This window comes from Prionailurus viverrinus, chromosome E2, assembly GCF_022837055.1.
Source record: "Prionailurus viverrinus isolate Anna chromosome E2, UM_Priviv_1.0, whole genome shotgun sequence".
Classification (NCBI taxonomy): Eukaryota; Metazoa; Chordata; class Mammalia; order Carnivora; family Felidae; genus Prionailurus; species Prionailurus viverrinus.
This window is the reverse complement of record NC_062575.1, coordinates 39,995,910-40,067,998: the sequence shown is the minus strand read 5'-3', so window position 1 is coordinate 40,067,998 and position 72,089 is coordinate 39,995,910. Positions and strand designations below refer to the sequence as shown.

The 72,089-nt window shown below is 45.3% G+C and overlaps 1 pseudogene; it reads right to left on the bottom strand.

Annotated features, from left to right (window-relative positions):
* Window positions 1–20,645: 20,645 nt before the first annotated feature.
* LOC125152552 (40S ribosomal protein S3-like) lies at window positions 20,646–52,426 on the bottom strand (annotated as a pseudogene).
* Window positions 52,427–72,089: the final 19,663 nt, after the last annotated feature.

The following is a 72,089-nucleotide window of genomic DNA, read 5'->3' as shown; positions in this document are numbered from 1 at the left end:
CTGTGGAGCACATAAAATCATCTCTTTTTCACTGCGCGTGGAAAGGCCTGGTCTGAAGGGTAAGACCCACCTGTACGACACTCATCCACCTGCAAAGTGTCTCTTGGGACACCGCTGAGTTTTCTGCACTGAGGCTTCCCGTGCTGGGCAGGGTGAACAGCAGGGACGAGGTACATGCCCCGAGGCAGCAGGGAACCCACACAGCATCAAGGTACTGGGGGAAAAGTTGTGAGCAGCCCTGGGAACCACAGGGGTTTCCAGAGGAGGCCGGTTGTTTCCCAGCTCTGTTGTCCTCTCTAGAGGGAGCTGAGGTCCCCGGGCCTCAAGCAAGTGCTGAAATTCCACGTGAACACGCCTGTGGTCGCTAGCGCCCTGATTCCTAGGGTGGAGCGTATTTCTTTGCAGGGTCTTGCCCCGTCCCCCCCCCCCCCCGTTAATAGAGCTGCCGTAGGGGGCTTGTCGTGAGAACCGCAGGTCTTTTATTGGTGGATTGGTGGGGCTACGACATCTCCGGCCAGCTCTTTTTAGCCCCCTTAGAAACCCATTCCTCAGCAAATGGTGAGTCCAAGAACGAATCAGGACCACAGATGTTAGTGTTTTGATGGCCTTTAGTTCTGATGGGGCCCAGACATCACAATGGGGGCCCTTGTAACTGACAGGGTTGCGGAGAAGGGAGCTCGCCCCAAAGGTTCCTTTCTTTTCCAGAGAAATGAGGCTATCCATGTATGCCAGGGTTTGGTATGTGTATGTGTGTGCTTGTGTATATGTTTCATCTGAACTGTTTTATCCGAAGCAGGTTAGGCTCTTTTAAGGCACAGAAGGCATACATTGATGTTGATATTTACCAAAGAATAAATGAATGAGTGGGAAGCACATATTACCTTTAACTCCACAGGTGCCCATCTCCTATTCTAAGACCAGAGCATTAGCGATACCCTGGAATCAGACAGACCTGGGATCTACCCCCTCGGTAGCTCTGGGACCTTGTGGAAGTTACTAAACCTTTCTGAGCCTCACTTTCCTGATATGGAAAATGGGGTGATAGCAATTACACCCATCTCAGGGAGTGGATGTGAGGATTAAATGAGGTGATGCATGTAAAGAGCTTAAGATATGACCTGGCACAGCAGAATCATTTGATTATTCAGTAGATGATGATGCTGAAGAAGATGTTGACAATAGTGTAAGTTGTTCCTGGTCCTTTGTCTCATCCATCTCTGTTTTTCCATGGAGCAGCATTCTCAAATATATTGGTCTCAGACACTTCACATGCTTAAAAATACCGAGGATACCAAAGACCTTTTGTTTTTGTTGATTTATTTTGGTTGGTTGGTTGTATTATATTGGTTGGTTGATATTTACTATAAATTGAAACAGAGAATTTATATAAGCTTATTAATTCACTTAGAAGTAACAATTATAAACCCATATTACGTTAGCATAAATAAAATATTCTTATTAAAAAGTAGCTTTTTAAATTTACGGTTTTCCAGCTTTGCGAGTCTCTGTCATGTCTGGCTTAAAAGCAGACGATTGGATTCTCAGATCTATTTCTGCCTTCAATCTTCTTCCATCTGCTGTTTCTGTTGAAGAATATGAAGAAAATCTAGACTCACAAGGATATGTAATTGCAAAAGGGAGACGTATTTTAATAGCTTTTTCAGATAATTGTGGATAATCTTTGATAATATACCAAAACTCAGTAAGTGGTAATTTCTTTTTTTTTTTTTAATGTTTATTTATTTTGAGAGAGACAGAGAGAGCACAAGCAGGGGAGGGGCAGAGAGAGAGAGGGAAAACATCCCAAGTAGGCTCCACACTACCAGCTCAGAACCCGGTGTGGGACTCATGAACCATGACATCATGACCTAAGCTGCAATCAAGAGTTGGATACTTGGGGCACCTGGGTGGCTCAGGCAGTTAAGTGTCTGACTTTGGCTCGGGTGATGATCTCACGGTCTGTGAGTCCGAGCCCCACGTTGGACTCTGTCAACAGCTCAGAGCTTGGAGCCTGCTTCGGATTCTGTGTCTCCCTCTCTATCTGCCTCTCCCCAGCTTGTGCTTTCTCTCTCTGTCTCTCTCTCTCTGTCTCTCAATAATAAATAAATAAACTTAAAAAAAAGTTTTTAAAAATTATTTAAAAAAATAAAAGAGTCGGACGCCAGGGGCGCCTGGGTGGCGCAGCGGTTACGCGTCCGACTTCAGCCAGGTCACGATCTCGCGGTCTGGGAGTTTGAGCCCCGCGTCAGGCTCTGGGCTGATGGCTCAGAGCCTGGAGCCTGTTTCCAATTCTGTGTCTCCCTCTCTCTCCGCCCTTCCCCCGTTCATGCTCTGTCTCTCTCTGTCCCAAAAATAAATAAACGTTGAAAAAAAATTAAAAAAAAAAAAAAAAGAGTCGGATGCTTAACTGACTAAGCCACCCATGTGCCCCAGTGGTAATTTCTTAAAGGAACTTACAATGTGGAATCTGGAAACATACTGGTATACTTTTTACACTCTTTTTCATTAAACTTCTTTAGTTTACCTTGTGCTGTGCATTTAAAATGGATTTATTTGCAGACAGCATATAGTTAGGTCTTGCTTTTTTATCCAATCTGACAATCTCTATCTTTTAGTAAACATATTTAGATCATTTGTATCTAATGTAATTATTTATATAATTGGGTTTAAATCCACCATCCACTTATTTTCTATTTATTCCGTTTGGTCTTTGTTCTTTTTTCTCCTCTCTCTTTTTTTTTTTCTGCCAACCCTTGGCTTGAGTATTTTTTATTATACCTTTCTTTATTATTGATCATTTATGCTTCTGTTTAAAATTTCATTTAATGATTTCCCTAATGCTTACATATCCATCTTCAAGTAATAACAGTCCTCTCCTCAAATATATATGCTATATTCCTTTTGCCTAAAAAACTTTCTTTCACTTGTCTTCCGATGAAGGCTTGCTGGTAACACATTCTCTCAGCTTCCGTTTGTCTGAAAAAGTCTTTTTATTAAAATAAACTAAAAATATTGAAAGATTTTCACTGGATATCAAAAAGCTGATTCTGTTATCGCTTCTTGGCCTTTTGGCTAAGATCAAGTGTAAAAAGCCGATTCTGTTGATAGTTTTAAATCTTGAGGGTGGGTCATTTTTCTGGCATTTTTATATGCCTCATAATTTTTAAAATGATGCTGAACATCTTGCACAAGATAGCGGAGGCTGAAGAAACAGCAAGTAGGCCTGGAACTGAGTCCCCCTCCTCTGCTTGGCCATTAACGTGGGCAGCTGAGGCAACTGAGTCAGAAGTCCATCTGGGTTCGGGGCGCCTGGGTGGCTCAGTCAGTTAAGAGTCCGACTCTCGATTTCAGTTCAGGTCATGATCTGACACTTGATGACATTGAGCCCTGTGTCGGGCTCTGCACTGACAGAGCAGAGTCTGCTCGACACTCTCTCTCCCTCTCTCTCTGCCCCTTTCCCACTGGTGCTTTCTCTGTCTCTCTCAAATCAATGAACTTAAAAAAAAAAAAAAAAAAAAGAAGTCAATCTGGGTTCGGTTTTTGTCATTGTTATGGTTTGTGTCGGTGTAACATCAGGTTCAGATTCCTAAGCACTAACTTGTGCTTGGGGTTGGGAAGGTCTGTGGCCTCACCCTCAGTTTGTGGCCTTCCCTGTGTACCCACACATCAGAAGCGCTCCCCACACTCTGATCCTTGACTGCCATTGTGATTTGATACATGCCGTGTCCTGGAATCTCCGAGAGAGAGCTTTTTCAGTGAACCATTCCCTCCTCCCTATGACAGCTTAGGGTTTTGTTCCATTCAGAGACTGGAAGAAGGGTCTGGAAAGTGTTTCATGCCTTTTCTGCAAGAGTGGCCAATCCTATCCTCCAGGCCTGCACCACCAAAGGCAGCTTTCTCTACCAGAGACAGTGCTCTGTCCCTAGACCTCATAAGCACGTACTAGAGGTCTCTAGAAAGTCCCCTTGAGTCTACAGGGCCCAGGGCTCTATATTCTTACATAAGTCCACACTGAGGCTCTAAAATTTGCTAACAACAACATGTGAGTTCTTTTTCCCCCTTGCATGGTACATGGAGCTACAGGTGTTCACGTCCCATCTCTGTAGGTTCTTGTCTTTACCTAGATTTCAAGCTACTTTGCTGTCCTGCAACCTCAGCTCTCTGATAAATCAAGAACATTCTTTAAAAAAGAAAAAAAGCATATATATTTTTTAGTTTTTTTAAAAAAATTTTTTTTGAAAGAGAGAGAATGCTTGCATACACATGTGCTTGAGCAAGGGAGGGGCAGAGAGACAGGGAGGCAGAGGATCCAAAGTGGGCTCTGTGCTGACAGCAGAGAACCCGATGCGGGGCTCAAACTCACAAACTGTGAGATCATGACCTGAACCAAAGTCAGGAACTTACTGACTGAGCCACCCAGGCACCCTGAAGCATATATATTTTTAAATATTTATTTTGAGAGAGAGAAAGAGCATAAGCAGGGGAGGGGCAGAGAGATTGAGAGAGAGAGAGAGAGAGAGAGAGAGAGAATCCCAAGCAGGCTTTGTGTTGTCAGTGCACAGCACGATGGACGCAGGGCCCAATCTCCAAACTGTGAGACCATGACCTGAGCCAAAATCAAGAGCTGGAGACTTAACTGAGCCACCCAGGCTTAACTGAGCCACCCAGGTGCTCAACTGAGCCACCCAAGGTGCCCCAGATCAAAGCACATTCTTGATTTGGTAGTGTACCTGGCTTTTTCTTGCTGTTAGAGTGGGAACAACGCTATTCCTCACTCTACATGCCGAGTGGAAAAGAACTGCTGTGTAATATCCATCGTGCACTTTGAACGGATTTCATAACACCGCGCACTGGTCATTTGGAAAGCGTTGGCTCATTAAGTTATTTAGAGCTTCTGAATGTCGAAGTGACTCTACGCTATCAACAATCAAATTTTTAAATCTCACCGCTGATCTCATCAGAAAAGTCTCTACCTATTGAGAAGCTGTCAAGCTCATGGTGGTAGAGTTTTTCCATAAGTCTAATATTTAACTTGAAATCCTGAATTTTATCATCGGCCACACAAACACCAGTTGTTTTCTTTGATGTGACAGGCTCATTTTATTCATTTTGCAGAAAATGTCTGTCAAACAACCAGGTCTGTGTAACCATAGTTTTATGTGTCGGGCTTTCTTTGAAGTGAAAATGATGTTCCATGAAAAAAACAAAAACAGAAACCAAAAACAAAAAGCAGCTGGTTCAGCTCACCACGTAAACACCTGCACAGCACTCACCTGGAGACCGTCACCCGGGTGGCAGGACGGCTCTGTGTGTGCTCTGCATTTGTCACACAAAATCTTAAAAAGATGAGTCCCCAGTGACCACCGTTTACTAACAAAGATTGTTACTGCTTCATCAAGGACTTTCTTGAGTAGAAGTGGATTTTTAGTTGGTGTGGTGGTGGTTACGAGCTAGCGGTGTGAAGGACACGATGACCGCTGGCAGTGTGGTGAGCGGCCGGGTGTCCCCAGCTTTACTCATACTGTTCTTGCACCCATTGGCGCAAGTGCCAAAAGAGTGTAAAAGGCAAACCACATCTTAGTATTACCATAAATCATCGTAAGTTGTAAAACAGTTTTGACCCTGTAGACTGCTTGGAAGTATCTCAGGGATCCCCGGGGGACCACACTTTGAGAATCGTATGGGTAGAACTTGGCACGGTGCCTGGCACAGAGTAGGAACTCAGTAGATAATTGTTGAATAAACAAATGCATAATGCTATTCCCGGTTGAATGCAGGTCAGGTGACTGCACAAATAGCGTCTGCAAGGCTTTCCCCAGACCCTTTTCGTGTTCGTGTACCTCACGACTCCTCCTCCCAGCTGCCTCCAGCTGGGGTGGGAACATGGCCCAGGCCTGGCTACTTATCCTCACTCCTGCCCTGTGCAGCATCAGAGAACAGTAACTGGGAGGCAGACTGCAGATCAGCCAAGCTGGGGGTTCCCACCTCCGGTGGATCATCAGAATCACCTGAGGAGATTTTTTTTTTTTTTAAGTAGGCTCCATGCCCATGTGGGGCTTGAACTCATGACCCTGAGATAAAGCATTGCATGCTCCACTGACTGAGCCAGGCAGGCGCCCTGATTTTTTTTTTCTTGTGGAACATTTCAAACCAATAAAGCAGAACAGCATAAGGAACTCCACATCATCACCCAGCTTCAACGATCAACTCAGGCTAGTTTTGTTTCATCTGTACCCCCACCTACTGCCTACCCACCTAGTTATTTAGAAACAAATCCCTACATTATGTCATTCCACCTGTACCTATTTCCTCATGTATCTCAAAGGGATAAAGACTTTTTCTAAAAATATAACCAGAACATCATCACATGTAAGGAAAAATGGTTATACTCATTCCTTTTTTTTTTTTAACTTTTTTTTTTAACATTTATTTTTGAGAGACAGAGAGAGAGCGCATGAGCAGGAGGGAGGGGCAGAGAGAGACGGAGGCACAGAATCCGAAGCAGGCTCCAGGCTCTGAGCTGTCAGCACAGAGCCCGACGCGGAGCTCAAACCCACGAACCGTGAGACCACTGAAGTCGGACGCTTAACTGACTGAGCCATCCAGGCGCCCCATAATCATTCCTTTTTTAAAATCATGGTAAGAACCTTTAACATGGTAAGAATGTTTAATAAGAACGTTTAACACTAACAGATTTTTTAAGTGCACAATACAGTATTGTTAACTGTGGACACAGTGTTACACAGCAGCTCTCTAGAACTGTAATCAGCCGACGTAATTGAAGCTTTATACCTGTTGAATGGCAACTTCCCATGTCTTCCTCCCTCCAGCCCCTACTCCCACTCATATGAATGGGATCATGCAGTATTTGTCCTTCTGTGCCTGGCTTGTTTCACTTCACATAATGTCCTCAAGGTCCATCCAGTTGTGAATGGCAGGATTTCCTTCTTTTTTAAAAGCTGAATATTTCAAATAAATAAACTTAAGAAGAAAGGGTGTGGAGTGGCTCAGTCAGTTAAGCATCTGACTCGATTTCAGCTCAGGTCATGATCTCACGGTTCCTGGGATGGAGACCGGTATGGGGCTCCTCACTGACAGTGCCTAAACTGCTTGGGATTCTCTTTCTCTCCCTCTCTCTCTGCCTCTGCCCCACTCGTGCACGTGGGCTCTATCTCTCAAAATAAACTTAAAAAAATAAATCTGAAAGGTGCCTGAGTGGCTCAGTCAGTTAAGCGTCCGACTTCAGCTCAGGTCATGATCTCATGATACATGAGTTCTCGCCCTGCGTGGGGCTCTGTGCTGACAGCTCAGACCCTAGAGCCTGCTTCAGATTCTGTGTCTCCCTCACTCTCTGCCCCTACCCCGTTCACTTTTTTTTTTCAAAAAAATAAAAAATAAAAAATAAATAAAAGCTGAATATTTCATTGCATGTGTATTTCTTTATTCCTTTATCCATAGATAGACACTTAGGTTGTTTACACATCTTGGCTATCGTGAATAACGCTGCAATGAACATGAGACCACAGATACCTATGAGATCTCCATTTCACTTTCATAATTTTGAGAAAACTTCACAGTTTCTATAGCAGCTGTACCATTTACATTTCTACCAACACTGCGCAAGGGTTCCAATCATTCCACATCTTCACCAACACTTACTTTTTTTTTTTTTTTAAGTTTATTTACCTTGAGAGAGCATTGCGCACACATGTGTGTGCAGGGTAAGGGCAGAGAGAGAGGGAGAGAGAATCCTAGGCAGGCTCCATGCCACCAGGGCAGAGCCCAAAGCGGGGCTCAATCTCACAAACCATAAGCTCATGACCTGAGCCGAAATCAAGAGTCAGACGCTCAAACGACTGAGCCACCCAGCTGCATCATCTTCTCTGACATTCGTTATCTTTTGTTTCTTGAGACTAGCCATCCTAACAGTTGTGCCATGATACTTCATTGTAGTTTTGATTTGCATTTCCCTGATGATTAATGATGTTGAGCATCGTCTCAACATCTGCTGGAAATTAATAATGTCTTAATATCATCCAATATCCAGTCAAGATTTAAATGTTATGAAATTAAAAAAAAAAAAAAACTATTGGGCCCTCCTCCAGACCTGCATGGATGCATGACATCTGTATTTCAATAAGCTCCTGAGTGGTTCTTCCAATTGTCCAGATTGGGCAATTGTGCTCCAGCCAAACACATCGCCAGTGAGGGGGCGCTTGCTCTGGACACGGTCACCATTGGTATCAGCGTTTGGTGAATACCGTTCCATACTATTTTCTGTGTTTTGAACATTTTTCCTTAAGTTATACCCCAAATTTGTCTCCCTGGAGTTCGAGCTTTCAAAATCAGTTTCCCCTGCTCCTTGATTGTCTTGCCAAAATTTGAAGATGGCTCTTGTGGCTTCTCGGGTTTTTTCTTCTCTGGCCTGGGTTTCCCTATTTCCCTGGCATTGACAAGGTCATGGGCTCATCATGATTCAGGCCTGGCTTTCTGTGCCCTGGAATCTTGCACAAGGCTGGATTTCTCGCCAAGACACCCAGTTCCCCAGCCTGTGGGCATGTAAAGAGGAAAGAGGAGGAGGTACAGGTAGAGATGAAGCAAAATGGCCATGAATTGATAATAGTAAAAGTTGGAGGATGGATATGGAGAAGGGAGTATTATACTTTCCCATCTACTCCTGCATGTGTTTATATTTTCCATAATAAAAAAGTAGAGTGTGAACAAAAAAATACCACTACATACCTATTAGGATGACCAAAATCTGAAACACTGACAGCATCAAATGCTGGCAAGGGTATGGAGCAACAAGAATTCACATTCATTGTTGGTGGGAGTACAAAACAGTGTAGTCATTCTGGAAGACAGCTTGGCAATTTCTTGCAAAACTAAACATACCCTTACCATACAATCCAGCAATCATACTCCTTGATATTTGCCCAAAGGAGTTGAAAACATGTTCACACAAAACCCACACACAAATGTTTATAACAGCTGTATTCATAATCGAAAATATTTGAAAGTAACCAAGATGCCCGTCACTAGGTAAATGGACAAGTAAGCTGTGGTACATCCAGACAATGGAATGTTATTCAGACACTAAGAAGAAATGAGCTATCAAGGCATGCAAAAACATGGAAGGAACTTAAGGGCATGTTACCAGGTAAAAGAAGCTAATTTGAAAAAGCCACATACTGTATGATTCCAACTACATGACATTCTGATAAGGGCAAAACTATGGAGACAAAAAAATAGACCAGTGGTTACCAGGAGTTTTGGGGTTGGGGGAGGGGATGAATCAGGGGGGGAGCACAGAGGACTTTGAGGGCAGTGGAACTGTTCTGTAGGATACCATGATGATGGATACATGTCATTATACATTTGTCCCAAACCCACAGGATGTACAACACCAAGAGTGAACTCTAAAATAAACAAAAGACTTTGGTGATTATATGTCAATGTACGTTCATCAGTTGTAACAAATGTACCACGCTGGTGGGGGACGTTAATAATGGAGGAGTGCTGTGCATGTGTGGGGGCTGGAGGGGCATGTTGGTAATCTCTGTATCTTCTCAATTTAGCAATGAGCCTAAAACTGCTCTAAAAATTGTCAATTAAAAGCAATTTTTAAGTGTCAGGGGAAGCATCAGTGGCACACGGCACTCTGTGCTAGCACGGGAAATGCAGGGCACATGAAGGGCTGGCTGTCCTTAAGAAAATGTTTTAAAAAGCAAACCAGGAGCTTCCAGATGGAGCAGACCCTAGGCTGCTGCCTGTAACCAGGCTTAGAGAGAGAACCCAACGTCCCCAAATCACACACCCTCAGCCACTTCCCAGGGTATTACCAATGGAGTCATCATGGGGCGACCGCTTTGTGCCAGGTGGGGTTATAAAGGGCTCCATTGCCAAATGTTGTAACTGATGCATCGGTCTGCCTCCTGAGAAGCTTATGATTAATTTTTTGTTACTTGATAATCATCATACCAAGAAAAAAAATTTTTTTGACCTCAGGTATAGAAATGTACCAACACTGTGCTGTGTTTCTAGAGAGAGCAAAATTAAGCTGATGAATTATACTTCCTTGCACAGATCTATAAGTGGTGCCCTCATATTTTTCTAATTTGTCTCTCTCATTCTTGTTTCACTCTGTCCTCAATGATACAAGCAGCCAAGTGGTACCATTGCTCATTATTTACATGCAAACCAGGACTCCAGGGTTAGAGTCATCTATTCTCTGGAGGAAGTGAGGTCGGTGTTCTCTTCTGCCAGCTGCATATATTATTGACCTGGTGGCCCTCCCAGCCCTTAGGGCTTCCTGGTCCGTCCTCCCCGTAAGTGCGCCCTGGGCATTGTAGCAACATATACCATATATCATCATAATGTAAAAGCAACCTCAGGGACTGAAGAATTACTTTCCCTAGCTTCCCTCTAATGCCTCCTGACTGTGCTGGCCTGTGCTGAGGGCCTGGAGCTCCACACAAGCACAAGCAAACCCGTCTTCACACAACCTGGGAGGATCAGAGACAGGCAAAGGCAAGGCAAAACTAATCCCATTTTTCAGGCGGCAAAACCAAGCTTCTACAATTGGAATAAGGGGTCATCTAGATGGGTGAACCACCTGCCTCCCTAGCCATTTTTAGGGTCTACACAGTTGTTTCTCGTTTTTAAATTTATAAGTAGTGTTAACTCCCTATAAGATATGTCACTTGTAAATACCTTCTCCCATTCAGTAGGTTGTCTTCTTGTTTTGTTGATTATTTTCTTCTCCGTGCCAACAGCTTTTTGTTTTGATGCAGTCCCAACACTTTTCTTTTAATCCCCCTTGCCTCAGAAGACATATCTAGAAAAATGTCGCTATGGTTGATGTCAGAGAAATTACTGCCTGTACTTTCTTCTAGGATTTTTATGGCTTCAGGTGTCACATTTAGGTCTTTAATCCATTTGAGTTTATTTTTTGTGTATGGTGTAAGAAAGTGGCCCGGTCTCATTCTCTTGCATGTAGCCGTCCAGTTTTCCCAACGCCATTTGTGTAAAGACTTTTTCCCATTGCATGTTCTTGCTCTCTGTGTCCAAGATTAATTTGACTATATAATCGTGTGTTTATTTCTGGGCTCTCTGTTCTGTTCCATTGATCTATGTGTCTGTTTGTGTGCCAGTACCATGTTGTTTTGATTACTACTGCTTTGTTGTATATCTTGAAATCCGGGATTGCGGTATTTCCAGGTTTGTTCTTCCTTCTCAAGATTACTTTGACTATTCAGGGTCTTTTGCAGTTCCATGAACATTTTAGGATTATTTGTCCTAGCTCTGTGAAAAATGCTCTTGGTCTTTTGATAGGGATTGCATTAGACGTGTGGATTACTTTGGGTAATATGAACATTTTAGCTCAACATCACTGATCATCAGGGAAATGGAAACCAAAGCCACAATGAGATATCACTTCATACCTGTCAGAATGACTAAAATCAACAACACGAGAGACAGCAAGTGTTGGTGAGGATGTGCGAAAAAGGAATTTTGTACATTGTTAGTAGAAATGCAAACTTGTGTAGCCACTGTGGAAAACAATATGGGGCTTGCTCAAAAAATTAAAGATAGAATTATCATATGACCCAGTAATTCCACTACTGGCTATTTACACAAAGGAAATGAAAACATTCATTCAAAAAGATATATGCATCCTATGTTTACCGCAGCATTATTCACAATAGCCAAGATATGGAAACAACCCAAGTGTCCGTCGATAGATGAATGGATAAAGAAGATGCGGTACACACACACACACACACACACACACAGAAATATTACTCAGCCAAAAAAGTGAAATCTTGCCATTTGCAAAAACATGAAATGAGCTAGAGAGTATACTGCTAAGTGAAGAAGTCAGTCAGGGAAAGACAAATACCATATGATTTCACTCATATGTGGAATTTAAGAAGCAAAACACACAAATGGAGGGGAAAAAAAGACAGTTAAAAAAAAAACCCAGACTGTTAATGGGTCACCTGGTTGGCTCAGTTGGTTAAGCATCCGACTTCAGCTCAAGTCATAATCTTGTGGTTCATGATTTCCAGCCCTGCGTTGGGCTCTGTGCTGACAGCTTGGAGTCTGGAGCCTGCTTCAGATTCTGTGTCTCCCCCCGTCCCTCTGCCCCTCCCCTGCTCACACACTCTCTCTCTCTCCCTCTCTCTGAAAAATAAATAAACATTAAAAAAATTTAATTGAAAAAATTTTAAAAAACCAGACTGTTAAATGTAGAGAACAAATGGTGGTTACCAGAGTGGAGGTCAGTGAGGACGGGTTAAATAGATGAAGGGAGTACACTTATTGTAATCAGCACTGAGTAATATACAAAAATGTTGATTCACTATATTTTATATCTGAAACGAATATAATGTTGTATGTTAATTTTACTTGTAATTTTAAAATATTACAAGTATTAAGGGAGATACATAGTATGGTGCTCTTTCGTTATGGTTTTCTTCTTTTTCCAAGTGAAAATCATCTTCTTTGTTTTTCTAAAGTACAAGATAATACATGATCACAAGAGAAAAATCAGAAAATACAGCAAAGCAGAAAGAAGCTAAGGAAATCCATAATTCCATATAGTCAGGGAAAAGATAATTATCCTTTCTATGTAGGTCACTCAATATCCCTTTATTTCATTCATTCATTCATTTTACAAGCGTGTTTTGAGCTCCTGATATGTGCCAGCTTCTCTGTGTTACATATAAAGTCATCAAACAATGGCTCCTACCCCAAAAGAGATCAACCTAGTAGAGACAGTGAAATGAGCAATTATACTCAAAGATTTTCTGTACATACAAATATGTACAGATATTCTTTACAAAAATGGGATCACATCATAAATGCTATTAACCTTATTTTTGGCCTCATATATCAGATAAAAGATTTTCATGTCAATAGAGTCCCTTCAGAACAACAAAAACAAACTCTAAGACTAAAGCTAACAAGAATTGAGCAAAACCTACCTGAAGAAAACCGAATAATTTTTAAGTATTTCTAAAAATCAAGATGTAAATCAGGTGCAATGACTCAACGTTGTCAGACTATGATTCTCTACATATCAACCTATATATGGGGCACCTGGGTGGTTCAGTCTGTTAAGCATCCGACTTCAGCTCAAGTCATGATCTCATGGCTAATGGGTTCAAGCCCTGCATCGGTCTCCATGCTGACAGCTCAGAGCCTGGAGCTTGCTTCAGATTCTGTGTCTCCCTCTCTCTCTCTGCCCATCCCCTGATCATGCTCTGTCTCTCTCTGTCTCAAAAATAAATAAAAACATAAAAAAATTAACCTATATATTTGATGCAATCCCAAACAAAATCCACGTAGATTTTCTTATGAATTTGTTAATATTCTCAAGTTCATCTGGAAGTGCAAATACCAAGAATAAAAAATATGTCTGAAGAGCACTAGGAAGTATTTTGCGCAAAAAACAAAATATGGCTTAAGACATTAGCAATCGAACAGCACAGTATTGTCAGAAGACTATGAGACCTCAGTGGAATAGGATGGAAATTCTAGAAACAACTCATAAATTTAGTTTTAATTTGACATTTCAAATTAAAGAAGTAATAATGGAGTATTTGATAAACACTATTGGAATAATCACCTATTGTTTGGAAAAGGAACCTTATACTTCACTCAAAATAATAACCCAAAACTAATGTCAGATGATTTAAAGATGTAAAATAATAAAAAGTATTATAAAAATAATAGTAGTAAATATGATAGAATTTTTTTGTTTTTTTAATGTTTGTTTATTTTTGAGAGAGAGTGTGTATGCATGTGCAGGGAAGGAGGAGAGAGATGGACAGAAAGGATTCCAAGCAGGTTCTGCACTAACAGTGCAGACTCCCAATGCAGGGCTTGATCTCAGGAACTACGAGATCATGACCTGAGCTGGAATCAAGAATCAGGCGCTTAACCAACTAAGCCATCAATGCACCCCAAATATGATAGAATTTTTAGGAACTTTTTGGATGGGAAAAGCATTTTTAGGGAACTCTAGTAGATATAAAGAAAAACAAATGAACAGATTTAACTGTGCTTTAAACTTCTCTCCAACAAAGGATACCATAAGGTATCTTTTTAAACTACAAAGTTTAAAAAGAAGTCACAAATTAAAATATTTGTAATATTTTTAGCAGATAAAAGGGTAACATGAAGAATATATAAAAATCTCTTACAGACAATCAGGAAAGGAAAAAATATTTTTATAGAAGAAAAAAAGAACATAAGGGGCAATTCAGAGAAGAAATGTAAGTGGCCAATGCATACATGGAAACTATTAAGCCACCCAGTGCTCAGGGAAATTTAAATAGATATTATATTTCACTTATTAGAGTGATGAAAATTAAATGTTTTAACCTTTAGTGTTGGAACTGTGAGGAAACATAGATGTTTACAAACTGCTGGTGGGAATGTGAATCAGCATAGCTTTGATGAGCATAATTCAAGAATATTATTTAAAATATTCAAATGTGCAAACCCTTAGACTCTACAATTCTTCTAGAGATAAGTCTTCTAGAAGTGCTTTCTAAAGATGAGCCAAGCTTTGTTTAGAATCATTCACTTTGCTAAATGTCCATCCATAGAAAACTGATTAAATGAAGTACCTATAAACTGTGTCAGTCAGCCATAGCTGCTTAACAAAGCACCTCCAGGTCGGTTGAGCGTCCGACTTTGACTCAGGTCATGATCTCATACTCATGGGTTCGAGCCCCATATTGGGCTCTGTGCTGACAGCTCAGAGCCTGGAGCCTGCTTTGGATTCTGTGTCTCTGTCTCTCTCTGCCCCTCCCCCACTCACACTCTGTCCCTCTCTCTCAAAATAAATAAACACAATAATTTAAAAAAATTAAAAACAAAAAAACAAAACATCTCCAAAATTCAGTTAGTGGAAACTGCAATCACCTATTCTCTCTCCTGTATCTGCAGGCTGGCTGGCTGGAAATTGGCTGATCTGGGCTGGGCTCTGTTGAGGGCTTTGCATTAAGCTCTGGGGCCAGAGAGACTGGGCTCTTCTCTGTGGGTTGGGCTCGTGTCTACTCCACAAGGAGTTCTTTTGGTTCTTTGGAAAGATCAGCAAAATTGATAAACATCTAGCTAGACTGATCAAGATAAAAAGAGAAATGGGAAAATTGTTTTGAAAATGACAACTTGCCAAAATTACAAGATATGGCAAAACCTGAATAGTCCTACATATCTATTAATGAAGTGGAATTGGTAGTTTAAAACCTTCCAACAGAGAAAACTCAGGCCTGGACAGTTCACCAGTGATTGCTACCATTGCAAGGAAGAAATAGTACCAATCTTACATAAACCCTTTTGCAAAATAGAAGAGGTCAACATTTCCCAACTAATCTTATGAAACCAGCAAAATCTAATAAAGATATTTAACATTTAAATATCAATCAGCGTAATTTTTCATATTAACAGAATAAAACAAATGATCATTTCGATAAACATAGACTGAGCATTTGCCGTTAGCATTCTTGCCCTTCCAGAGCCTAGATACCTGGACGCTTGCAGGAGCCAGTTCTAACATTCTCCATCCACCTTGCTAGCAAGCAGTTGCCTCCCACTTGCTCCCCTGTAGAGCCACTCCACCCAACCCATCTGCCACTGGGACGGGACCCTCAAAAGTGCTTACTACCATGCCACACCTTGCAGCAGCCCCCATCCATTACCTCTCCAAACGAGCTCCTGCCCTGGGGAGAGGGGAAGATAACCCCCACAACAGTGCACCCATAGTTCCTACAACAATACCTCTTAGCTAGCTGTCCATAGAGCAAGCCCTGCCCTTTGGTGCCCTTGCAGCTGTGGCAGTGGCTAATTGGCAGGAAGAATGCCAGCTCCACCCACTAGTAAGCCCATGGTGGCTACAGCTAGTTTTCTCAAAACTCTGAAAACTATAAGACTCTGATGAAAGAAATTGAAGGTGACATAAACAAATGGAAAGATATACTGTGCTCATGAATTGAAAGAATTAATATTGTTCAAATGTTCTTACTAATCAAAACAATCTACAGATTTAATGCAATCCACACCAAAATACCAACAGCATTTTTCACAGAACTAGAACAAATAATCTTAAAATGTGTACAAAACCACAAAAGACCCTGAATAGCCAAAACAATCTTGAGAAAGAACAAAGCTGGAAATCTCAGATTTCAAACTAGATTACAACACTGCAGTTATCAAAGCAGTATGATACTGGCACAAAAGTAGACATATATATATCAATGGAACAAAATACAAGGCCCAGAAATAAACCCATGCTTAGATGGTCAATTAATCTGTGACAGAGCAGGCAAGAGTATGCAATGGGGAAAAGACAGTCTCTTCAACAAATGGTGTTGGGAAAACTGGACAGCTACATACAAGAGACTGAAACTGGACCACTTTCTTAGACCATCCACAAAAAATAAACTCGAGTGGACTAAAGACCTAAATTTGAGACCAGAAACCATAAAAACTCCAGATGTGAGTACAGGTAGTACTTTCTCTAACAATGGCCCTACCAGTTTCTTTCTAGATGTTTCCTGAGGCAAAGGAAACAAAAGGAAAAGTAAACTATTGGAACTACACCAAAGTAAAAATTTTTACACAGCAAAGGAAGCCATCAACAAAATGAAAAAACAACCTACCAAATGGGAGAAGATATTTACAAATGATATATCCAAAATATAGGGGAAAAAACCCTCGCACAACTCAATATATTTTTTTAAAACCCCAAACAAACAATTCAATTAAAAAATGGGCAGAGGACCTGAATAGACATTTCTCCAAAGAAGACATAAAGCTGGCCATGGATATATGAAAAATGCTAACATCACTAATCATCAGAGAAATGCAGATCAGATCAAAGCTACAATGAGATACCACCTCACACCAGTGATATTGGCTAGATAAGAAATAAGACAAGAAATAATAAGTGTTGATGAGAATGTGGAGAAAAGGTAACCTTTGTGCTTTGTTGGTGGGAATGTAATTTTATGTGACCCCTGTAGAAAACAGTATGGAGAGGTTCCTCAAAAAATTAAAAATAGAAATACAATATGATCCAGTAATTCCACTTGGGTATTTACCCAAAGAAAAGGAAAACACTAATTCAGGGGCCCCCGGTGGCTCAGTCGGTTGAGCGTCCGACTTCAGCTCAGGTCATGATCTCACAGTTTGTGAGTTTGGGCCCCGCATCAAGCTCTGTGCTGACAGCTCAGAGCCTGGAGCCTGCTTCAGATTCTGTGTCTCCCTCTCTCTCTGCCCCATTCCCACTCATGCTCTGTCTCTCTCGTCTTAAAAATAAATAAAACATTAGAAAAAACACTAATTTAAAAAGATATGTGCACCCCTAGGTTTATTGCATCATTTTTTACAATAGCCAAGATGTGGAAGCAACCTAAGTGTCCATCAATAGATGAATGGATAAAAAGACATGGTGTATATATACCATGGAATATTACTCAGCCATAAAAAATGAGATATTGCCATTTGTGACAACATGGATGGAACTAGAGGGTATTGTGCTAAGTGAAATAAAATGGCATCAATAAACATACTTAGCAGTAAATACAACAAAAGACATAAAAGTCTTCTACAATTAAGAGTAAAGAACATTGATTACATGGAAAAACACACCATTTCTGAATTGGAAGTTTGAATACAGCTGACATGTCAATTCCCCCCAAACTTATCTATAGATTAAAGGCAATCCCTGTAAGAATTCCAGCAAGATTTTTTATAGAAATTGACAAACTAATTGTAAAACACATATGGAAATATAAATGACCTGTAAGAGCTAAAGCAATTTTTTAAGGTAAACAAAATTGGAGGATTTGCACAACCTGATTTCAAGTCATACTACAATCTGCATTAATCACACAAGGAGGTATTGGCAAAAGGACAAACAATGAAACAGAATACAGAGTCCAGAAATAGATCCACACATATTTTTTTAAGTCTACTTATTTATTTTGAGAGAGAGTGAGAGTGCACACATCTGTGAGGTGGGGGAGGGGAAATGAGCGAGAGGGAGAGAGAATCCCAAGCAGACTCCATGCTGTCAGCACAGGGACCAACTCGGTCAGACGAACCAACCATGAGATCATGACCTGAGCCAAAATCAAAAGTCGCACACTTAACTGATTGAGCCACCCAGGTGTCCCACACATATATATTTTCAATTGCTTTTGACAAAGATGGCAAGGCAATTTAGTAAGGAAAAAGGAAGTTTTCAACAAATGTAACTATTGAGCATGCATTAGAAAATAAGAACATTGGCCCTTAACTCACATCATACATAAAATTAATTTGATATGGGTCACAGACATAAATGTAAAATTATAAGTGATAAAAATTCTAGATGAAAACACAGGAGAAAATCTTTGTAATTTTAGGGTGGGCAAAGATTTCTTAAAATACAAAAAGCATGAATGATAAAGAAAAAATGATAATCTGCACTTTATCATAATTAAAAATTTTAGCTCTTAGGAAGTCACTCTAACATAATAAAAAGGTTGAGTCACAGACTAGAATGTGACTCGATACATATATCTCACAAAGCATTTAATCACAGACCACAGAACAAATCTTTACAATCAGATATAAAAAGATAAATAACCCAATCAAAAAGATGGACAAAATATTTGAATAGACAACTGATAAAAGAAAATATACAAATGACCAAGGGTCAAATGTAATGGTGCTTAACATCATTGGTCATCAGGGAAATGCAAAAGAAACTATGTATTTAGAATGGCTAAAATAAGAAAAGACTGACAATACCAAGTGTTGACAAGGATATGGAACAAATAGAACTTTCACATGCTGCTGGTGGGAATATAAACTGGCATATTCTTTTTTTGTAAAGTTAAATACACACCTACCTTGCAACCTAGGCATTTCACTATGGTATTTAACTCAATATAAACTGAAACATATAAACTGTGGTAGACAAAATGACCTACTAAGATGTTCAGACCCTAATCCCTGGAATCTATGAATATGGCAAGAGGGGTTTTGCAAATGTAATTAAGGGAGATCATCCTGTATCATACGGGAAAATATGATCACATGAACTCTTAAAAGCAGAGAATTTTCTCCAGCTGGAGTCAGTAGAGATGCAGCAGGAGAGAAGTCAGAGAGATTCTGAGCATATGAAAAATTTGATGTGCCTTTGATGCTTTGAGACACAGGTGGCCATGAGGAAGAGCCAGGGGGCATTCTCTAAGCCCAAAGGCTGGCCTGTGCTGGGAGCTGGCAAAGAAATGAGACCTCAGCCCTACAGCTGCAAGGAAACAGATGAACTTGGACTCTTCCCCACAGAGCTTCCAGATGAGACCCAACGATGTCCAACACCTTGACTTCAGCCTTGGAAACCCTAAGCAGAGGGTCCCAATGAGCAATTCTGTACCCAGACCTCTGACATACAGAATTGTGAGATAGCAAATGGCTACTAATGTTTTGAGCCCTAAATTTCTGGTAATTTGTTTCAGTAGCAATAGAAAACTGATCCATGCCCACAAAGACTTGTACACAGATATTCACTGTTTCTTTGCAACAGTCAAAACCTGGAAGCAACATACATGATATAACAGGGGAACAAAATGTGGTATATCTGTGCAATGGAAAACTACCTGGTCATGAACATGAACAAACCACATGGACAAATGTCAAAATAATTGTGCCACATAAAAGATGCCAGACACATACTGCATAATTCCACTTATGTAAAATCTAGAAAAAGCAAGTTGATCCCTGATAACAGAAAATGGATCAGTGGTTGCTGGGATTGTGGCCGAGAGAGGGAAGGGTGGAGAGAAAGGGGCACGAGGAAACCTTTGGAGGTGATGGAAATATTCTGTCTCAACTGTGGGGCCACTTTCAGAGGTGCATACATCTGCCAACCTCATCAAATTGTATGCTTTAAGTGGATGCTTAAAGTATTTTTTGTGGGTATGGAAATTATACCTGAATTAAGTGGATTAAAAATAGAATTCAGGGGCTCCTGGGTGGCTCAGTCAGTGAAGCATCCAACTTTGGTTCAGATCATGATTTCTCAGTTCATGAGTTCAAGCCCCGTGTCGGGCTCTGTGCTGACAGCTCAGAGCCTGGAGCCTGCTTCAGATTCTATATCTTCCTCTCTCTCTGCCCTTCCCCTGTTCATGCTCTGTCTCTCTCAAAAGTAATTAAACTTTTAAAAAATTTAAAAAAATAGAAATCAAAGGCATTAAGGGGTGCCTTTCAAGAGGGTTTAAAAGAAAGGCATAACAATTTTGACAAAACAACTTTCTCTTCATTTGATTAGAATGACATTAAATCTGACGAGTAATACAAAGGGAATGACCATAATTTCAATAGCGAGCTTTTCTGTCTAGGAACATAGTAGGTCTTTTTTCGTGCTCCGGGACAGTTTAAGCAGCATGGTTATTGTCTGTTCCTTAACGATTTAACTGAGTTCACCCATAAAATAATCTGGGCTAGGTGCCAAGGGAACGGGGTGGATTGTGGCCAGGAAGGACAGGTGTGCTTTCACTTTTTTTTTTCTTTTTTAAAGATTTTATTAAAAGTATTTACAAAGCCATATCCAGACTCCAGATCCGGCTGCCAACAAGACCCTGTTACACTATGGGCACTGGCCGTGGCATAGCAGGTGACTCTGGTTTCCCACCCTTCTGTTCCAAGAGGGGAGCGGTAGGTAGTGTCTCATCTTTGGGTTCCACAATGCTCACGTGATCAGGCAGGGGCTTCTTAGGGCCAGTCTTACCACTTGGGTCCCAGGGAAAAACAGTCTTCACTTTGACGCCCAGCATACCCTGACTCAGCAGCACATGCAGTGTGAAAGTACTAGTTAACAGGGTTCCCCCTGTGAATCATCGGGCTATCCACAAAATTCATGGATTTAGTCCTCTGTCCTCGGAGTTTCCCACAACCCTCAACCTCACAGCCTTTGGCCCCACTCTCCGTGATGAGTGGACGCCACAGCACCGCAAGGCCTCCGCACCGCAAGGCCTCCTAGGAGTTTGTAGGTGGAGACTCTGCCTGGGTGATAGCACACAGACCTCTTGTGGCCACCTTTTCAGCATAAAGCTCTGCACTGACCTCAGAGAAACCAAACCTCTTCTGAACCACAACACTCAATTCCTGGATCCACTGGCCCAAGAACATTCTGCATCCTGGTGACCAAGATAATGATTTCTGTCCTGGTTGGTGTAACTCAGACCTCACCTATAGAATGGCTATCTTCAGTCAGCTCCCGAGTGAGAAACCCATTCAGTTTAACTTTGAAGATGCCATCTTCCGCAAACTTCCTCTTCTTGGAAATTTGTCCTGCCATCTTGCTGCCGTGTGCCACCTAAAGCAAAGGCATGCGCTCACTGTTAATAACAAGGGTGGAGTTTGGATTCAAAGACCAGTGGTTCCCAGTCACTGGTTGATCATGGCCTTCTGAACAGTCTCCGGGTTAGTGATCTCCAGTCAGTTTTAGATGCATGTTTTCAGTCAGATATTTACAAGTGCAGACAGAGCTTTTAGCGAACACTGTAGATGGCCACCCTGTATCTCCTCAGCCCATGGCTGAGTTTGGCAACAGTTAGGGTAGTTCCTTCCCACACAGATGACAGCTTCCACCACCAAGGGTTGTCAGACTAAAGGCTTTTCCAGCACCACCCAAGCTTTTGGGGAGCCTGAAAGTGGCAAAAAGTTAACATCCCAAGAGCAACTCTCAACCAAAGAAGGAAAGTGTCCCAAAGGACAATTTCCCAACTTCCCCATCTCTCTATGGGATGCTTGGAATGCATTCTTCATGAAGCCTCACACAGCCTCTGTGGGAGTGAGCCAACCCATTACTACTGCATCCTTCTCTGTCTCCCTACCCCATGGCCTCCCTCCCACTTCCTGAAAACACCTCCCAGATGAACAACCAACCCGTACCCAGGTCCTTGTCTCTGGGTCTGCTGTATCCTATGGTACTATTTCATTCATTTGTAACAAGACACACACAAAATACACATTTTACAAAGACAAGATAAATAACATTTAAAATAATATATGTATTAACACAATCGTTTTGCTCTCACCCAAATATTAATTATGATATTCCTAGTGAGTGCCAATGTGATTAATTGTTCTTCATTATTTTCGAAAATCTTGATGAACAATTTGTGAGGCAGCAATTCGGAAGCCTGGTTCCTGATACTTGGCTTCATGGTTTTGATAACTAAAAAGGCACTTCAGAAAGCTATGCGAATCCAAATGGGGAACAGGCATCACTAAATCATGTGCTCACTTTCCAGTCTGTCTACCAACTATAGTTTCTGTTAAAACCCAGCCAGGGAATGCTGGTCTTCCCTGATGTGGGTCAGTGTTCTTGCTCACTGATTGGGAAAAACTGCAATTTCATGTTTTCAACTAATTGGATCAAAGCCCATAGAAATCATGCATTTTGGAAGGTTTAGGTCTGGTTAGACAAGTGTACGTATTTGCCAAAACTCATCAAATTGTACCTCTGAAATGAGTGCCTTTGAAGGTGATTTGCTACTGCTTTTCGGGTAGATGAAAAGGTCAGGTAATTTGTTGGTGCCTTGATGGCTAACAGGTTGCTTCGGGATGTGCCCAGAAAAATTTTCTAGGAAATTCAGGCAGTCCCCTAGATGGTTCTCTGCTGCCTTGAGTGAAGCAGAGTTCTTCTGCCTTGGGGCCTGGGAGGCCTTGCAAAGCAGAGATAAGGCTGGGCCGTTGGGGAACTTAGGGCAGAAATAAATCATCTGTCAGGTATGTCTCCCACAACAGATGCTTCCTTTTGGTGGTGTCAGCCTGACCTGACCCTGGGCTCTGCTTCCCCTTCATACGTCTGCCAAGGCCCCCAGGTAGGAAAGACCACTTGCCTGGGCTATATGAAGAACAGATGGAGGCCTGCCAACAGGGAGCAGGGGACCTTGAAGCACACAGGTTCTCCAACCCCCAAAAATGGGACTCTGAATGTGGCTCCTGCTCTCCTCCTCCTTGCCCACGTCCTCCTCCCCAGCTTCCTGCAGGGAGAAGGTTCACTTTTCTCTGTTACCCCAGCTTCAGAGAAGCTCTGCTTGAATTGAAATGGCACCCTGGACTCATCAATGCAGATTCCCTTCCTCTTGACAAAAATGAGAGTGTCACCCCAGGCCTGATTCCTTGCAGAAGTAAGACAGACTGTGGTCCACTCATCAGCTTTGAACCCTACGAGGCTGAAATAGCTGGTCTGCATTGTCTAAATCTCATGAATTAGCCATTGTTTTGTCCTTTTCACAGACAAGGACATGGAGGCTAAGTTGCTTACCTGAAACCCACAGCAGCTGTGCCTCCTACAGGAGCCCAGTCTTGGGAGGGAGGAGACCAGCGTGATGATGGGGTGGATTAAAAGTTGCCTGAAAAGGCACATGGGGCTTCTAGCAATTAGGAAGATACACATTAAAGCAACCATGAGCTACTATTTCATACCCATGAGATAAGAAAAAACATTTAAGCCTAATGATACCATGGGTCAGAGAAGGTCTGGGGAAACCCTCACACATTGTGGTGGGAATGTAAATTTGGCAATAAAGAACAAAGGCAAAGGTGCTATGGCACTTCTGGATGATTCCTAGAGATGCTTACACATGTGGCCAAGGAAACATGAAGAAGGACACTCACTACCTAGAAATCACACGGTGCCTGGCATCAGGCGTCTATGTGTGAGACAGAAATGGCAAAAAGAAAAATGTTAACTGGTGTTTATGATTTTTATGAATTTATTATTATTATCTGATTTTTAAAAATTATTCAAAAATACACAAACAAAAAGGCAACTTAGCCTGGTGTGAAGTTGTACCAATGGCCCACAAATGTAGGCCACATGCTGACCCCAGACTAAATCTCAATTAGAGCCTGGTTTAGGAAACATGAGACTGGGGTCTCAGAGCCTTCGGAAAGTTCTCAGAGTCTGGAGTTGTCCACCAACCAACAGTCCTGATGTCACCAGAAGGCCGATAGAAACAGGCCAGCTCCTTGCCTGCCCTTGGGGGCTCATGGTCTGGTAGGAGACCTGGGTTGCAGGCCTACACTCAGGTCAAGGGCATCACCCTGTCCATAGAGATTAGAAGTGCATGAAGTGAGGGGCACTTGGGTGGCTTAGTCGGTTGAGTGTCCAACTTTGGCTGAGGTCATGCTCTCATGGTTCATGGCTTCGAGTCCCGAGTCGGTCTCTACGCTGACAGCTCAGAGCCCAGAGTGTGCTTCAGATTCTGTGCCTCCTTTTCTCTCTGCCCTTCCCTCGCTCGCATTCTATCTCTCTCTCAAAAATAAACATTTTTAAATACTTAAAAAGAAACAAAGAAGTGCATGATGTGAACACAACTCCATGTCCTGTGAGGAGTCCCATGGCCCTGCTGCAAATTCCCCTGCTCATCTCTGGTGGAGGTGGTTGGCTTCTGCTAAGCTCTTTATTTTTAACTCTGCATCTTTAGTCCAACCCTCAGTCTCCGCTGCTGCCTCCACCCAAACGTGGATGTCGCATCTGCCCCAAGTTTTCCCCTTCCCACTCCAAGGCATGGGTTATGAGAGATCCATAAAAACAAGTTAGATCCAAGGGCACCTTCATGGAGGAGGTGTCCTTCTGGGCCTCACGGAAGGAGAAGACAGAGGGATGGAGGGTTCCAGAGTCTGGGGAAGGTGCTCGGGCACTCATAAACTCAGAGGTGCAACCACAGCAGGAGTATGCCTGGGGCCATCCGGGGAGAGCCATGGGTACCAGGCAAGAAGGGGATTCTTGCCAGAAGGAGCTTGTATCTTCAGTACTAGTCTGGCATGTAAACTTGCTAGAATATATCAACCTGTGCACACCTGCAACTGTTCATTGAGCCACATGCCGGGCCCTGGATGCCACAATGATGCTCAATGTGTCCACACCATGACCCCCTCTCTCGCAGGGTGACCACGTTTACTCCACTTGTCCTCCCTCACAAATCACAAAGGGGCACCCTGGGGTGACCTGTCAGTCAAGAACCAGAGCCTGATTTCTGTCCACCTTCCTGTCCCACAAGCTGCAGAAGCTGCAAGGCCGTGTCCTGCTGCTGACACCGCACACTACCTCATGTGAGCGTCTAGATTGTACCTCTTCTGTTTCTCTCCTGTCCATTAACCGTGACTCTTTGGGTTGCAAGTGCCAGGAAACACAACTCCAACTGGCTAAGGGAAAAAAAAAAAAAGAAAAAGAGGGGAGACTTATTGGCGCAGGTAACTAGACTTTTGGGCACAGCGGAATTGGGGAGCTCAAGCAATGTCGTCGGGACTTGTTCTCTCCTCTGCGTTAGTCTCTGTGTGTGCTGCGGCCCCAGCCTCTGCTCCCAGGACGCCCCAGCAGAAAAGGGGTTCTCTTGCCTTATAGTTCCAGCAAAACCCCCAAGATTACATCCAGATCACATTCCCACCTGGAAGCCTATCACAGGGACGAAGGGGTGGAGCACTACTGGTAGGCCTGGGTCATCTGCCCACTGTGACTCCAGGGAGTGGAGCAGCCCCCAAACCTTAGAGGCTCAAAGTGGGGGCAGAGGGGCTCTTTGAAGGAAAATGGAGATGCCATTATCTGTAGCAGGAACATGCGTGATGTACAGGAAAAAGCAGTACAACTTCTGCCTCGTTTCTGTGCTCCCCGAGTTTAGGGAGGGTCCAGCACAGGGTCTAGGACATGCTCCTCCTTGGTTTATACAATAGATAGACAGGGAGATGCATGGGTCGGGGGGACAGCGGCTACTATCGCTCTACTGCGTCACTTGGGATGTTTGGCCAGAGCAGGGACCTGTGCCACAGGACCACTGTCTGCCCAGAACTGAGACTCCAGCATGAGAGGCAGGAGGGCAGCGTTCTGGAAAGAGGGACAGGAGAGGGGAAAGCGGGGGTCTGGATGGGACATTAGGATAGGACGAGGGCCAGTAAAGTGAATTGTGAAGCTTGACAGCCTCCTTGACTAGTGAAGCCCTGGGAACTAGCCTTGGGTGAAATTGCCATGCAGGCTTGTGTGGGTGCTGGTCTGGGACCATGCAGCCACGCTTGGAAGGGAACAGGGCAGGGGGAGGTCTCTGCAGAGGGGATTCCCGTATCTGGTGCTGCCTACCTGCTTTGGTCCAGCTCCCGGGCTTGGAATCTTCCACCAAGACTCCTCATAGGCCATAGCCGGAACTCCCCTGGGCCTCTTAGCATCCTTTCCTGACACCTCACCAATGGGAGGAGGAGAAGGTCCACCAGACAGGAGCTTCCCTGCCTTGTCCTACCTGGCTTCGCCCTGGGGATGGGGATGGGGGTGGGGAGGAAACGCCATGGACCCAGAGCACTCTATCCAGCCCTCCATCAGCTTTCCCAAGGCCCCGAGACTCCAGACCTACCCTTCCACCAGGCCTTGAAAAAGTCAGAAAACAAAAGACTGAAAAAAGTCTCTGGATGCAGGAGTGAAATACTGGGTCATGAATATGGTAAGTCATCTTATTAGAATTTGCTGATTGATTGATTATAGACTCGCTAATCCCCTGGATTCAAATGTACCTGGAGAATAGGTGAAAACTTGTGAATTCTAGACAAATATCGTAGGACACTGCCAAACCTGTTTTCTTTAAAGGGACTTATCCGATAATTTTTGGCTTTAAATTCTACATGGATATTTCATAAATATCCCATACATTTAATATTTTAACAATTTTACATCATATCTACAGTACTTTAGTACCTGACTTGTATATTTATGTGACTATTGTTAGAAGTGACTAATTGGGTTTGATTAGCTCCATCATTAATATTCTGTCCATAATTTAACATGCTTCAATAAAATACCCTAAAGCAGTGTAATGATTAGATTTCAGGAATATGTGTTTTGCAATTAAGTTCCTCTTGATTTTGATATGCAGATGAAGAAATGGTGGTCTCATTTAAAAAAAAAAACTGCCCTTATTAACTCAGCAGTATACTCTGAAGATTAGGTAAGAAATCCAAGATTTTCTCTTTGTATATGCTAGTTAAAATGTATTTCAATCAAGCCTATGTGGGCAAATCAGATTTGATTAGTTTAAGTTCACAGTCATTCTATCTAAATGAATAATGTGTCACCTAACATTGCAAAAATTTGATTAATAGTTTATCAGTTAATTAAAAACGGGGTTTAATTTTTCTTTTTTAGGAAAATGCAAGGTAGATATTCCTTGTGTTCATCATAAATGCAAATTATTTCAGCTTGAATCTATTGTTCCTTTTTTGCTTCTTAGCCAACTGGCGAGAAAAATAAAGCTCTTGGAAATATCTCTGGGAGGGAGGAGCAGCGAAACTTTCTTTGCTCCCACGGGTGGCTGTCGCCTGTGTCCGGGCTGGGAAGTTTGTTCCAGAAGGAGCGGCTTCCCTGGCTTCTCCAGGCATTTCAGCCCCGTCTCTCCCAAGCCCCATCCCCCTGCAGCCTTTGGCCACAAGACTTTTCCAAATGACAACTTTTTTCACCTTGTTCAGTTTGTCTGTGGGTCCAAGCCAGGAAGCCAAAGGAGTCACTTTCCCCAGGAACCTGAGATCCAACACTAGAGCAAAGGGAACCACCAGGTCACTACTGTCCTCCTAGGGACGGGCTCCCCACAAGCAGTCATTAGAGCCTCAGGGTGCCTCCCTCGCCCTGGGTGGCTCCTTCACTGAAAGGCTGCTGGGTAGACTGAGCCAAGGGTGGTTCTTCCAGGCACTGTCCATGGGAGGCTGGCACTGTGAGGCAGGGAAGCGGAAGGAAGGAGGCCAGTCCAGAGTGGAGGAACGCACACAGTCCTACCGCGGGGACCTGGGACACAGCCCATCCGGAGGACAAGGGAACTGGGCTATTTATCCACAGCTTCTTTTGTCATCGACTGGAGGCTATTCCCTGAGTTGCAACAGCTGGCACTTCCCACCTGTTCTGCACACAGGCGCAGCAGGCCCCCTCGGCCAGGCCATCTCGGGTCCCCAAGCAGAGTGACAGGCACGGGCTCAGCTGCATGCAGGGAACAGCGAATGCTGAAGGGCAGGGGCAGGGCATCCCCAGAACTTCCCACAGGGGTCCTGAGCTGACCGTCTGTCCCGTCCATCCACCCAAATTCACTGTTAGCTCTGGGAGCACCTGCCATCGTCAGCATTTGTCAAGAACAACAAATGCTCATCAGGAAACAACCTTGCCCCAGGCACAATTGTAGGTGCTGTGGCTGCAGCTGTGAACAAATCTGGCCAGGTGAGGGACAAGAGAAAGTCTTGATGGCCGAGGATAGAGAGAGAGAGAGAAGGGAGCCAAGTGGAAATGACATGGGGAGCAGGAGGTGGGCAGGTCACTGCAGCCAGGCTGTCAGACTGCCACCCCCAGTCACCGCAGAGTTCTGCACACGTCAGTGTTACCCTGAAGGCCCCCGGAATCACCCACGGCACAGCATGTATAGTTCCAGGCTCCCAGTTCTGCGCAGTAAAACTTATGTGTGCTCGAGTTTAGGAAACTCCAAGCTGGACCAAAGGATGTATGGGCATTCGAGCCACTCTGCATAAAGATCAATTCCCTGGGAACAAGCCGGGATGGATTCCCCGCCAGCCTGATGCTCCCTGTTCTAACATAGAGCCCTTCTGGCCCCATACACTCAAAAAGATGGGTATGTTGTGGCAAGGAGGGAGGTGATAATGCCCGAACAAGCACTTGGCCCACAGTTGTACTTGGGTAAAGCAGGCTGGATTTGGAGCTAAATCTTGTTTGATCAGACTCACAGCCTTCACGGTGCAAAGAGTCTCTGTCACCCGCTGGCATTCCTGTTGTGGCTGCGCTGGAAAGCTACCTCTCTGGACCTGAATCCTCTTCTCAGAACCCTTCTGGAAGCAGCCCCCAGCCTGGGTTTAGGTTCCGTAGTGGGCGTGCAGGTCAAATATGCAACTGAGGCACGCCTGGGCCTGACTGGGGTGACATGCACTGTTGTTCTGCATTGGGGGTGGGGGGGTGCCGAAGCAGGTGCTGGCATTTTAAAGACCCCCATCCCCCAGGTGACAGCCATGCACATCCAGGATTGAGGAACCCAGGGGCTAGGTGGGGGTCCTGGGAAGAAGATGAGAACCAGATTCTGACCCTGCCGGCCAGGAACTTCTTGGCTGAGCCCCAAGACACCTGTAGAGCAGATCATGCAGACAGAGAACACCCCAGGTCCCAGGGAGTCAGGGAGAGGGCCAACCAAGGAGGAAGCAGGTGTAGAAGCTGGAGCTTCCTGCCACCACAGGAGCTGGGTGTTGGCTAGATTTGTAAAACTGAACTCCTGTCACTCAATCCCAGGGAGCATGGGGACACACTGGGAATAGAAACTTTTCAGAGTCATTTAAGATGCTGGTCGTTTTATTTTATTTTTTATTTTTTTTAAGCTTGTTTATTTATTTTGAGGGAAAGTGTGTGAGCAGGGGAGGGGCAGAGAGAGAGAGAGAGAGAGAGAGAGAGAGAAGGAATCCCAAGCAGGCTCCATGCAGTCAGCGCAGAGCCCAACGTGGGGCTTTAACTCACAAACTGCGAGATCATGACCTGAGCCGAAACCAAGAGTTGGATGCTTATCGAACTGAGCCAGCCAGGAGCCCCGAGCTGCAAGTCATTTTAAATCATCCTCCCCAGGCTCTTGGACAACCCTGGGGTGACTGGGGAGGATGGGGTGCTTCCCAAGGAGGCCAGTCCAGCAACAAGTCCATGGCCTGCCTGATGTGGCTGCTCCGGCTGCCCCCCCCATGGCCCCTCCGCACACAGCTGTGCAGGGCACCCCACCTGCTTCCTCCCTGCAGCCACCCAGCACCCTAGCATGCTCCAGGGAAATGCAGCTTCCCAGCTGGGCACTAGCCATCCTCCGGACCCCCCAGCCCTTAGTCTCTGCCTCTGCCCAGGCTGGAAGTCAGGGATATTTCTGTTCTTCCTATTTATGGGATATACGAATACCCGAAGACAGGGCCTGTTAAGGGCAGGCTAGGGCAAAGGGAAGGAGAACCTTTTCTCCCAGGCCATCCATTCCTGATGAACATCATAGTGTTGCCACTGTGTCCAGTGAGGGTTTCCAGGGAGTCTCTGTGTGTCTGTTGAAAACCACTGAATTGCTTTATGTAAATGTATTCAGTTTACCTTAACTTGTGTAACCTTGCTTTGGCATTTTGTTATGACAATATACTGGACGCTTGCACAAGTGGAAGTGGCCCAGGCTTCTCCTGACCCTTGGGAGGCCCAGGCTTGAGGGCCATGTCCTAGAGAAGACTCTGGGTAGAAAGAGGAACCCTACTGGGAGGAGGCAGTAATTATGGCACAACAGGCACTGGGTGTCAGCGCCTCCGCATGGACCAGCCAACTCCTATGAACTTATCCGGTCCTCACGAAAACCTGATGAGGTCACAGCTATTCATGTTATCAGTACTTTATAGCTGAGGAGCCAGAGGCACAGAAAGGTTAAGTAGCTCCACCAAGGTCACATAGCTAGCAATGGGCAGAGGCAAGATTCAAGCACAGACAGCTCGTTCCAGAGCCCAGATGGTCATTCTTGCTGCTTTCCCATCTCCAACGTCACAGCGGCAACCTCTGTTTATCCAATCTCCTGCAGAGATTTTCACATCTCGCAAGCAAGGAAGGAACTACTATTCCCAGTTTACTGATGAACAAAATGAGCTAAAGAGACTTCCCGGTGTCGTGTCCTGGTTCCCTGTCTAGGGCACCTGTCTCCCATCCTTGGGCTGTCTGCCCTTTGTTCACAGCTCCCATGAACTCAGGTGCCTCATTTTCTAGCATGCAGCAAAGGCCCATACATATTCAAGGGCCGGACCCCCTGCTGTTGGCAAGATGAGAGAAGACAAATTGTCAGTGTTGTGTGTGTTGGGGTGCCTGCGCACGTGTGTGTGTTTAAAGAAAGATCTCTAAAACTCCCCAGTAACAAACTCTGATGACATCATCTCTCAGGCAAGTTCAGGAAGGGCTCTGAACATTTTGAAAATCAGGATTTTGTGCGTGGGGCCGGTGGTATGTGAGTGGCTGTGTGTAGCTGTGTTTTTCAGAGCAAGTTTTCCTGTATGAAAACAGTATCAAGAAACCCCATATGTCAGTGTCTAGACATTTAGAATTTGGACTATTTCTGCTTCAACAGGAACTGTCTGGAAAGATGGCAGACTGGACCAGCTTATTTCTGGGGAACGGGGCTGGAGTGACATGAGAACGGCCAGATTTAAAGTCGAAACCTCATTCCTCGCCTCCAGAGCCCTGGCTTTCAGGGTTGCCTGGCTCCTGCAAATGGCAGAGACTGGCTCCCCATTGGGAGCCTGGCTAACGCAGCCTTCATCAGGCGTCATAGATTCCAAGTACTGGCCCACATGTGCAGGAGAGGGAGCTGGGTCTGGTCACTAGCTCCCCATCTACTGGCCAACACAGAAGGCAGGGGGCGTGGAGCCCCTGCAGCCTCCGGGCTCCACTGCAGCTGCTTACAGAAAGACCTCCCTCTACAGATGGGGCCCTGAGGAGGCCCAGTGTGAGCTTCTGAGGGCATCATCAGTCCTGCATCTGTGGCTCGAGGCGCTAAGCCGGGTGGGCCTCGCTCTCCTGGTTGGCTGGTCCCAAGACTAGGTAAAGGCCCTTCTCCCTGCTGGCGGGCCAAGTGCTGATGAAGGGTGGCAGGTAGTTTGGGGGAAGTTAGCAAAGCGGTTTGGTATTTCTGCTAACATGGATTGAATTCCTATTAGTCATTTATACACCACTCACTCATCAAATGCCTTCTGAGCACCAAGCATGCACAAAGCCCAGTGCTGGGCCCTCGGTGGTAAAGCAGGAAGAAGGACAGCATCCAGACACACCAGGTCCCTGCCGTCCAGGAAGCACAACCGGGCAGGGAGGCCGAGAACGCGTGCTCTACAGACACTGGCACGGGCAGCTGCTACCTGCTGTACTGGAGGCAAAGCTGCGGAGGAGGCAGAGGAGCCCCGAGCCCAGGGCGGGGGGCAGCCATGGGGAGATGGCCTCACTGTGGGCCCAGGTGTCGACAAGCCCCCCCACGCCTCACAAGAGTTTTCTCAGGTGCAGGAAGTGTGCTTGGGCAAAGTCAAGGACCTTGCCCACACCGCTCACCACTAAGTGGTAAGGCTGCAGTTCAGACCAAAGCCTAATGGCCTACGCCTCCCCTCCAGCTAGAACCAGCCTCATGTGCGGGGCCCCTGGGGCCAGCCGTGAGGTGTGAATAGCACATTTAGAGACCACTGAGGTGGCCCCTTGGGATAAAATCAACCCTCCTTTGTTGATAACGTCATGCTGGATGGGTGCCAGGTCATTCACTGGGCTACTCTGCCCACCACACTAACCCCAGACCTGAAACTGGGCACTGCACGTAGGACACTTGGACACTCACAAGCCATTTCCTGTGGGGGAGAAGCATTATTAGTCACCTGTCATGCAGAGCAGCCCTGTGCCAAATGATGCAGTTTAGACCAGAGGCATCACAGCCCACCTCTGCCCCAGGGACCCAGGGAGCTGCCTTTCTCCCTGGGGAGCTGTGACCAGAGAGCAATCAGCAGATGAACATGACTGAACAGTGAACAGAATTCCCCATTCTCCCACTTCTACATGTCTCTGAAATCCCCTGTGTTTCAGCCACAAGAGTTTACCCAGTGAGCATGTCCACCCAGCAGGCTTCATGTCTTCTCAGTGCTCTGGGCTCTGGGTCTGGTCTGCACAAGGACACTCCACACCACAGCTGTCTGGCGGCCTGGGTCCACCCCTCACCCCACAGCACTCCGCCCACCCGATGCCCAGCCTTGTGGTAACAGCCTCAGGCCCAGTCGGCAATGCTGCGCTTCAGCACCAGGGCCAGGGCCCGACCCCCTCACGTTCACCCACACGGTCATGCCACGGATGTTTCCTGAGGGTCCTGTGTGCCAGTCCCTGACTTAAGTGTAAGGCGAAAAACAATAAAAGTTTCCATCTTCTGAGAACTGAACAACTGAAGAGACAGCAGTGAATCCAGTAAACAAAAAACCACTTACAAAAAACAATGGTAAAGGGTGATAACTGCTGCGTAGGAAAAGAATGGGGCACCCTGAGAGAGAACACCGCTGGAACTCAAGTCACACAGGCTGTCAGGGAAGCCTCTGCTCGGGCTGTGTACACCAGGTGCCTCATAGATGCTCATAATTTGGTGGACATGACTAAAGGTTATAGAGGAAAGAGGACAAGACAAGACAGGGGAAAGGGGCCCAAAGTGGGGCAGCAGGATCAGAACAGAAAGAGAAACCCTGGCATGTGAACCCTCTGCAGAGATGCAGAACAAAAGCCCAAGTTGAAGGTGGCAAATGTGGCCCTGAAGCAGGTCGGCTGGCCCAGGGGATGAAATGCGTCTCACACCCTGGGTTCTGAGATCACTGGTGGGGGTGTCAGACCCAGCAGGAAGTGGGGACTTAGCTCACTGAAGGAGCTGTGCCATTTATGGAACACTTCTGGCTGTAAAACAGGAAGCCAGGGCATTACCAACACTCCTGAGCTGCAGCCCTGAGCACTGAGCCCAAGGTGCCAGCTCTGCCTCCTCTGGAGACGGACCCAATGACAAGCTCCCTGAACCACAGGCAGTGGCTGGGCACAGTGAGAGAGAGGCAAGATGGGAGGGTCCCCATAATGCCTGTCTGCAAGATCCAGCAGGCTCCAGATCCAGGGCACACATGGGACACCGGGTCCCAAGTTCTCATGAGAGGCTCAGCAGTCCAGTTTCTTCTCCTCTTCCCACTCCTCCTCCTAAAAGTAACCTCTACCACCAACGTAAGGCTCAAACTCAAGACCCTGAGATCAAGAGTCTCATGCTCTATTGACTTAGCCAGCCAGGCACCCCTGTCTGGCTTCCTTCTCAAGACAATTTCTCCCCGAAGTCAAAATGGCCATAGCCCCAGGCTAAGCTTCAGCCCAAGAGTATTTCATGAAGCATTTCCTGGCAAGTCCTGAGACAAGTCTGACTGCCCTGGTTTGGTTGTCTCCTGGGGCACAGGCAGGCTCCACCCAGATTGCATGGGGTTCCCGGAACGGTGGGTCCCAAAAGAAAATCAGGTACCTTGGACAGAGGGAAGAACAGGGCTGTCTACCACAGCAGGGATAAGAGATATATATGCTAAAGGAAAGCAAACCACAGTGGAACGGAATAGCGTTAGGGTGCAAAGGTGGAGGGAGGCCCCAACAGGTCAGGAAAGAGGTCATGGAAGGGTGACATTCGGATGGTTTTAAAGACCATGGTTTTAAAGTTCTTGTGAAGGGTAACCACTTGGCCGTTTTCTGCCCTGTTCTTTCTGTCTCCTGCAGGTGCCTTTTTCTTAATTACACCCAGAGAGCACAGGAAAGTGGATGCCAGCGATATTTATTTTCTGCTCTGAGCCCGACACAGGTAACTCACCAGGGGCATCTTTCTTAATGAGGGAAGAAAAATGTCAGAACAGCGATCAGCCGCGATGCACCCAATGGACTTAAAAAATAAGCAAAAATAACATGAAAATTCATTTTGCATTAGCTGGCTGTATATATCATCCCCAGATAGGGGGAGCAGAACATTCTCTGTGCCGTGGTGAGATCTGTTACTAGGAGTGACCTCACAAGGGGACCTGCCTCATAGAGGGGTTATTTATTAGGGGGATTATTTTATTCCATTTAAAACCAGAGCTGAAGTTGGAGGTCTGGGCCCACATCTGTCCCTCCCCCTGCTGTCTGAGGTCTGCATCCTCGGCCCCCAGCTGGGAGGCCCCACCTTCCTTTTGAGGTTTTACCTTTTATGTACATGGATGGGGCACAAGTTGCTGTCACTTAACAGCCCCCCCTGTGATCTCACATCACCCCTAAGCAAGCCTGGGGTTAGGGATGTCTCCCCCATTTAACAGAAGAGGAAATTAAAGCTTAGACGAGTTTATGCATTGTATCACACAGTACACAGGGTACATGTCTGTATTTGTCAAGAGCAGACACTAAATCCTTCATTGTTGTATATACAACCGGGGTCTCACGCAGGGCCCGAGTGCAGTGGCCCTGGGTGCATTCTGTCAAGTGACTGTGTGAATGGGTGGTGGGTCCAGCCCCCATCTGCTGTGACTCCTTGAGCGCAGGCCCCCCACAGCACGTGTGCAGGCTGGGCACCCAGGGGGAGCTCTCATTAGGACTGTGGGGCCGTTAGAGGTTCTACAACTCCTCCTCCCTAATTCCAGGCCAGAGCGGCAAGAAGGATGAAAGGAAGTGGATGAGGAAGTCCTTGAAGTAATAAAATGAAAGCAGCCCTGATTGGCCTCATTTAGAGCAGTGCAGAGGAGGAAGAGCAGAGAGTCACATGAAGCCGGTCTCCAGGGCCAGGTTGCTCCCCCTCCTCTAGCATTGGCAGGCGACCGTGGGGAGAACTATTGGAACCCCCTACAACTCCATCAATTGGGAAAGGGGCATGGCACCCGCCCGCCCTCCTTCAGGGCACAGGAAATGGGGAAGATATAGCTGGAGGAAAACAAAGAGAAGGGGAGTCAGTCCGAGATGCAGATGGTGAGGCTATCAGAGAAATAATGACTGGTACAAGGAGAGACAGAAGGTGGGGAGCGAGGTAGAGAGGTCCCAAGAAAGGGACAGGGAGCTGACCATCTCCTCTTCTGCACCCTCCCTCACCTGCTCTGACTACCTCCCCCAGCAGGTCCCCTGCATGGACACATCCACACATAACTCTGCCTTGTGGGTGAGTTTGAGCTTGGGGAGCACTGGCATGGACCGGGGAGTGGTTGGGTGGCCATTCCCCAGGCTTCTCCTCCCAAGATCACCTCCCCTGTCGGATGGCACTCTCCACCTCCAGATTCAGGTGGCTTCTCCTCTCTGGGCCCTGCAAACCAGGGTGGGAAGAGTCCCCCCCACCCCCCATTACCAGACCCAGAGTGCCATCCCTCCTTCCTGGGCTCTCCTTTGTAAAGATGTCCCTTCATTAAGCTCTCCCTGAATGGCCTGAACGAGCATGCCACCTGCTTCCTGCCAGGTCCTGGCTGACACAGGGACATCCTGGGCTTCTAACTCTGAGGAAGAAAGGGACCTGTATGTGGACAGAAAGGACCTTGCCTCTGATGTGAAAGTCTTGTACTGCCCTCAAATGTCAAAGAGCCAGGCTGGGAGGGGGGTCCTTGGGAACAGACCACCGCCTCACTCGGAAGCCAGCAGCCAGAACAGACATCTCGCAAGGACCCAGCCTCCTCCATGCACCTGGGCGCCCACACTGGCTGTTTCACGGATGTGTCTCTGGGCTCTGCTGCACCTGTCCCCACAGGACGGCCGTCAAGATAAGTAAAAAAGCCTCTGCTGACTGTGCGTGCCAGTGTCCAGACTCCAGGGTCTATTTTTAGAATGTAGGACAACTTTCTCCCAGAATAGACAAGACACGCTAATCCAGGAGGGAGGCCTGGGAGAGATGAAGACATCGAGTCTAGATATGAATTAGCCGTGAGTATATTATTTGAAGAAATGTTGAACAGCTAGGCAAATATTTGATACCTTTGAATTGGAGCCCGCGTTTTCACAGGCAGAGCGGCAGCGGCTGCTTGAGAAGTCCCCCTCCCTCCCTGCTGGCGTACCTGGCTGTCACGCCCGGTTCTATAGGCCCCTTCTTCCTGCCTCCTGAGAAGTAATTAAAGCTCTGTGCCTGGCGGAAGGTGCGTGAGACATGCCTCACTCACACCCCAAACCCGAGTCTCGGGGACAGTGCCTCATGCGTGAATGGATCCAGACGGCTCTTTCGCTTTTTAAGGAAAGTTTATTTTCCTTAATTACTCCACCACATTACTAAAGGGATGAGGCATCTACTTCAGTGAGGCCTTTGTGGAAGGGGGTCAGAAATCATGACCCCTGATTTGGACCCCCTGGTCTGTGACCCCTGGGAGGGAGTGAAGAAGAGCCACCCAGACGCCTGTAGCTCAGGAAATAGGCCCTGTCCACAAGGCTGCAGACAGAGCCTCCGGTTTTCGAGCAGCCGCTGGGAGAGTCTTTTCATTCTAACAGGGAATTAACCTCTGGGCGCTTAGGAGGCGGAAGGCCCAGCGGACCTTTGACACCAGGTGCACCTGTCTGCATAGAGGTGGCTCCCTCTTTACCCTTGTTACCTTATACCTGAGTGGGAGGTCGGAATTGGCACCCCCGGTTTACGGAAAATCCCTGATATGGCCAACGTTGAGCACTGGTGAGAGGGTGAGAGAGTGGGAGACAGAGAGAGAGAGAGAGAGAGAGGGAGAGAAGAGGGAGTCTGAGTAGCTGAGAAGCAGTTTAGGATTTTTTTTTTTTAATTTATGTAAACTCAAGTTAGTTAACATACAGTGTAGCATTGGTTTCAGGAGTGGAACCTAGTGATTCATCACATACATACAACTCCCAGTGCTGATCACAACAAGCGCCCACCTTAGTGCCCATCACCCATCTAGCCCACCCCCCAGCCACCTCCCCTCCGGCAACCCTGTTTGTCCTCCGTATTTAAGAGTCCCTTGTGTTTAGGGATTTTATAGGAGAAACAGCTAACATTTACTATGCTTTTTGCCATGGGCCTGGGGCTTTTCCTGCGTTTGCCCAGGCAGTACTCTGCAAAGGCTCCCTGCAAGGCACGCACTTGTTTCGTCCTCTTTTACAGACGAGAAAATGGTTCAGAGAGCGAAGGGTCCTGCTGCAGGATACCCGGATGAGGTGTAGCAAGTCTGATTCTACAGCCTAGCGCTGGCACCAAAGCCAAGGCGCCAACCACTGCACCACACTGCCTCTCTCCGGACCCCAATCTGCTGGGCGCATCCGGAGCCGCATAGGTGGCAGAGGCGTGGGGCTTCCTGGCTGCGTTGTTCGGCGGTGAGAGGCTCTGGGGCGCTGGAGGATTCGTGAACCCCCGCCCCCGCCGCGCCCCGGGCCCCGCCGCCCCGCTCTGCGCGCAGCTGCCGGGGCGCCGCCACTAGATGGCAGCAGACGCCTTGTGATCGCGCCGCCGGAGGGAGCGCACGGCGGGGCCCTAGCGCAGGCCTGAGGGAGCCCACCCGCGGAGCAGGCCCACCTCCTCTGGCCGCCTGCCGGCCTTTGCCATCCGTGGCGGGTAACTCAGGCCTCCGAGGAGTCGGCCCCGAACCACCCGCCCAGTCCTCGGGCCGCCCCCTCGGGCGGCTGTTCCAGGCGCGGGCGTGTCGACCCGCTCGGCGGAGGCCCGGGAAGTTGGACCACTTGAGCAATCAGCCCTCTGGGGCAGCGGGCGCCGGGCCGCCCCGGGGCTAGAGGAAGAGAGCTGGCCAGCCCGTTCACGTGCCTGCGGCTTCGCCCCGCCCCGAGGTGGGAGGGGGCTGTCACCGCACTCGACCGCGAGGAAACTGGCGGCTCCAGGGTCCTGGCAAGAACGCACCGATGGTAGATGGCAGAGCGGGAGCCTGCGCGGGTCTCCCGGCTCCAAAGCCCAATCCGGGCCCCGCTCCCGATGGCGTCCATCACACCCGACGGCGCCCAGAGCCTGGCTGGAGCTCTAGACATGATGCATTCGGCCAAGAGTGGGTGCAAGGCCTCGTGGGCAAGTCACAGGCACTTTCTGAGCTGGGGCGAGGTGGGGTGCTTTGAGGAGGGGGCTGCAGAGCTAGGGAGGGAGGGCCGGGCTCCCGCCTCGCAGCTGTTGGAGAGAGCCTCAAGTTTGCCATCGAAAGCAATGCGCATTAAGACGACGAGGACCGGGAAGCCAGAATCCTCCGTACGAGGGGAGGGGGGCTGAATCGGGGCGGCTGGGGCTAGCATGTCTCCCCCCCCCCCCCCAGACACACTGCAGACAAGACGCGAGGAGCTCAGCCCGAGGATTTGAAGGAGGAGGGGGGGGGGGGGCACCGGAGAAAGCTAGGAGGCTGTCTGGCTCCTGCTGAAGCCTCTAAGGAGCTAGAAATAAAGTGAACGATCTGTGTAAAAGCCGCTAATAAGAATGACTTCCTTGGGCCACGCCATAAAAAGCCCACCTGGCCGTGCGCACTTGTGCCCAGCCCTCACCTTGTGCCAGGCTGCACGCAGGAGGGAAGGTCAGCTCGTGTGCCAGGGCTGGGCAGGCCCACCCAGCAGCTGTGAGCTGCCCACCTGGCCTCTGACTATCCCAGCTCAGGCCCCATCTGCGGCCGCCCGTCGGGGCAGGGGCAGAGGCTGAATTAACTGGTTGCAAGGACCAGCCCACTGGACCAGCCTAGTGAGTCTTTCTGGGACAGGCATTAGGCACCAACTATGTGCACTTTACTGACCCACACGTTTATTTGGGAGTCCTTAGAAAAAGAAAGATGAAAAACAACGAAGCAAACCAAAAACAGTGAAGGGAAATAAGGGGGGGGGAAGTATTTTGAGTGATGTGGAGGGGAATCAGCCTCAAACCCCATTCCTGGCTCTCCCACCTACGTCCTCTGCAAGACCCTCTACCTCTCTGGGCCTCCCTGGATAATCAATCCACTAAGTGGGAATATTAATTCGTACGGACAGGATTGCTATGGGCATTAAAAGGAAGCGTGGGAGTCGGTATGGGATTGGAAGGGGTTTGAGGACCCACCATTTTGCTCTCAGGGTGGCTGACCCAGCAGGGACTGCCCCGGAGCATCACTGCCTTTTCTGCCCTCTCCCCTCTGCTCCCTTCTCCTTCCCCTTCCCTCCCCTCCTCCCTTTACTGTATTTTATTTGGCATATTTCATTGTTTTTATTCGTTCTTTTTCTAAGGACCTTAGCGTGATGCTGGCTCAGCCTACACTCTGCTCTCTCCTGCTGTCCCACCCACAGTCCTGTTCATTCTGTGCCCATGTGGGATGCGGGCTCTTGAGCCCCTAGATCTTTAGCTCAGTCAACGGGGTCTACCTCTTGGGGAGAACCCTGATCAACACCACTTCCCAAGCTCCTGCAAATAGGAGACAAAGGCCAACAACTCAATAGACAAATAGGCAAAGGCAGGACCAGATAGTTCACAGAAAAGGAGCTGCAGATGTTGAAAGACCCTCAACATCGCTAAGTGTCAGTACCTTCGAGCGAGAACAGCACCCACGAGGGTGACAAAAATTCAAAGGAACAATAGCATTTGGAGCTGGTGAGGTTGTGGGGAATTAGACACCTGTAGAGGTCATTACTGGTGTGATGGTGAATTGCTACATATTTTTGAATCGTGCATTGTTTATTACAATTTCTAAACGTCTGTGGCAGCAGATTTTTTTTTTACATGTTACCCCATGTTTTATTTCTCTCCACCTGTTATTCCCTCCCTCTTCCGATTCCATTTGTCCTTCCTCCTCCACCCCTATCCAATGAGGGCAGCTTTGCCATTCTTCCCTCATTAATTCAGGAGAGGAGTCAGGGTCTGAGGTCGGCAGGGGAGACTGCAGGTATTTTTACAGCTCTGGGCTTTAAAAACCAAGCCCTTAAGTAAACAGAGAAGGTGCTTGGCCCAGAGAGAACATTGAAGAAACATTAGGAGGTCAGGAAGAGATTTAAGGAGAAGGAAGCTCCCCTCCCAGCCCATCACTCTGCCCTTCAGAACAGATGTCCCTGGGCTGGGGTCCAGATGAGGGGCCTGCAGGGAACAGAGAAAAACGGCAGAGGATGTGACAAAGGCCAAGACATTGGCCCTGAGAGAGCAAAGAAGAACTGCCAGGTGTCTGTGCCTTTCTGGGGTAGGCAGGCCCTCTCCTGAGATGTGGGGCTCTGTCGATAAGGTGGCAACAGGTCCCCGGAACTGCCGTAGCCCAGCCAGAGAACTGCCTGGGCTGCAAGGCCAGCCCCAAACCCCCATCCTTCTCCCCACCCTCTCCCCCGCAATACAGAACCAGGAGAGAGAACCTGGGCATTATTTGGGGAGATCCAAACTTAGACTCACACCCAGAAGAAGGGGGAACCCCAAATTAACTAAGATTACTAGTCTACATGAAATTGAAATAAAGTTTTAGTAGAAAGATCTTGTTCTTTCTTGTGCATCCATGGGTCTCAGCTCCAGCACAGAAGTCTTCTCAACCCAGTAACCCCACTCTCCAAAATCTACTGAAAATATCAGCATATAATGACATCTGGGCAAAGATATTTCCTGCATCATTGTGTGTAAGGCAACAAAACTGGAAATAAGTCAAGTGTCCATCAATATGGGTAAATAAGTGGTGCTATAAAGAAATATTTTTACATGCAAACGCTAATTTTTTAATTTAAAAGATATTTTGATAAGATCTGAGATTCCAGATAAATATATCAAAAACAATAATTTTCTCAATGCCCACAATAAATGATTATGAAAAGAAATGGAGGTGGGGGTAGAATCCAAGCACAATGTTCACAAAATCCAAAAAACAACAGGGAATAAATTTAATAAGAAAAGTTCAGCATTTATAAGGAGACAGCTTTTAGGGATGACTGGGTTGCTTGGCTGGTTAAGCGTCTGACTTCGGCTCAAGTCATGGTCTCGTGGTTCACGAGTTCGAGCGCCGCATCAGGCTCTGTGCTTACAGCTCCGAGCCTGGAGCCTGCTTCAGATTCTGTGTCTCCCTTTCACTCTGCCCCTTCTTGGCTCACATTCTGACTCTCTCTCCCTCTCAAAAATAAATAAAAATTAAAAAATTTTATAGGAAGACAGCTTTTAGATCTTCTTAAAAGATTAAAAGCATTAGGGGTGGCTGGGTGGCTCAGTCGGTTAAATGTCCGACTTAGGCTCAGTTCATGATCTCATGGTTTGTGAGTTCGAGCCCCACATTGGGCTCTGTGCTGACAGCTCGGAGCCTGGATCCTGCTTCAGATTCTGTGTCTCCCTCTGTCTCTACCACCAGCCCCTGCTCCCACTCTGTCTCTCTCTCAAAACAAAAACAAAAACAAAAACAAAAACAAACATTTAAAAATATTTAAAAAAATAAAAAATTAAAGGCATTCCTTGCAAGGTATATAATGTTTCTAGATAGGATAACTTACTATAATAAAATTACATTTCAAAGTAATTGGAATTACACTTGTCTTTTATGTATGCCACTTGTTTCATTTTCTTCTATGCAGAAGCTAGTATCTGAAGGATAATGGAATATCAGGCCACCTTCCTAAAGGCAGAATTTTGTTTGCTATTCAACTCCTTTATGATTGGGGTCAACTTAGATTTTTTTCTGCCTATAATTGAGTAAATTTTGACAATCTATCTTTTTCTAGAAATTACCCATTTTCTTTTAGATCACCAAGTTTGCCTTAAAGATGCATACCATGAGGTCTGCACTTGCAACTGCTTGCTCATTTTTAATGATATTTTTTGCTTTTATTCTTTCTTTCTTTTTCCAAAATTAAACTTGAACCTATTTAATTGGTTTTTAAAAAGGGCCATATTTGGGTTCATTTATCTTTATATTATTTTCAATTTTCCATCTCATTATTTGCAAATTTGCCTTTAATAATTCCCTCCTACTATGTGAATATGTGTGGTGTGATTTTTGTGTGGTTCTTTTTATAATTTCTTAAGTACATAAGTGGGATTTTTCACATTATTTTTTAATATTAAAAGATTTTTAATATTACTACATATTATAGTAATCTTTCCTAAAAATTTTCATCTGATTTTAACCCATCCCTTAGGTATTGGTAAGAAATGTTCTTCATAATTCCTTTTTTTGGTCCAGGTAACTTGGAAGAGATTGTTTAGTTGGAATACTTGGGAAAGTATTACAGGTTTGTTTTCTTTGACAATTTCTTGAAGGGATTATTTTTTAAAAATTGTTGCTTTTTCTTTCAACGATATATAATCAGAGAATGTGACATATAAAAAAAATTTATTTCAGTGGCATTGTCTAAGGGTTTGCTTGTGGGCAAGCACATGACTGATATTCACAACTGTCCACAAGACATGGGAGAAGAGTGTGAGTTCTCCATTTACAGAGTAAAACCTGTAATAATGAACTCTATTATTAAATCTTCTATATATTTGTCTACTAAGATCTATTATTTTCTGGAAGACATACAGGACCTCATCATTATTCAAGAACAATTGTACTAGAGGAAAAAGGAAAAGAAAACACTTAAAGTCAATCCACTTGGGATATGGGCAACATTTCATGCAAAAAGTAAAAAAGAAGGTTTTGTTAGCATTATATGGTGAGAAATAACACCAAAAATTATGAAAAAAAGACATTTATTTCATGTGATATTTACCAAAATGTAGGTTATAATTGCAATAGTAATGTAATAGTTTTAGAACAAACAAATATAAATCAAGTGTACTTTCCCATGTGTATGTTGTACTTGAATGAAAAGTTTGCTTAAAAACAATAAATCTAATGTTGACTTTTTGGAAGTATAATTTTTCCAATAAAATTCTGTGATAGCATGACAAGACACCCTTCACTTCACATTTGACGTTTGCAATGCTATTATGTTTTGCAAAAGGTAATTGATGGCTTCAGCTATCATCCTAAGGGTCTCTCTTAATCCTTTGCTATTTGTATCAGTCAGGATTGCATTTGACAGAAACCCAATTTAGCAACTTAAACAAGCTAAGAGCTTATTTTTCTCATATGCCAAAAACTCTAAGGGCAAATAGACGTGCTAGGGTGCTACTGCTCAAAGAAAGCATTGCAGACGTGGCTCCTCTGGCTTCTTGCTCTGTCATCCTTGGGGTATTTCTTTCTTCCTAGAATTCTCAAGAGGGTTGCTGCACCTCCAGGCATCATATCCATGTTGCAACTCGAAGAAGAGGGGCACAACTCAGTGCAAAAATGTTCGTGCCAGCTTAGGTTATCCCTTATTCATCAGGAAGACAATAACTTTCACAGAAACCCCACAAGTAGACTTCCATATCTCATTGGCCGAAATGTCACATGGCTACTCCTAGTTTCAAAGAAATCTGGGACACGGAATTTTTAACTGAGCCCACATCACCATGTTGAACAAAACTAGATTGATGTCAGTAAGAAGAGAATGGATATTGGGTGGCAATTAACAGCTTCTGTCATAACAATCAAACCATTTTCTTTTGAAATACTCTTTTTTATTTTTGGTAAAATTTCTCCTGTCTATTGTTTACTACTCTTACTGGTTCTGCATGTGATTTTAGTAATTATCCAATATCACTTTTTAAAATAAAATTCAAATATGTTTTTTAAAAAATTAAAATCCTAGGGGCGCCTGGGTGGCGCAGTCGGTTAAACGTCCGACTTCAGCCAGGTCACGATCTCGCGGTCCGTGGGTTCGAGCCCCGCGTGGGGCTCTGGGCTGATGGCTCAGAGCCTGGAGCCTGTTTCCGATTCTGTGTCTCCCTCTCTCTCTGCCCCTCCCCTGTTCATGCTCTGTCTCTCTCTGTCCCACAAATAAATAAACGTTGAAAAAAAAAATTAAAAAAAAAATTAAAAAAAAAATTTAAAATCCTATATATTTATTTATCCTACTACATAGAATCTTACATTTTTTAAGATTTGTAGTTTCATGTTGCAATTGTGTTCTATTACGGAATATTTCTATCACTATCAAGAACATTTCTATCACCTGAAAACTGAGAGGAATGTTTGTGTGGGGACTAATTTTTATAAAAGTGCAGTTGGGGCGCCTGGGTGGCGCAGTCGGTTAAGCGTCCAACTTCAGCCAGGTCACGATCTCACGGTCCGTGAGTTCGAGCCCCGCGTCAGGCTCTGGGCTGATGGCTCGGAGCCTGGAGCCTGTTTCCGATTCTGTGTCTCCCTCTCTCTCTGCCCCTCCCCCGTTCATGCTCTGTCTCTCTCTGTCCCAAAAATAAATAAAAAACGTTGAAAAAAAAATTAAAAAAAAAAGTGCAGTTCGTTGGTACCTAGATTCAAAACATAGCTTAACCTCACATTAACTGTGAATATTTGGGCAAATTGTTCAACCTTTCTGTGCTTGTTTCCTTATTTGTATCAGTTATCAGTTATCTCTTTCCATAAGATAAACCATTCCAAAAAACGTGAAGCAACTATTTTATTTTCTCATGATTCTGTGACTCAGCAATTTAGGTTACGCTCAGCTGGGTGATTCTTCCGCTGCTCTTGCCTGAGGTTACTCATACAGCTACAGTCATCTGGTAACTCATCTGAGGCTGGATGTTTGAATATGGGCTCACTCATGTGTCTGGTGATTAGTGCTTGGCCACACATCTCCAGAAAGTTAGTTCAGGTTTCTTCACATAATGGTGGAAATGTTCTAAAAGACCAAGAGTGAAGCTGCAATCCCTCTTAAGGCCTAGCTTGGATGTCATGAAAAGTACTTCAGCCACATTTTATTGTCAAAGCAAGTTACAAAGCCAGACGAGATTGAATGGATAAAAAAACAGAATCTACCTCTTAAAAGGGGGAGTGGTAAAGTCATATTGCAAGGGTTATGTGTACCAGGATGGAAGGAATTATTATAGCCATCTTGGCAAACAGATAGTAATAACTATGACACATAGTTTGTGGTAAGGACCTCAAGGATTAATATATACAAAGTGCTTAGAACCTTAGCTGTCACATTGTAGGTGCCCAAAGTCTGCTGTTTTTTTAATCATTATTATTGTTGTTGTTGCATTAGGTCTACTTTTGTTTCCCAAAGAAACCACTTAACTGCAGGGACTTGAATAATGGATCTCAGATAATTACTCTGTTGTATTATAACCTCCTATTGTACTTGTATTTTTATTATGCTCTCTGTATATTCCTAGGAGTTTTGCTTTATGTGTTTGACTACTACATTGTTTGGCACATATGTTTTATAAAGGTTGTTTTTTCTCTGTGAATTGTACCTTCACATTTCATAATTTCCCTCTTTGTTCTTCGGTATTTTTCACCTTGGATTCCATGCTGACTAATGTTCATATCACCACCATGCTTTCTTTTGCATGCATTTGTCTCATATCTCTTTGCTCAACAATTAATTTTCAACCTTCTTTTGTATCTTTGTTTCAGGTGTGTCTCTTATAAACAATATCGACTTGGATTTTATTTCTTTTCTCCAAATTTGTTAGGACAATTCATAATTTATTATGAAATTATATATATATTGGCTTTGACATCTTCAGTCTTATTGTACGTTAACTAATTTTACTGAATGTTTTTCTAGTTTCTGTTTATCCTGTTATTATTTTCCCGTTCCCATTTAGTTGCCTCTGCAGATTTGCTCAGGTGTCTAGTCATTCTTTTCCCCTTTTAATTTAGAAATTCTGTAATATTTTTCACTCCCACTAATGGTTACCTTCCATCCCTAACAAACATAGAAAGCTGTCTTTCTTAACAGATTGAATTAGTTAACTATTAATGTGTAACAAATTATCCACAAACTCAGCAGCTTATAGCAAAAGACATTCATTATATCACAGTTTCTATGGGTCAGGAGTCTAGGAGTGACTTAGTTGGGTGGTCTGCCTCAGAGTCTCTCACCAAGCTGTAATCAAGTGTCAGCCAACACTATGGTCATCTGAAGGTTGATGGGGTCTAGAGAATCCTCTTCCCAGCTCACTTGTGTGGCTATTGGCAGGAAGCTTCAGTTCTTTGTTACACGGGCTGATGCCCATAGGGCTGCTCCCAGTAGAGTCAGGGCAGAAGTCCCATGCCTTTAATGGCTTAGCCTCGGAGTCACACCGCATCACTGTGTTGTTTGTTGATTAGAAGTGAGTCATCTAAGTCCATCCCACACTTCTTGGAAGGGGAATTAACCTTGTCTCTTAAAGGGAAGATTGCTGAAGAATCTGTGGATATATTTTTTAAACCACCACCTAGCCATATCAGTTTCAAGTAACTGCTCTACCATCAAGATGTTTTCTTGCCTATTTAGATGAAGCCCTCAAGTCACTTTCTTACGTGCTTTCTTCTTGCCATTCTCCACCTTCTTCCCTACCTCCAATGTCTGGATTTTGCTGAGATCGTTCTGAATTCAATTTCCAGGTCATTATTTGTTTCCCTTATCCATCTGGTTTGGGCTGAGGCATCTCTCCAGCATTCTCTTCAGATGGGGTGCAAGATCTTACATGCTCTAAAAGCTCTTGCTATCACCCTGATATGTGAACGATTAACTTGTATAGGTATAGGATTCTTGGGTCATCGTCTTTGTCCCTCAAAACTCTGAAATCACAGTTGTGATTGTATGGCAAGGAGGCAGATAAGAGAGCCAATACGAGCCTGATTTTTCTTTCCTTTGTAAGTAACCCTCCTTTTTGTCTGCAAGTTTATAATTCAGGAATTACACTAGGGTCTAAGTATATGTCTTTTTAATTAATCCTTCCTAGAACTCTATCAGCCCCTTTAATCAAGCCTTTCTTCAGCTCAGAAAACGTTCTTACATTAATTGTTCAATTATTGTTTTCCCTTTATATGTTCTTCTTCTTCCTTTTTTTAAATTTTTTATTTTTCTGAAAATCCTCTCCTTTGAAGATTAGATTAGATTGTCCCCAGATTTGTCTTCCAAGTCTCTCTTTGGTTGGGTACTGCAATGAGATTTTTCTTCCACTTGAACTCCCAGAACACTGACTTATTTCTCAGCAGTGATCACTCTTTTTCTGAACTCATCGGTTGGATTTTTAAATTGAGAAATCTTTTTTTTTTTTAGTCCCTGATAGTCCTCCCCCCACCCCATGCCACCCCCAGTTCATCTCCTTAAGAATATAAATATTCTTTGTTAACAAAAAATTTTTTGTTAACACCCTCTTCCTTCCTCAGTAGAGCCCACTGTTCTTTTCAGTTTGGACTGCCTCCCTCAGGTTCCCGAATTTCTTTGGATGGAGTGCCAGTGGTCCTGGTTCTGCTTGGCAGGGTGTTCCCTGGACACTGAGAAGAATTTTCTTCTTCACCAAACTTGACTCAGGCTCCCCTCAACTTTTTTTTTGTTTTCAAAGAGGTTTTGACTTTTGGACTTCTGTTTGTCTCTGCATTGTCTGATTTTAGCAAGAATCTTGCTAAGTCAGTTTAACCAGAACCAACCCCCCCCCTTGCCCCTCAATATCTGATCCCCCTTGAAATCTGGTTCTTTGTCCTCCACTATCCTCCAGGTGATATCTGATCAGCCTGGCCTGCCTTCAACAAGAATCCTGTTAGATTGGTTTAGCCAGAATCCTTACTAACCCCCGATGTTTAGTAATTTTCCATCACTGACCCCTGCACCTGCTCCTTGGTTATAAATTCTACTTTTGTTATTGTATTTGGAGTTGAGGCCAATCTCTCTCCTCGAAGTCAAGACCCCATTGCAGTGGTTCCTACATCTATGCCCCCACCTTGAATAAAGTCTGCCTTACCATTTCTAACAAGTGTCATGAATAATTTTTTCTTTAACACCATGCACATGGGGCCAGGCTGCTGGCACCTTCTGGGCAGTGGCAAAACAGCCCTGCAGTTTTAGTGCTTGTGGACGGCAGTGAGCGAACTAGTGTGTTGTTACCCTTCCACTGAGTGCTGGTGGTGTCCTCCCAGGCCTCGAGGAAACATAGTCTGCCAGGTTTCTGGAGGCCAAGTTCCCAATTATGGGGGTAGAAGGGACTCAGGCCAGGGGAGGGCAGAGAGCCTTCCGCAGTGGTGAGAAGCTGACGGGTGCCAGCCTCCTCACTCCCCAGAACTCCACTACAGGCTGGCTTCTCCCAGTGCTTCCAGGGAGAGGGGTATTTTGGAAGGAAAATCAAGGAGAAAGGGCTACCTTTGAGCATAAGCTGGGGAGCCAAGAGGAGACTGGAAACCCAGGCTGGAAATCGGAACCAGAGGCCCTGGGGCATATTAGAATAATCTGGGGAAGCTTTTAACATAGATTAAACCTCAGGGGGCACTTGAGACCAATTAAATCAAATATTTAGGGGTGGGGGCTTCAGCATCAGCATTTTAAAAATACTCTGCACAGGTGGATTCTGCTGGGAAGCCAGAAATGGAAGAACTGGCCTAAGAACGTTACCTGAACCAATCTGACCTAGATCTTGAGGGCAGTGTGTCCACCCCTCCTAATATACTGGTCACATTTCCCTGTCTATGGGTCTATGGACACATCTGTGAAGTCCCTAACTGTGTCTTATCTTTTCTGTGTCCCAGCACCCAGCATAGTGCTTGGCTCTCAGCACCAGCAGTAACTGAATGAGTAAATCTGTGTTTTAGGGTGATCACAGAACTACAGGACCAAAAGGCTCCTCAGTCCCATTTAGTCAAGAGCCCCATGCACACACTTTGTAGATGGAGAAGCCAAGGCCCCAAGCATCAAGACGGGTCTAATTACCCTCTCCTTGAATCTGGGCTAGCCTTGTGATTTGCTTTGACCAATAGAATATAGCAGAAGCGAGGTTGTGCCAGCTCTGAGACTAACCATTAAGAAAACTGGCAGGTTTGATTTTGGTCTCTTGGAAGCCCAGCGTCCAATATAAGAAGTCCAACCACACTGCCCAGAAGGGAGCCCAGTCTGCCCTTGGTCGCTCTAGCCACTAGAAACAAGCAATGCCATCTTCATGTTCCAGCTCCAGCCAAGCTCCAAGCTAAAAGCAGCCATCTGAATGACCCCAGACAACATCACATGGAATAGAACTGCCACTGAGCCCAGCCATCCACTTAGTCATTAGAAATAATAAATTGCCGTTGCTTTAAGCCACTAATTTATGGGGTGGCTATACCAATAGATAATTGACATAAGAGGGGAGACAGACAATAAACAATAAGCATAATAAAAAAGCATTATTTATTATCAATCATGTTATTTACTATCAGTTATCCATGGCTTTGGTTTTATGTCCAGGAATACCTCTATCCTTTTTCTTCAGGTTAAACAGCCCCACATTCAGGTCCCAACCAGCGTTCTCTCTTTTGTGCACAATCAGATCCCAGCAGTGTAGCCCCAAGACATGCCCCAAAGCTGAGTACCTGCACACAGTAGGTGCTTTCTCGGTGCATTAGGCTGGCTTTGTCAGCAACCCTTCTCCACCAGCTTCAGCCCCTGCTGTAACCATCTTCCCCTGCTCTGCCCCCTCAGGGGAAGGAAGATGTGCTAATAACCCCAATCTCCAGGCTGTGGAGCACACAATTTGCTCCTGCAGCCTCTCTCCTGCACCAGCCTCACCTCCACTCTGCATGCCCCGAGGGCACTCTACAAGGAAAGGTCTCCAGGGCAGAAAAGGCCCCCAAGGCAATGTGTCACTCTAGTCTAGGGTGCTCCCCTCTTCCACCCACATCCACTCACTCTTCTTGTGGTAACAGCACTGCAACTTTTCTTGGGGACCCACGCTCCCTCTCAGGGTCCACCTGACTCCATTCGTCCTCTGGGGCAGGCACAGTACTCCGCTGAACCAAGGAGTATATTCTCATGGTGGTCACAGTAATTGATTCAGGAATGGGCACATAACCACAGCTCATCCATTCAGAGCTAATCCCAGAACTTTTGTGTTTCTGGGGAGAAAAAGATTCCCTTTCCTACAGGGCTTTCTCTTTGTAAGGATAATGGGAGCCTGGAGCTGCAGGGTTATAACAGGAAGAAGGCTTGCTGGAGAAGGAAACCAGCACTGTGGAATACAGAGGGAAAAGATAGAGGCGGGGAAGGAGGAGGAGAGATATTGACTGAGAGAGAGAAAAGAGAGCTCTGATGACAGCACTAGAGCCCCTGGATCCAGCAGTTCCTGAAGCATGCTGACCTTACTGGCAGAAGTAACAGTTGCCAGAGGAACTCATCCTTTCATTTCAGGGTTATATGCCTCCCTTCATTCTGAAGAGCAGAGGCCATATTTAAGGAAATACAACATCCTTTGCTGGCAGGTATAAGAGCTACTAACAAGTATCATTTACAATTAAATGACCCAAAGTCATTTTTATCTGCATACAAGTGACTTGATGTTAATGGGGGGTGTTGCTCAAGCCTGTTTTGTTTACGGATGACAGAAAACTGATTTTAACCATCTTAAACAAACAGGGCATTTACTGACTTGTCTATTCTACTACAAAAAGAACAGGTGTAGTTCTCTCTTCAGGAAGAGCTGGATCCAGACACTAGAATGCTTAGGGACTGTCTTGGGCTTTCTCTTTTCTCTGTGTATGTCAGGTTTCTTCTTCTATGGTTTGGCTTTCTCTGGGTGTCAGGGAACATGGCCTCAGCCAGTCCCCAGCTTACTTTCTCAGAACCTATAGTCAGAAAGAACAAGTCTTTCCCTTCTGACTCCAGTTAGATAAATCCTGGTGAAGGATTCAGATTGGCCCAGCCTGGATCCCTCATCCAGCCACGTGGCCAAGGTCAGAATCTGTTATACCAGGCAGGAAGATTGGAAGCCAGGAGCCGATCCTAACTGTGTCTGCTTGGAGAGGAGAGGGGAAGCCGTAGGACAGGACTCTGGGTGCTGGTGGGGAGAATGTTTATAGCACAGCTAGCCTGATGTCCAATCAAACAAGTGTCCAGGGAATGGGATGCCCTGGGTCTCAGAACTGGGTTCCAGAGTGGGTTTCTTTCCCACCAGGCAGGAGGACTGACAGCACTGTTAGGAGGAGGGTGGGGAGCCCAGAGAGAAGGCTGGCTCACCTTTGAATTATGCAGCGTGGAGTGTCATGGTGGCTTTGATGGTGTTTAATTAAATATTTGCCACATTTAATTAATGAAATATTTAAATGTTAAATACGAAATCAGATGTGCCTTAGTGGACACTCTGTCTCAATAGCCATTAGCCATTCAACAAACCTCTGAATGGAGCCTCGGCAGCCTCAGCCACCCCGCCCCTGTTTGAGGAAGAACTCCAGGAGACAGTCAGGGAGCATCATTAATTAATTAGTGACTGAGGCCGCCCTGGGCTTTGCGGTTTCAGAATGTCATGTGTCACTCGGGCAGGGGTCTCTCCTGTTGGGTCCCAGGAAGTGGAATAGACAGTAGCCTGGTTCCTGGGTAGCAAAATCTACCCCCCACCTGCACACACACACTTCCACATGCCTGCCACCTCCTCTACCCAAAAATAGTCCTGATGCCCCAAATTCACCGTTAGAGACTGGTGCCTTGGTGTCAGGCCAGGTCTCCTTCCCTTGACCTGCCATTACCCCAGGTGTTGGGAACTCCTGGACAGCGTCAAAGGGGGGAAAGTGCTCCTTCCAAATGGCCCAAGTGTGGTGACTTTCAATTTCCCTTTGTTTCGTGCCCCCCTTATACCAGCCCCCCTGCCAGCTAGGGCAGCTTCCTCTGGCCCCTCCCACGGGGACTGCAAGACAGGTCAGTTCCCAATTATCCTTAGGGTTGGATGTGTGCAGCTCTTTCCTGCCCAGAAAGAGGGGCAGGCACAGATGTGAGTGCCCTGTGGGGAGGGGTGGGGTCTAATGACATGTCAGGCAGCTGCAGCCACAGTGATCTTTCTAAAGGACAAATCTAATGGTTTTGGTGGGCTGGTGGATCCCCCACTGCTCTCAAGATAAAGTCTAGACTCTTCACTCAGGCTGCCCTGGCCCTGCTGCACCCCCCACGCACACCCCCTACCCTGTGTCTAGCATCATCCTGACTCTCCAGCCCCCATGCCAATATTCTACATTCCAGCCCCACCAGCTTCCTATCCAGTTCTGAAGTCACCAGGGTCTGTGTTCTCCAGATCTTGCCATATTCCATTCTCTCTGCCTGAAATCCTGTATTGTTCTTCAGGTCTCTGTCAACTCCTCAAGGAAGCCCACTTGCCTTGAATGTGGACCCAGGATGGAAGAGGTGGGTAGACAGATCCAGGCAGGGGCTACTAGACAGCCACTCTGTCTAGCTTCCCAGTACATCCCAGGCAGGGCCTGGATGCCAGGACCTCCTTCCTCCAGGCACTAAGAAGCCTGCAGCAGGTGCACTGAAAAAGGCCTGGGGGCCTGGAGGGAAGGAGGTGGCCAGGAGGAAGGCTCAGAGGTGCCACCTCCTGGCCACTGAGTAGAGAAAGCCTGGGGTGTTGCCAGGGAGCAGTAGGCTTGCAGGATCCCTGAACCCCTCCTCACTCCTGCCAGGGCTCCCCTGAAAGGCACAGGAAGGGGGAGTCCAGACTACTCAATGGCTGCTGGAACATTTTTTTAAAAGAGTGAGAAAGAAATGGCCACGGTGAGGTTACAAGAGCCATAGCCTATATAAAATGTTTATAACGAACAATCTAACAGTTTTTAACACCAAGACACATACAATGCAATGCATTTATGCTTTTCACAAGATAATTGAAGAATTTTTTAAAAAGATGATTGAAGAATTTATCCCCAAAACATTTGCTCACGGAACACAACAGGTGTTGAAGAGGTGTTAGCTTCTCTCCCTCCTCTCTGACTCTAAGTGAAACCCCATTTGGAGATGGCAGTCCTTTTGGGACCCTGAGGCCTGGGCAAGTGGCCCACATTGGCCTTGTATTGATGGCAAACTGAGGCCCAGAGCAGGGATGAGGCTAGGCCATATCAGCCTGGCAAACCAGGCAGCACCCCCCACCCCTGCCCCCAGCAATTCTTTCTCTCCTGGCCCCACAAAGCCCTTCACCCTCTTCCAAGCTGCTGGCCCTGGCATAAGCCCGCCCCCCCAGGCTTCAGGGTCCAGCCAGCCCTCCCAGCTCCCTGGGACGCTGTGCCATCCAGCCTCTTCTGCCTTATTTCCCTGCCCTTTATAAATATGCATTGGGCCAGAGAGATGGGGGGCCTCTTTTTGAGGGAAAATTAACCACAACGACAAACTTAGTTATTCATGCAAACCATCAGCCTGTTATCCCTGATTATGCAGGACGCAAACTGTGAGTATCTGAGTGACTGAGCACTCTCATCAAAGGCACCATCGGGCAGCAGCCCAGCCCACCTTGCGGCCGTCTTTGTACTCTCTTCTCAGCCCCGGTGCAGGCCAATGGGCCACCTCCCTCTGACAGCGCCTGTTCCTGACGCAGGGACCCCTCCACACTGTATTTTAAAGGATTAATTAACCTTGTGAGATTGGCGGGGAAAGCTCCACCTGGCTATCTACTGCATGAAAGCATCCGCTCACCAGAGTATTTTAAGCTCACAGTGCAGACCATATGGTATTTCAAAGAACAGAAGTTGAAAGTACAGTACATATTTATTCCTTCCACAGAGAGCATTAAAGGGGTTTAAGTATTTTATTAAAGCCTATATGTGTGGGCATGTGTGTGTGCGTGTGTGTGTGTGCATGTGTGTGTGTGTGTGTGTGTGTGAAGTAAGCGGAAATATACTTGCTGCACAGAAAAAATAAATTACACAGATTTATTTTCATCTCTCTGCCAACCCACCCCATAGCAACAGTGAAAACTTGGTCTATGTAAACTTGAGAAAACAAGAAATATTTTATCAAATCATCTCAACTCATGGCTATTGCCAAATTCTCCTCTGTTTTGAAGCGAGAACAGTCTCCTTGGTGTCAGGGCTGCAGGCAGAGGGGCAGGAGTGGGGGCCGGGGGTCTGAGACAATAAAGGGAGCCAGGTCACCTGGGCAGCCCCAGGCTCTGCTTTCAGGAGGCAGGAAGTTCAAACACAAGGCCACCCCACTGGTGCGGAGGTACTTCTCTCTGAACCTCACTCTCCTCATCTCAGACAATACTGATCTCACAGGGCTGGTGTGAGAATCAAATGAGAAATATATATACAGCACAAGTGGCACTGACAGCCCTCAATCTGGAATTTTGAGGAAGACTTATTGTAGAAGTTTCTGGTTATTTGCCACCTAGCATCCCATCTCTCTTCCCTTGGGAACATCCCCACCTTCTTCCCTGAGGAAGCCCTCTTTCCATCTCTCAATCCAGGTGTTTGGGTTGGAGTTAATTCCACTCATGACCAAAGGGGTGGCCAGTGCTCAAGGCTGGCCAATCAGAGCCCTGCATCACCCTGGCTTCAGTGCCAGATGGTCATATGACCCAAGACAGACCAAGGTGGCACAGTCCCGAGACTTCTGGGGAATTACTAGGAAAGTGGCTCTCTTTTGCCAACAGACCTGCTAGGCTGAGAGCTTGGAGCTTGGTCAAAAACTTATTGATAGGAGAGTCTGGGGCAGATGTAGACTCTGTCCTAAGGACAACTCCTCTTTCCTGGAAAGAAGCAGAAATTGAAATTCTAAAAATAAGTAAATAAAAAGTTTAAAGGGAAAAATAAGGTAGAGATGGCAAGTTGGTCAGGTTCAGCTGCCCAAAGATCTGACCATCCTCTCTTGACAAAGCCACAGGTTTGATCTATTTAGAGAGGAAAGAGCCCTCCAGAATGCCATACTTCAATACTTCAGGCTATGCCTGTAGTCCCTAGTCTCCCCTAACGGGGGCAACAGCGAGTCAATGGAACTTGTGACCTGTGAGAGGTGGGGCCTCAAGAGCAGTGAGGAGAGGTTCACAGCTTTGGCCCTCCACTCCCTGACACACAAGAAGAGACTCTGTCAAGAAAATAGTTTATGGACTCAGAAACTAATAAAACACACACTAGACCTCCCCCCCCCCACCATTCTACTGATGAAAAATCTGACTACCAGTAAGATAATAACTACTTTACACCCAGTTTCTCCCTCACCCCATGTCATCCATCTTCAAGTCTTTCCCTTCCTATCTCCCTGGAAGATATTTTCTAGCTGTTAAGATATAAATGAAAATTTCTCAATCTTCTATAATTTAAAATTGAACCTCCTTTTTACATGTTGGCAGAAAAGTTAGCCTAATTCAGTTCCAGGTTTGCTCAGACACTGGGTATTTTGTTTAGTCATTTCAGATTTAAACTCAGCCAATTTAGATTTTCCTCTCCATCCCCTTCTCCATCTGAGTTTTGGTGACTAAGAGGGTCATGGCATTGGGGACATTGGCAGGGAGCTAGTTCTTCTTGGTTAGCTGGTGTCATTCCTCAGAGGTTCTGCTCTGCCAAGGGAAAAAATACTCCTATCTGACCAACCCTTCTGAAGGTGACACTCACAAATTCTTCACTCATGGAAGGCACTGGAGAGGGACAAAATGGCAGACACTGAGAGAGAATCAATACTTGGAGGAAATAAACAGCACTGGGTAGGTGTCCCGTTATGGGTTTATCCTGGTGGCAGGCTCCGGTCTGCTCCACACAGGGAACCTGAAACTTGGATAGAAAACTTCAGATAGAAATGTACTGACTCAAGAACCAGGAGTCAGGGCAATTACAGAAACTAAAAAGTAACTGAGGAAATAAAAAAAAAAAAAAACAAAACAAAAACAGAGGGAGCCACAGGAGAGTCCCAAAATTTGTGTATAAAATGCCCAAATCTCTGGCCAATTTCAGAGAAAGCTAAAAGAACTTAACTAACATTTCAGCTACCATCACATGCAGGGAAGAGAGTTTACAGTTTCCATTCAATCAAGTTAATTGCCTGCTTAAATAAAAATAAACATTCCTCAGGGGCACCTGGGTGGCTCAGTCGTTTAAGCGTCCGACTTCAGCTCAGGTCATGATCTCATGGTCCGTGAGTTTGAGCCTCGCATCGGGCTCTGTGCTATCAGTTCAGAGCCTGGAGCTTGCTTTGGATTCTGTGTTTCCCTTTCTCTCTGCCCCTCACCCACTCACACTCTGTCTCTCTCTATGAAAAAATGAATATACAGTAAAAAAAATTAAAAATAAACAAACAAACGTTCTTCAGAGGACTGTAACGAATCCAGAGTCTATAACATACCATCACAATGTCCAGGATAAAATCCAAAATTATATGATATATGTAAACACAAGAAAACACAACCCAAACTCTGGAGAAAAGACAATCAATGGATACCAATCTTAAAGTGACCTTAGCTGTTGGAATTTGCAATCATTTTCAGTCAGTTATTATAAGCATGTATATGAACATAAAGTAAAATATGATAATAATGAATAAAATAATGAATAATGAATAAAAAGATAAATAGTCTCAGGGAAAAAAATATAAACTATAAGAAACAAAGAAATGTCACCTTCCTATGTGGTGGAGGAAAACCTACTGGTTATATATAGTCAAGACTCTACCCTTGCTGGCATCAGCTGAGAAGGCCATTTCTCCATCTGATCCACAGTTACCAGACCATATTAGCCCCTCTTTATCCTCCTCTTCTAGAATAAAAGGCCCTATCAAGTCTACATGTCCTCTTTTTGAGAAACATCCCCCACCTCATTCGGGTACAGGAACATGGCCCACGAAATCTGGGGCCAAAGGACACACACATACCCCCAAAAATATCCCTCATGAACAAAGACACAAAATCCATTAACAACATTTTAGTAAATCAAATCTAGAAATATATAAAAGTGGGCTTTATCTCAGGAATTCTAGGTTTGTTTAAAAGTAAATAATCAATGGATTCTCTATACACTAATAAAGAAGCAGCAGAAAGAGAAATTAAGAAAATAATCCCATTTACAATTACACCAAAAATAATAAAATACCTAGGAATAAACTTAACCAGGGAGATAACAGACTTGTACTCTGAAAACAATAAAACACTGATGAAAGAAATCGAAGGTGACACAAAGAAATGGAAAGACAACCCATGCTCATGAATTCAAAGAACAAACATTATTAAAATGTCTATATTGCCCAAAACGATCTACAGATTTAATTCAATCCCTACCAAATACCAATAACATTTTTCACAGAACTAGAACAAACAATCCTATAATTTCTGTGGAACCACAAAGACCCCAAATGATCAAAGCAACCCTGATAAAGAAAACAACTGGAGGTATCACAATTTCAGACTTCAAGCTATGTAGGTTACTACAAAGCTGTAGTAATCAAAACAATATGGTACTGACACAAAAATAGACACACAGATGAATGGAACAGAATAGAAAGCCCAGAAAAAAAACCTATGATTATATGGGCAATTAAGCTTGGACAAAGCAGGCAAGAATATGCAATGGATAGACAGTCTCTTCAACAAATGGCGTTGAGAAAACTGGACAGCTACATGCAAAAGAATGAAACTGGACCACTTTCTTACACCAAACACAAAAACAAATTCAAATGGATTAAAGACCTAAATGTGAGGCCTGAAACCATAAAAATCCTAGAAGAGAGCACAGGAAGTAATTTATCTGACATCAGTCATAGCAACATTTTTCTAGATACTATGTCTTCTGAGGCAAGGGAAACAAAAGCAAATATAAACTATTTGGACTACATCAAAATAAAAATCTTCTGCACAGCAAAGGAAATAACCAACAACACTAAAAAGACAACCTACAGAATGGGAGAAGATATTTGCAAGTGATATATTCATTTAAAATTTTTTTTTAATTTTATTTTAGATTAACTGAATTATTTACATTATTTAAAATACATAAGAACTTTTTAAAAAATATAATTTATTGGGGCGCCTGGGTGGCTCAGTCAGTTAAGCGTCCAACTTCGGCTCAGGTCATGATCTAGCGGTTTGTGAGTTTGAGCCCCGCGTCGGGCTCTGTGCTGACAGCTTGGAGCCTGGAGCCTGTTTCAGATTCTGTCTCCTTCTCTCTCTGCCCCTCCCTGATTTTTGCTCTGTCTCTGTCTACCAAAAATAAATAAATGTAAAAAAAACCCTTTTTTTAAATATATAATTTATTGCCAAGTTAGCTAACATACAGAGTATACGGTGTGCTCTTGTTTCTGGAAGTAGATTCCCATGACTCATCGCTTACATACAACACCCAGTGCTCATCCTAACAAGTGCCCTCCTCAATGCCCACCACCTATTTTCCCCTCCCTCCAGCTCCCACCCACCATCAATCCTCAGTTTGTTCTCTGCCTTTAAGAGAATCTCTTATGGTTTGCCTCCTCTCTGTTTGAAACTATTTTTTCTCCTTCCCTTCTCCCATGACCTTCTGTTAAGTTGCAAATGACATATCCAATAAAGGGTTAGTATCCAAAATACATAAGGAACTTATACAACTCAACACCAAAAAAAAAAAAAAATCCAATTAAAACATGGGCAAAAGATACGAACAGACATTTCTCCAAAGAAGATATACAGATGGCCAACAGACACATGAAAAGGTGTTCAACATCACTCATCAACAGGGAAATGCAAATCAAAACTACAATGAGTTGTCACCTCACACCTGTCAAAATGGCTAAAAATTCAAGGAACAACAAATGTTGGTGGAGATGTGGAGTAAAGGAACCTCATGCAGCCACTGTGGAAGACAGTACAGAGGTTCCTAAAAAAATTAAAAATAGAACTAACTACCATATGATCCAGTAACTGGATTAAATTTTGAGAATTTAGCCAAAGAATACAAAAACACTAATTTGAAGGGATATATGCATCGTTATGTTTATTGTAGCATTACTTGCAATAGCCAAGATATGAAAGCAGCCCAAATTTCCACCAACAGATAAATGGATAAAGAAGATGTTATATATATATATATATATATATATATATATATATATATACACATATATATATATATACACACACACATATGGAATATATATATATGGAATATTATTCAACCATAAAAAAGAATGAAGTCTTGCCATTTGCAAGCACATGAATGAATTTAGAGAGTATAAAGCTAAACAAAATAAGTCAGAGAAAAAGAAAAACCATATGATTTCACACAGATGTGGAATTTAAACAACACACACAAATGAAGGTGAAAAAAAAAAGAGACAAACCAAAAAACTGATGCTTAACTATAGAGAACAAACCGTTACCAGAAGGGAGGTGGGTGGGGGATGGGTGAAATAGGTGAAGGGGATTAAGTGATGGGCATTGAGTACTATATGAAATTGTTGTATTACTATATTCTACATCTGGAACTCATATAACACTGTATGTTAACAACCCTGGAATTAAAGTTTTAAAAATCAATGGATTCATCATTATAACGAAATAAAAAGGATAAATACCACATGATCATGTCAATGGATACAGAAAACATACTCGCAAAATCAGTACCCATTAACAATTTTAAAAGAAAACACACAATCTTGGGGCGCCTGGGTGGCTCAGTCGGTTAAGCGGCCGACTTCAGCCCAGGTCATGATCTCGCAGTCTGTGAGTTCGAGCCCCGCGTCGGGCTCTGTGCTGACAGCTCAGAGCCTGGAGCCTGTTTCAGATTCTGTGTCTTCCTCTCTCTGACCCTCCCCCGTTCATGCTTTGTCTCTCTCTGTCTCAAAAATAAATAAACGTTAAAAAAAAATTAAAAAAAAAAAAGAAAACACACAATCTCAGCAACCAAGGAATAAAAGGCAAGTTCCTCAATCTGATAAAAGCATCTATGAAAAGACTAACATTGTCCTTAATGGAAAAAGAGTGAATGCTTTCCTCCTAAGATCAGTAAAAAGGAGAAGTTCCCATATTTATCATTGTACTGGAAGTCCTGGCCAATGAAATAAAACAAGGAAAGAAATAAAAGTCATACAAATTGAAAAAAAAGACCTACATTAACTTTATTCACAGCAGACATGATCATCTATGTAAAAAGTCCCTAAACATATATCAAAAAAATTACATTAAAAACTGTAATTTTATAACCAATGCCACTTAAAGTGACATTTAAAAAGTTAACTATTTAGGGATGAATCTAGCAAAATATGTTTAAGGTTTGTATGCTTAAATATTAAAACCTTCTTGAAAGAAATGAAAGAAGATCTAAGTAAATTAAGATACACACCGTGGTCATGGATTACAAGATTCAATACTGTCAAGATATCAGTTCTTTCCAAACTGATCTCTAGACTCAATGCAATCCCAACTTGTATCCCAACAGGCTTTTTTGCTAGCAAATGACAAACAGATTTTAAATTTTATATAGAAATTCAAGAGATTTAAAATGGTTAAAGCAAGTTAAAAAAAACAAGCAAATTTGGAGTTTCAGTACCTGATTTCAAGACTTACTAAAAAGATTACCGTATGAGACTTTTCTTTTAGTTTAGATTCAAGTTAGTTAACATACAGTGTAGTATCGGTTTCAGGAGTAGAATTCAGTGACTCATCACTTAAATAAACACCTACTGCTCATCCCAACAACTGCCCTCTTCAATACCATAAGAGACTCTTAACTATAGAAAACAAACTGAGGGTTGCTGGAGGGGAAATGGGTAGGTGGATGGGCTAAATGGGTGATGGGCATTAAGGAGGGCACATGTTGTGATGAGCACTGGGTGATATATGTAAGTGATGAATCGCTAAATTCTACTCCTGAAACTGATACTACACTATACATTAACTAACTTGAGTTTAAATAAAAATTTGGAAAAAAAAAAGAGAAAGACGTATTATACAGTAGTCAAAATAGTATGGTATTGGTGTATGGATAAACTTAAAAAAGTAATAGAACAGAACAGTGTCCAAAAATAAACCCACAAATATATGGTGAATTGATTTTTGATAAATTTGCTAAGGTAATTCGCTGGGGAAAGGATTATCTGTACAACAAATCATGTTGGGAACTTCTCTCCTCATCCAGGAAATGCAAATGAAATCCATCACGGTATACTACTACAGCCCCACAATGGCTAGAATGGCTAGACCTAAAAAGACTGCCAATACCAAAGGTTGATGAGGATATGGAATAACTAGAGCTCTTATGCCCTGCTGGTGACAGTGAAAAGTGGTACACCTGCTCTGGAAAAGAGGGTGTTAATTAAACAGAAAATTAAATAAGATTAAACATACACTCCCCATACAACCCAGCAGTCACATTCAAGAAATTTCTAAGAGGAATGAAAACATGTGTCAATACAAAGACTCCTGCGTGAAAGTACATACCAGTTTTAGTCACACTAGCCCCAAACTGGAAAAAACCCAAATGTCCCTCAACAGGTGACCAGATAAACAAATTGTAATATAACCGTACAATGACATAACACTCACAAGACACAGCAAAGCACCATTGCTACATGCAACAGTGTGGATGAACCTCACAGACTTTGTGCTGAGTGAAAGAAGCCAGACACAAAGTGGCAGGGTAGTCTAGGTGGCTCATATAAAACCAGGAAAGACAAAGCTAATCTATGGTAAGACAAAAAGAAATCTGTGGTTGCCTGGGGCTGATGGCTGATGGGGGTGGGGAGAGGGTGACCCTGACTGCAAAGTAGCCTGAGGAAACTTGTTGAGGCAAGGAGAGGTTCTGTACCCTGATTTGGGTAGTGGTTACACTGGTGTGACCCTTAAGAAACTTGCTTGAAATGGGTGCGTCTTATTGTAAATTATACCTCTATTTGATTTTTAAATATACCTGTTATTTTAATTTTTAAAATAAACAGACTTGAAAATTAAGAAAGAAAAATTAAACAACAATGCAAGAGCCCATTATTGGGTAAATGAAATACATTTTCTGCACATGTGTACCAGCGAGCTCTATGCAGAAGTGCTGAAAGTAAACTTAAAGTGTGGCTGGGCAGCAAGGAAGGAGAGACCCTTGTCCCAAGGGTTCTTCTTCAGGACTGGCTGCCAAGGGGGAAGCATAGGGGCACTAAAGCTCGAGGGGGTCTTGGGGCAGGCTTACAGGTTGAGCTCAAGGTATATTTAAAGGCTTCTCAACTCAGGTATCATGCAGAGAGACAGTGTGACTTTGCAATCCCATCAGAAGTCAGAATTATAATTCATTTGGTGTCAGGAAGGCTCAGAAGTGCTTGCCAAAGGCTGCCTTAAATAGCATCTAAATATTGAAGACAGAGTTCCAGGCCCCCACTCTGCATTAACTTGCTGATTTCCCTTCTCTGGGCCCCAGTTTCCCCACTTATGACACGAGGGGAAGTCTCCTTGCGGAGGCAACACTGAACATTCCAGGGGATGTCTGCTCCTTCACTCGAAGCTCCAGGGCTGTAGTCACTCACACACCTTCACTCCCCAGCTGGAGCCCTGCCAGGAGTTTGTGCCTGAGCTAGGTAAATGGCAAGTTTGTCCCTGTCCTGTACCACCACCACCCGCCCTGTACCACCACCACCCGCCCTGGACTGTCAGGAAAGTCCCACATCCTAATAAAACCTCATAATTAGATAGGGTCCAAACAAAAAGGGCACACTTCATATACAAAATGTTCTGTGATGTTTATCACAGAAGTATTTTTAAAAGCACAAACTTGTAAATAATCTAATGATCATCAACTGGGGGTGGCATATATAGCCTCTGAAGACTATATCATCTCATGGGATAATGTCACTTTAAAAAAACCAGGATAACAATAGCCAAATTATGGAAAGAGCCCAGATGTCCATTGACTGATGAATGGATAAAGAAATGGTATATATACACACAATGGAATATTACTCAGCCATAAAAAAGAATGAAATCTTGCCATTTGCAATGAGGTGGATGGAGCTGGAGGGTATTATGCTAAGTGAAATCAGTCAGTCAGAGAGACAAATACCACATGATTTCCTCATATGTGGAATTTAAGACACAAAACAAATGAACATGGGGCGAGGGGAAGAGAGGCAAACAGACTCTTAACTATAAAGAACAAACTTAGGGTTACCATAGGCAGGGTGGCTGGGGGGATGGGAAGTGGGTGATGGGGATTAAGGAGGGCACTTGTCGTGATGAGCACAGGGTGATGTATCAAAGCATTGAATCACTAAATTCTACTCCTGAGACTAATACTGCACTGTATGTTAACTAAGTGGAATTAAAACAAAACAAAAGGAAAACTTTTTTTAAAAAAGAACATTTCTTTAACAGCCAAAAGAAAAAAAAAGTAGGATATAAAATTATTTATGTATCATATTTTCACTGATCTAGCAATCTCAGCAAAAATTGAGAGCCTCTATCTGGCAAAAGTTTTGAATCTCACAGGAGAGGCCTGGGTCCTGCACCCTGAATTAGGTCTAATGCTCTGCTGTCCCCCTCTTGAAATTCTTAATCATTTTTGAACAAGGGGCCTTGCATTTCCATTTTGCACCGGGCCCTGACAATTACACAGCTGGTCCTGAACTCAACCCCATGGAAACCCACAGTCTGAGAATAGGAAGATCAGTCCACAGTGGAAAATAGGAAACTGTTACCAGGAGGAAGTGATGGCGAGACAGCAGACACCCACCATGGAGCTAACGGCAGTTGGGCTAAGGTAGTGGCATTTACGGAGATGACTACTACTGTTATTACCAACATTATTATTATTTTGCATTGTGGTTCTAATTCTCATTTAAATACAAAATAACTCTAAATAAGGGAAATGCAGTTCTGTCTCCCAGGACTGAAGTCAGAGCTGTCAGAATCCTGGCCTGGGGTCAGGGGTCACCATCCCTGCTCACCTGCACAAAGAGCTGCTCCACTGCTTCCAGAGCTGGGCAACACCCAAAACAGTACAGGTTCAAAGCACCACCTCCCATCTGAAGCCAGGAGGGGCTGAGACTTGAATTATCTACATCTGATGGACCACTTTGTTTGCAACTCATGAGGTACATTCCCTGGAGGCTGGGGGGGGGGGGGGGGGGCGGGGAGGGGATGATGATGGTTTCAGATATCATCTCTCCTTTAACTCCTGATGCCAACTCTCTGAGTTAGGCCTTATTTTTATCCCACCTCACTGGGAAGAAAACCAGGCTTCCCTCTGGCTGGGTTTCTCGTCCAAGTTCACATCTCTAAAAGGTAGAAACAAGATTAGAATCTACCTGGGTGAACTCCAAAGTCCAAGCTCTGCCCTCTAAATCCTTTCTGCCTTGACACTGGGGCAAGACCTTGAACCCTCTGGTCACTGTTTCCTTATATGAAAGTGAAAATACACCCAATCCTTCACAAGTGACCTTGGCATCTTCCAGCTTTCTCTCCTGCCAAATCCAAATTCACCTCCTGGGGGAAGGCCTGGGAGGATCAATGACAAAGGCTCACAAACCTACAAAGCCCTCCCAGACAGGGGCACTTGGGTGGCTCAGTCGGTTGAGAGTCTGACTTTGGCTCAGGTCATGATCTCGCGGTTTGTGAGCTCGAGCCCTGTGTCGGGCTCTGTGCTGACAGCTCGGAACCTGGAGCCTGCTTCGGATTCTGTGTCTCCCTCTCTCTCTGCCCCTCCCCCACTCATACTCTGTCTCTCTCTCCTTCAAAAATAAGTAAACATTAAAAAAAAAAACAAAAACAAAAAACAAAGCCCTCCCAGACACATGGCATCCCTGCTCTACTCCTAGGAAGGGGGATGGAAGTCCTTCTGTGTTGCTCAGAGCTTTCTTCACCAGGTTTCCACCCCCCTTTCCAGAGGGAAGGCCAAATGCTGGGCAATCCTTGGCCTCCATGAAAGTCCTTGTCATTATCTTCATTTTCCAAACACTACTTTTCCAGTTCCCTCATGGGAGATACCTACAACTTCACTGTCATTAGCCAACACCGGAATGCATGTCTTGTGGGCCTCTGTGGAAGTTTCCCTAGATACACACCCCAGGGCAGTACCGCTAGGTCCACAGGTAAAGGCCAGGACTGAGGGGAGACAGTGCGGCTCCCAGAGTGCAAATTAAGGCAGCTTAGGGTTATTCGAATGGAGGGTCAGCCCTGAGAGTGAGGGCTTCCCTACATTTGCACCTGAGAGCCTCACTTGCTTCACCCTAGCCAGAGCCCTGTGAAGGTACATACATATTTCATTTCTCTGCACCTGTCACATGCCTGCACTTAATATCCCCTGACCTGCTGAACTGTGTCAGTTCGAGGGGGTAAGGTGGTTCTCACTCCTTTACTCTGCCCTCCTCTGACCACCAGTGAGGATGAGCCTTGTTTGTACACCTTAGCCATTCTGACTCTCCCCCTGTGAATGACCTATACATATCCTTTGCCTTTTTTTAGGTTTCTTTTCTATTTTGGGGTTGATTTTCAGAAGGTCCTTGATTATTCTAGTTATAGCCTTTTGTTGATTTAAGGCATGGAGAATATCTTCTAGCTTATCACCCATATGTTCATTTTATCTATAGTAAAGCAACACATTTTGCTGTAGTCAAATCCATCATGTTTTTGCTCATGGATTAAGCTTTGGAGGTAATGATAAATCCTTTCCTATCACATAGATATTTCTTACATGCTAATTTAGTAGCTTCATTTTTTACCTTTAATAGATACTTAATCTATTTGGAGTTTATGTATATGGTATGAGGCAGGAATTCAATTTAATTTTTTTCCATTATGGAAAGTCAGTATTTCCCACACCATTTACTAAATAATTTAGCCTTTCTCTAATAACTTGTGATTTTATCTATCACATACCAAGTTACCATATTTAAATGAATTTATTCTGGACTCGCCAAACTATTCCATTTATTTATTTGTTTCTGCACCAATATCACATTATTTTAATTACTACAGTTTTGTAATTTGTTTTAATGCCTGTAGAGCAAGACCTTCCCTTTGCTTTGCTTTTTCAAAATTGTCTTAGCAGATCATGGACCTTTATTCTTCCACATATATCATAGAGTCAGTTTCTGAAGTTCCAACACAATCAGCCTAGAATTTTTACTGGAATTTCATTGAATATACAGATAGATCACCTACATTCTTTCAAGGTTGAGGCATTACCCCATTATTTAGCTGTGCATTTGGGTCTTTAAAAAACATCCCTCTATTTGAGTTTTAGATTTAGCTCCTTAAAGGTCTTGTGCATTTTGTTGGGTTCCTAACAAATTTCTAAATGCTCCACTATTGTGCAAGGCATCTTATTTTTATCACATTTTCAAGAAATGTATTATTATTGCTGAGGTACCCATTAGTGACTTTATATTCTTTTTTTTTTTTTAATTTTTTTTTCCAACGTTTATTTATTTTTGGGACAGAGAGAGACAGAGCATGAACTGGGGAGGGGCAGAGAGAGAAGGAGACACAGAATCAGAAACAGGCTCCAGGCTCTGAGCCATTAGCCCAGAGCCTGACGCGGGGCTCGAACTACCGGACCGCGAGATCGTGACCTGGCTGAAGTCGGACGCTTAACCGACTTCGCCACCCAGGCGCCCCAGTGACTTTATATTCTGATCTTATGTAAGCTACTCTCATTCAATGCTTTTATTAGGCTAATTGGATTTGTCTGTTGATTCTCTTGTTTTCTACATTGATGATCATTTGACAATAATAACAATGTTCCATAACATGGGTGTACCTTGAGGACATCATGTTGAGATAAGTCAGACAGAGAAAGACAAATAGCGTATGATATCCCATATGTGTGGAATCTAAAAAGCAAAACAAAAGAAACAAAAAAAAAAAAAAAAAAAAAAAAAACCTTGGAAAAACAGAGTGGAATGGTGGTTACCAAAGGATGGAGGTAAGGGAATGAGAGAGATGTTGTTTAAGAGTACACAACTAGTAGATAAATAAGTCCTGGGGATCTAATACACAGTGTAGGAATTAGGCAACAACACTGTATTATAAACACTAAACTTGCTAAATGACCAAAATAAAAAGAAGAAGAAGGAGGAGGAGGAGGAGGAGAAGGGGAAGGAGAAGCAGCTGCCTTTTTGCTTCCAGTCCTTTATCTCAGTATTCTCACTTTATTGCACTGGCCAGGACCTTCAAGTACTGTGCTGAATAGTGGCAGAAAACATCCTTGTCTTCTTTCTGAAATTCATTCATTCATTTTAAGAAATCTCTACAGAGGCGCCTGGGTGGCTCGGTGGGTTAAGCGTCCGACTTCGGCTCAGGTCATGATCTCGCCGTCCGTGAGTTTGAGCCCCGCGTTGGGCTCTGTGCTGACAGCTCAGAGCCTGGAGCCTGTTTCAGATTCTGTGTCTCCCTCTCTCTCTGCCCCTCCCCTGTTCACACTCTGTCTCTCTCTGTCTCAAAAATAAATAAACGCTAAAAAAAAAATTAAAAAAAAAAAGAAATCTCTACACCCAACATGGGGCTTGAATTCATAACCCCAATCGAGAGTAGCATGCTCCACTGACTGAGCCAGCCAGGCACCTCTCTTTCTGACTTTTAAAAGGCTGATGAGATTCGGATTTTAGCGTAGTATTTAAAGAAGGTGAAAGCAGTCGTTAGAAATCTGCTCTTGAGAACGACTTCTGCAGGAAGGCTGGGTTGAGGCGAGCAAGACAAAAGGTAGAACGATGGATTCCCTAGGAACAGTTGCAGTAGTCCAAAAGAAGAACAATGTGGTCCAAATAGGGGCTGTGCCCATGAGTGCGGCAGAGGGATCCGGGGGCAGAACTGATGGGATTTGGGAACAGATTACATTCCGGAGTGAGGAACCAAGCCTGAAGTCCTGTTTGAGGGCTGGCTGCCTGGCTGGGGATATGGTGATGCTATTCAGCGAGGGGGAGATTGTGGGAAAAGCAGATTTAGGGATGGAAGGTGGGTTCTACTTTAGACATGTTTGCCCAGAGTGGGCTGTAGAACATCCAGTGAGGAGTCTACCAGGCATTTGGATAGAAGGAAATAAATTGAGGGCAATAGACTGGGTGAGGATAAGATTTAGGTGTTAGCGGGAATCTACCCCAAAACCAAGAGCACACTGTATACACTATGTTACTCAACTTGACAAGACAAAAGATGTAGGTGTTAGGCCTAAAAACTCCAAGAGGTATTAGTGAATGTTCACAAAGTACTCTAAAAAGTGCCTGGCACATATGGGTTAGCTGCAAGTAGAACTGTCAGCATTATCCGCACAGAGATGGGAATTGAAACCAGGGAATGGACTGACGTCCCAGAAGCCAAGGGGGCTGAAGCCCGAGCCCTGGGCGACATCGACACTGGAGGGGCAGAGGACGCCCAGAAGAGACGGCAGGAAGGGCGGACCGAGAGAGTCTAGGGCAAGAGGATCAAGGTGGAGGGACTGGCCCTGCAGAGGAATCTGGGAGCGAACGTCCCCTTCCGCGAATATCCAAGCTTTACCCAGGTTTCTTTCTGAAGCAGTCTGCACACCGCGACGGACGCACCTCCCTCCTCCAGCTCCTGGCGCGGCGGCCCCGCCTCAGGCGACGCCGGCCACGCCCCGGGTCCGCCCCGCCCCGCCCCCGGCCCGGCGTAGGGCCAGCGCGGGAGCGGGTCCGCCCACCGCCCCGCCCACCACCGATCCGGTCCCGCCCCACCCGCCGGGCGGCCCGCACGGAACCGCAGCTCCCGACCCTAACCCAGGCTCGCCCCCTTGCTTCGCCCGCGCCCGGTTGGCCTGGACAGGGAGCGGTTCTCTCAATCTCCAGGTCGGGCGTCGGAGCGGCTCCAGGCCGAGCTCGGAGTCCCCAGCGCCTGGCCGCCGCCAGGTTCCAGCCGCGCTCCCGCGGCCGCGGCGGGGCGGGGCGGGGGCGGGGCCCAGCGACCGCGGGCGGGACAGTGTCACGTGGGTAAACACGCCGCACGTGGAGCCGAGCCTGAGCTCAGAGGGCGGCGCCGAGGCTGACAGAGAGAGGCTGGCCTGCTGCTTCGCTCTGCCTGCGCCCTCCCTGGAGGCCAGAGGAGAAAGCGCTGGGAGGCCGCGGCCGGATAGCGGCAGTGAGCGCGCTCCCCGCTGAGGCTCAGATCCCCCATTCTGTTGCCGGCAAACGGTGGCGCTGAGGTCAGGCTTAGCGGTGCCCTGCCCTGAGGGACGTAATAAACCTGTGATAGCCCGGTACGGTGGGCACAGTCCCATCTCACAGATGGGAAAACCTGAGCAATTAAGAAACTTTTCCAAAGCCACGTGGCCAGAAAGTGGTGCACCCCAGGCCCGAACTCGAGCCGCCTGGCTCCTTCGTGCATGGGTCGGGGTCAAGCTCCTGAAGTTCTCTGCCACCCCTTAGGGTTGGGGCTGGCTGAGACCCTTGGGGACGGGCCTTAGATTCCCCGTTTGTGTGGCAGGGTAGAAGTGGTGCCCGCCTCCACGGGAGACTCGAAGGCGGCGCTCGCCAAATCGTCGCGACAGCGTCCGCCCGGGCGTGGCTGGTATGGAGCTGACGGCGCTTCTGGCCCCGCGTAGCTGCACAAGGAAAGGTCTCTCTTTGGGACCCACCTGTCTCCTCCGGGAGCTGGGAGTTCTCGGCGCCTCCTGCATGAGGCAGCGCACAGGGCACTCTTGGGCTCCTCCTCCGAGCCGCCTACTACCCTGGCCTCTCTCCTTCCTCTCTGGTCTCTCCTCCTCTTCCTCCTCTCCTTCCTCCTCCCCTCTTCCTCTTCCCCTTCCTCCTCCTCCTCCTCCTCCTCCTCCTCCTGCGCCGCGCGACCAGGGGGCGCCACAACAGTACTGGACCAAGGCCTGGGGTCGGGACTGGCAGAGGCCTGGGAGGGGTGGACAGAGCGTTCAGGATTCCTGTCCTGGCCCAAGAGCGAATCTGCTCGGCTCCATGGGCGGTAACCAGCACTCTGGAAAGAGCGAGCGCATGCATCCCTGGCTCCCTCGGGTCCGCAGTCCCGGAAAGGATACTTGGCCCTGACCCTGGGTTGGGTTTTCGGGTTCATATAAACTGGTTAATGAGATTAAACAGGTCCGGGCTTCTCATACAGTGTAGACGCTTGAAACCGCCCCTTACCCCCTTCCGTGTGACCTTGGGCAAGAGGCTGAACCACCAGTCTCAGTTTCCTCTTTTTTAAAATGGGGTTGTGAGACAATTAAGTGACTAAATAAATAATGCCTTGGTAACAGTGCTGTGCATGCTGTTGGTACGCACCCATGCTCTGGCTAGGAACTGTGCTTTCCTGCTGTCTGAATCCAAGCCCAAACCCTAACCCCAGTTCTTGCCTTAAGATCTATTTTATGAAGGTTCCACGCAGGCACCTTTGAATAGTGACTTGCTGTGATGCATTCACTGAGACAGGTCAAGACAGTGACACAGGCCCACAGAAGCTGAACCCTTCTAGTTTCCTCCTTCCTGCTCACTTACCTACTGGCCAGCCTCAGCATGTCTCCCTCTGATAATGCTGCTTCCTTTGGCCCACCCCCATTGAAGGACCAGCAACCATATGTGTTTGGCCACACCTGTTCTGAGTGGCCCTGAACTGCAGTGTGATTTTGGATGGGACACCATTATTCTCCTAAAGAGAGAAAGTCTAACCACAGTGATTTGGGTCTCAAACAGAGGCTTTGTGCAGGACAGGCCCAGGCCTGGGGCTTTGGCTAGTGAGTACCCTGCTGATCTCTGTCTTTTTCCTCCTGGCCAGACTGGGGGATCACAGGTGCTAGTTTAAGGGAGGGGAAATTGAAACACAGGGAGACCTAGGAGAAACCAGAAGGGAAAATTGGGGGATTTGGGGGGTTAGGCAGACCTCAGTGGTGTGTAGTTCTACCCCTGAGGCCAGGTGTTGGGGCAGGCTTCCTCACAGGGGATGTCCAGAACCTTCTCTGCATCCTGGGCTTGGCACAGACAGTGGCCACACACCCGCAGCAAGAAGAATCCTGTTGTTGGAAGCAGGATTTTTACAGCAGCTTCAGAGCTGTCAACCATTGTTTTGGAGGGTTTCTGTTGTTTGTTACTGTATTTGCTACTTTCTCAGAACAGCATCCCTTGGCTTTTTCTATGGAGCCAGGTGGATCAGGTGGGGCTGACTCCAGCCCTGCGCCAGGGCCAGGCACACAGCCTGTGCTTGGCCAGGCAGAGCACTGTGTCCCCCTGACCACATCCTGATTAGAGAAGGAATGGTCACATGCCCCACACTGGACCAATGAGAGTCATCCTCAGGACTTTGGCTAGAGCTTCTGAGAAGGATGTGCTTGCTGGTAGGAATATTAGCCTAGAGATACTGGCAGGTACCACATGGAGGATGAGGTAAACATAGGACAAAGCAGAGCTGAGCAAGAGAGAAGACAGATTCCTGAGGACCATATAAAACCCAGATCCAGCCATGCCCACAGGTTAGGTATGCCCCTGGGCTATCCAGACAGAAGTCTCCATGAATTTTCCTGTTTGACTTGTGTTTCACTTGCAGTTGAACATCTTGAAGTCATCTGACCATCTGGTTGAGCAAAGACCATAGCCACCATTTCTGGGTGAGAAGGCGGAGACTTGGGGGTCTGGGACACATGGCTCATCCTCGTAGGTGGATCTGACCTACGGTTATCGCGAGAGAGTCTCTGCCAGGGGGTTCCTGTATCCTCTGGTCTCTCTCTTGGTCTCCTGTTCTGGCCTTCCTTACCAGTGACTCTGGAGCCTCCCAGCCCAGAGATGCCCTTGACTGTATGTTCTCTGGGTCTGTCTTGTCTGTAATTGTACCTCAGGGACTGCCATAGAAGCTCTTGGCGAATGCTGGTGGAAAGAATGAATGAGTCATTAAACCCCCTATGGCTGATTGGGGTTTGGAGGGGTTCAGAAAATCAGGAACTCGCAGAGCTTCCCCTCTTCCACCCTGCCCCTGAACTTGGCATGCACGACAGCCTCTTGCCCCTCACCTTAC